The 70,375-nt window shown below is 50.1% G+C and overlaps 1 protein-coding gene across 1 annotated transcript; it reads right to left on the bottom strand.

Annotated features, from left to right (window-relative positions):
• Positions 1-30,232: 30,232 nt before the first annotated feature.
• Positions 30,233-54,382, bottom strand: Wnt4 (Wnt family member 4). Its single transcript, XM_090333873.1, has 5 exons — positions 54,306-54,382; positions 40,980-41,215; positions 32,476-32,607; positions 32,239-32,381; positions 30,233-31,659 (listed from the first exon to the last, which is right to left on the bottom strand). Exons 1-5 carry the CDS (start codon positions 54,380-54,382, stop codon positions 31,192-31,194), a joined length of 1,056 nt encoding a protein of 351 aa, XP_090189999.1. The 3' UTR covers positions 30,233-31,191.
• Positions 54,383-70,375: the final 15,993 nt, after the last annotated feature.

Below are 70,375 nucleotides of genomic sequence, written 5' to 3'. Positions count from 1 at the left end.
ATACTTGGTTATTTTAGTAACTTTTTTCTTTTGTGTTAGTCCTGGAGCTTGAACTCTCAGGATTTGGGCACTGTTACTGAGCTTTCTTGCTCAAGGATAGTGCTATACCAATCTGAGCTATATAGTTCTATGTGTAGCTTTTTTTGGTGCTTAATTGGAAATAAAAGTCTCACAGATGTACTTTGAACTGAGATGCTCAGATCTCAGTTTCCTGAGTAGCTAGGATTACAGGCATGAACCACTGGATACCCAGATAATAATGTTTATTTTCTTAAAGCATTTATGGTACTGAAGATAGAGCAAAGGGGCCGGAATTTGGCCTACTGGTAGAGTGCTTGCCTAGCGTGGATGAAGATCTGGATTTGATTCCTTAGATCCACATATATAGGGGGAAAAAAAGCCAGAAGTGGTGCTGCGGCTCAAGTGGTAAAGCTCTAGCTTTGAGAAAGCCCAAGGACAGGGTCAGGCCCTGATTTCAAGCCCCAGAACTGGCAATAAATAAATAAAGGATATAGCAGAGAGTGAAGTAGATGACTCCTGACTTCTAGAAGGAATTTTCTTTCCCAGTTCTAGGGCTTGAATTCAGGCCTGGTCATTATCTCTGAGCTTTTTTTCTTTGCTCAAGGCTAGTACTCTAGCACCACTTCTGGCCTTTTCTGTTTCTGTGGTACTAAGTAATTGAATCTAGGGCTTCGTGTATGCTAGGTAAGCACTCTACCATTAAGCTATATTCCTAGCCCCTAGAAGGAGTTTTCTTTTCCTTATGCTACTCCTTGAATAACCTTGTGGTGTCATCCTACTTTGAACGGCTCAAAGAGAGCCAAAGACTTGTTTTGTATGCTTACAGTGAGTGACATATTCAGTTGTCAGTTATTGAGCACCTTCTGTACTGGGCACTGGAGACACTGGAGAGAATTAAGTTTCAAGCAGTGTGATTATAAGCAGGCAGAGGTAAGGACTTTAATCTAAATATCTCTTAGGGGACTCTGTCCACTGTATTTTATGGCATGTGCCATAAAATGGTCATTGGAGCCCCTATTAGGCCCTGGGCCACTGTAGTCCATGAAACCCTTGTACTAGTTTGGGAAAGCATTCAGAGACATTTACATACTATAACCATATTCCTTTTGTTTTGTTTTGCCAGTCCTCGAGCTTGAACTCAGGGCCTGAGCACTGTCCTTGGGCTTTCTCAAGCCTAGAGTTCTACCACTTGAGCCACAGCACCACTTCCGGCTATTTCTGTGTATGCTAGGCAAGCACTTTACCACTGGGCCAAACTCCTCCCCCCACCCCCCTGTTGTTGAATTTGTTTTTTGTCTTTGTTTTTGGTGAGTCTTGGGGCTTGAACTCTGGGCCTGAGTGCTGTCCCTGAGCTCTTCAGCTAAAGGCTACCGCCCTACCCCTTGAGCCACAGCCCCATTTCCTGTATATTCTAATGATTAATTGGAGATAAGACTCCCAAGTTCTTTAGTGCCCCAGCTGGCTTTGAACTGGATTTGAGCCGAGATCCTCAGATCTCAGCCTCCTGAGGAGGTAGGGTTACAGGTGTGAACTACCTTGACCAGCTTTCCACTGTTGTTTTTGTTTTTTTGGGGTTTTTTTTGCCAGTCTTGGGCTTGAGCTCAGGGCCTGAGCACTGTCCTTGGACTTTCTCAAGGCTAGAGCTCTACCACTTGAGCCTCAGCACCACTTCTGGCTTTTTTCTATGTATGTGGTACTGAGGAATCGAACCCTGGTCTTCGTGCATGCTAGGCAAGCACTCAACCACTAGGTCAAACTCCCGGCCTTCCACTGTTGTTTTTTTTTTTTTTTTTTTTTTTTTTTTTTTTTTTCCAGTCCTGGGCTTGAGCTCAGGGTCTGAGCAATGTCCTTGGACTTTCTCAAGGCTAGAGCTCCACCACTTGAGCCTCAGCACCACTTCTGGCTTTTTTCTATGTATGTGGTACCAAGGAATCGAACCTGGGCCTTCGTGCATGCTAGGCAAACACTTTAACCACTAGGCCAAACTCCTGGCCCTCCACTATTGTTTTTAAAAATAACATTTGCTGTCTTTTGCTATGATTATCACAGTAAATGTATAACTCTACTTTGACTGAGAATTAGTACTATTGCCTTAGATGTGGCATTCTTGTTTAATGAGCATTTGCACAGTTTGTGTTCAGTGTTGTGTGGAGGTGGCTTACCCCACATCATACTTAGGTATTGGGGTTTAAAATAAGCTCAGAAGAACAGCTGGGCAGGGGCCCATTCATACTATAGTTCTCGGCCTGTAATCATGGAATCAGAATAGCTTATGTTGTAGTCCCTTTGTTTTGTACTTGGTAAGGCAAAGTGAGGAAATCCAACAGTTTGGCTGTTGCTGCACAAATGTGTGTTGGCAGCTCTGTGTCCGAGTACCGGACTTCCAGTTTCTGGTGTGGTGCTGTCTTACTTGGCCTATGTTTGTGCTTTGGCTCTCTGTTCTGGTCTCCAAAACTGAGCACTGCCTTTGTGCTGTATGCTTCTTTTCCAGAATTGTTTTTTCTTTTTTTCTTCATACTTGTCTTGCTGCTTTCAGGTATTTGGACATTACAACTAGCTTTTGGTACTTGCATTTTGATACTTGCTGCATCCATTCAGTGGCTCATTAAAGCCCTGTGTTACAGAGAAATGTGAAATGTATCTAATAAAGGATGCGTGGGAGGTTTAAAATTACTTCGTGGGTTATTAGGGCCGTGATGTAAGGGAAGCCCTGAAATTAGTTCTTCTTGTGCCAGTCCTGGGGTTTGAACTCAGGGCCTGGGTGCTGTCCCTGAGCCCTTTTTGCTCTAGTCTAGCACTCTGTCACTTGAGTCACAGCTCCACTTTGGTTTTCTGGTGTTTAATTGGAGATAGTCTCAGACTTTCCTGCTTGAACTGGCTTCAAACAATGAGCCTCAGATCTCAGCCTCCTGTGTAGATATGAGCTACCAGCACCTGGCAAATGGTGGAGTTTTAAGAAAAAGGTAAGTGACATTTTCTTACTGAACTAGACTACAGCACTATAATTAGTTGCATTCTATAGAATATTTTTCTTGGTGTGAGCTGTAGACAGCTGTCAGTCACTCAGGTAGGATATTGCACTATGGGATTCTCATGAGCCTTATTCTCCAGGGTTGACATCAAGAGACTTCAATATATATGGCCACTGCTTTACAGTGATGAAGTTTGCAGTGCTAGCAGTGCATCCTTTGGCAGGCTGCAGCCCGACCTCTTCTACCACCTCTCTTTCTGCCTCCTATTCAAGGTATTATTGGAGTTTCATCTCAGGGCCCCACGCTCACAGGCTGGTACTCTACCACTTGAGCCACATCCTAAAACTGCATCATCTTATCTCAGCCTCTCTCAAGTGTTGAGATTACAGGTGTACACCACCACCACCACCACCACCACCACCACACCACCACCACCACACCACCACCACCACACCACCACCACCACACCACCACCCAACTCTTTTTTTTTTTTTCCCGGTCCTGGGGCTTGAACTCAGGACCTGAGCACTGTCATTGGGCTTTTTCAGGGCTGATGCCCTATGACTTAAGCCACAGCCCCACTTCCAGCCTTTTCTGTATATGTGGTACCAAGGAATTGAACCCAGGGCTTTGTGCATGCTAAGCAAGCACTCCACCACTAGACCATGCACCTACCCTCACTGACTTTGATTTTAAAAGCTTCTCAGAACTTTGGATAGCCATGTTTAGAGACCATAAAACACATTTGTGATAGAACCCTTACACTTTTAAAAAGTTTGAGTGTCACCTAGGGTATGTAAATTTTTTGGGGGGGAGGGTTGATGTTGTCCTTGAGCTCAGGGCTACTGCTTGAACCTCAGAGCCACTTCTGGATTTCTGGTTGTTAACTGGAGATGTCTTACGCAAACTTTAGTGCCCAGGCTGGCTTTGGGGCTGGCTTTGAACCACGACCCTCAGATTTAGCCTCCTGAATAGCTAGGATTGCAGGTGTGAGCCACTATATCTGGCTGGAAATACAATTTTTTTTTTTTTGGCCCCTTTCTCTTTCTGGCCCCGCTCGCTCCGGCCCTGCTCGCTCCGGCCCGGCTAGGCCCCCTTTCTAGCTCAGGCCCCGCTCGCTCCGGCCCCGCTCGCTCTGGCCCCACTCGCTCTGGCCCCGCTTGCTTCCGCCCGGCTCGCTCCAGCTTGCTCTTGGCCCCGCTCGCTCCGGCCCGGCCCTGCTCCTGGCCCCGCTCGCTCCGGCCCGGGTCGCTCCCGCACGCTCCTGGCCCCGCTGGCTCCGGCCCTGGCTTGCTCTGGCCCCGCTCGCTCCAGCCCGGCCAGCTCTCGCTTGCTCCTGGCTCTGCTCGCTCCGGCCCCTTCTCGCTCTGGCCCCGCTCGCTCCGGCCTCGGGCTCTGGCTCGGCTCGCTCCCGCACGCTCCGGTCCTGCTCGCTCCGGCCCCGCTCGCTCCGGCCACCACTCGGTTGGGCTTTTTTGTTCACTTCAGCTCAGCTCGCTTCTTTCGCTCTCTGTCGCCGTCGCAGTCTTGTCTCTGCCACTTTTCCGGTTTGGTTGTGTCTCGTCTCTGCCACTTCCGGCTTGGTTGTGTATGTGGGATACCGAGGAATCGAACCCGGGTCTTTGTGCATGCTAGTCAAGCACTTTAACCGCTAGGCCAAACTCCCGGGCCCTGGAAATACAATTTATAAATAGAAAGATAAAACTTGGGATTAGTTTCAGTCAATGTATACAAGATCTGGTATCACTTAACTTTTTGTTGTTGGTGTGGGGCGTGAACTTGGCCTGGGCACATTCTCTGAGCTCTTTTGCTCAGAGCTGGTGAGCTACCACTTTGGGTCACAGTACCACTTCCAAGTTGATTCTTGTGGTCAGTTGGAGATAAGAGTCTCATGGACTTTCCTGCTTGGTCTGGCTTCACACTATGATCCTTAGATCTCAGCCTCCTGAGTATTTTAAGATTAAGATGTGAACCACTGGTGCCCGGCTTCTCAATTGCGAAACATTACTTTTTAGGAATTAGATTTCCAAAAATATTCTGTTTTTTTCCCCCCCATATACTTTTTATTGTAATTAATAGAAGGGTTACATTATATTCTCTAGATAAAGGGTACATTAATTTACATACATTGATACCCTTTCTCATGTCTTGGTAAATATTTATTTATTTATCCTTTTTGCCAGTCCCAGGCTTGAGCTCATGGCTTTCTCAAGACTAGTGCTCTACCACTTGAGCCACAGCACCACTTCTGGCTTTTTTTCTATGTATGTGGTACCGAGGAATCAAACCTGGGTCTTCATGCATGCTAGGCAAGCACTCTACCACTAGGCCAAACTCCCGGCCCCGTCAGTATTCAGTTCTTGACTCCTTAAGTGGAAAGCTTGTTTACAAAGGGCACTGTCATATAATCTTACTAGCTAGTACACTGGCACTGAGATAGTTGGATAGACTCCTAAATATTAGAATTTAGGGCATTTGAGAGAGTACAGGATTGTGAACTGCTGGGATCAGGTAAGGTTTTTTTTTTATTGTAATTAGTAAAAGGGTTACATGATATTTGCCAGATAGAAGGTGCATTAATTCACATACATTGATACCCTTTCACATGTCTTGGTACCCGGTTCCCTCCCCCCCCCACACCCCCAGGTAAGGTTTTATATCAAAGTTAGAATGTAGAAGAAAGCTTTAGTTCTCAAATAACTTCAAGACAAGTGAACTATTTAAGTTTTTTTAGAGTTAGTATCTTCTACTCAGGTATGTTTAAATTCATCCAGAAAAGTAAGAATCAGGTTCCAAAACTTGTTGTTGCTAAAATTAAAAGTGAAATTGAAACAATTTCAACAGAGTAAATTAGTCTTCTGGGAAATAAAGTCTCTTACTAACCTAAACACAGAGCTACTTTGTTTCATTGCTTCAGATTGCTTGGCTATACATGGAGTGAGAGGGAGCCCTTATATGTCAGCTTTGGGCAAGGTGTTAGGGCAATTGTTTAGTTTTTTTATGTTGTTGGTTGTGGGGCTTTTGCCACTTTGAGCCACAGTGCCACTTCCATTGCTTGCTTGCTTGTTTATTTATTTGCTTGCTTGTTTGTTTATTTATTGCCAGTCCTGGGATTAAGGGCAGGGCCTGAGCGCTGTCCTTGGACCTTCTCAAGGCTAGATAGAGCACTACCACTTGAGCCTCAGCACCACTTCCAGCTTTTTACTAAAAGTTATGTGGTACTGAGAAATCGATCCCTGTTCTTTATGCATGCTAGGTAAGCACTCTACCACTAGGTTAAACTCCTATCCCTGTTTAATTTTTTTTATGGCTCATTTTTTTGCACTGGTTATGTAATTTCAGATTGATTTCTAAGTCTGAGCGATTAAACAGGTAGCAGCTTTTGTTGATTTGCCTGCTAATGATGAATTAGTGTTTGCTTGGGTAGTTTTAGTTTCTGTATCTTGATTTGATAGCTGTAAATGGGTATGTTCACAGGGCCAGTCTTCTCAGAGGCAAGAACTGGAGAGTGTGTGCCTGAGGAGGTTTACAAATGCACAGTGTTGCTGGGTGTATATGGCCCACACCTGTAATTCCAGGAAGCTAAGATCTGAAGATGAAGTTTTGAAGCTAGCTCTAGCAGAAAATACAGTGAGTCTCATAAATTAAGCAAAAAACTGGAAATGGAGTCATGGCTCAAGTGGTCAAGTGTTAGTCTGCCTAGTGAGAGTATAAGGTTCAGTTCAAGCTCCAGCTTGGGCACAAAACAAAACATATATACTTAGTTGCATTGAATTGTGAGCCTTGAACCACATTCTCTTACTGCTTGATCATAGACTTTGGAACATAGTCTTACAAAGGTGGAAAAGCTGGTGTCAGTATTAGCTATCTCACTGTCTGCCTGCCGCCTGCCTGCCTGCCTGCCTGATTTTTCTTTTGTGTTGATCCTGGGGCTTGAAATCAGGGCTTGGGCACTGTTTCTGAGCTCTCTTTTGCTCAAGGCTAGCACCCTACCACTTGAGCCACAATTCTGCTTCTGGCTTTTTGTGGTTCATTGGAGAAAGTAGTCTAACGGACTTTTCCTGTCTATGTTGGCTTTAAACTATGGTCCCCAGATTGCCCCCTGAGTGGCTAGGATTATAGGAATAAGCCATCAGTGTCTTGATATTGCTTATTTTAAAAGAGCTAATTTTAACTTGACTCCTTTGTGTTAATTTTTTTTTCTCTAGCCACATAGTGTACAAGCTTATTATTATTAATTTTTTTACCAGTCCTGGGACTTGGACTCAGGGGCTGAGCACTGTTCTTAAAGGTATTCCTAAAGGTTAGCACTCTACCATTTGAGCTATAGCACCACTTCTGGCTTTTTCCATGTATGTGCTACTGAGGAATCAAATCTGGGTCTTTGTGCATGCTAGGCAAGCACTCTGCCTCTAGGCCCCAAGCTTCTTGAGTAATTGAGTTTAGCTCCACCTAATGGTGATTAAAAAATTGTACTAGGTATTAGATTCTGGCCTCAGTTTTGCTTAACAAGTAATCCATTACTTGATGCTTCATTCCTAGCATTGTTTTAAGCTTTTGTCCGGACCAATCTTAGACTGTGATCCTTTCTTTTTTTTTTTGCCAGTCCTGGGCTTGAGCTCAGGGCCTGAGCACTGTCCTTGGACTTTTTTCTCAAGGCTAGAACTCTACCACTTGAGCCACAGCACCACTTCCGGCTTTTTGCTATGTATGTGGTACCGAGGAATCGAACCCGGGTCTTCGTGTATGCTAGGCAAGCACTTTAACCACTAGGCCAAACTCCCGGCCGACTGTGATCCTTTCTTATCCATCTTCTGAGTAGCTGGAACCATAGTCATGTGGCACTATATACGGTTTGTTATTGAGATAGGATCTGGCTAACTTTCTGACCAGGCTAGTCTGCTCAGACTGCCCTCAAGCTGAGATCCTTCTGTCTCCGCTTCTAGAATACCTAGGATTATAGGCACGTTCCACCAACCTGGCCTAGTGATGAATTTTTAGTTAAAACTAGTGATTCGATCCAAGGTGCACTCTACTTAAAAGGTGGATACCTTTTAGGGTTTGAATCAATGGCAGAAAGTAATAGAGATTGAACTCATATCTTGGTGGACCAGGGAGACCACTGGTTATTCAAGAGATGTTGAGAGTGAGTATGGGGATTCACAGACAATGGAAATTTAAAGTCCAAGGTAGCATCTACCCCAGGGAAGTAATGGTCCTGATCCTTGTCTCTACCTTACTAGGTTTGTAATCTTGAAAATGTCTGTGAATCTCCCAGAGCTGCTAGATCAGTAAATTAACATCATATATGGGAGATTTTTTTTTTTGTCAACAAAGTGCTGTGTAGCATTAGTGGTTTACCAGATTGCTTTGAAAGACTAGGTTACATATGAAGAAGTTCTGACATCATTGTGATATGCTCATAGGTAAGAGATTTGTAAGAGACTTTGTGTTTTCTCCAGTCCATTTCAGGAGCATAGAATCAGTGTTTTTGAGAACTAGAATGTTACAACTCAACATAGTTTATAGCTTCCTTTAAGAAGAACCACCCTATTGGGGCTAGAAACATAGCCTAGTGGTAGAGTGTTAGCCTAGTGTGCATCAAGCCCTAGGTTTGATTCCTCGGTACCATACACACAGAAAGCTGGAAGCGATGCTGTGACTCGACTGGCAGAGCACTACTCTCGAGCAAAATGTGTTCAAGGACAGTGCCCAGGCCTTGAATTCAAGCCCCAGGACTTGGGGAGTTATGGGGAGGGAGGAAGAACCAGCCTGGCACCAATGGCTCACACCTATAATCCTAGCTGAGATCTGAGATTGAATTTCAAAGCCAGCCTGAGCACTAAAGTTCATGAGATTCTTATCTCCAATTAACCACTAGAAAACAGAAGTGGTGCTGTGGCTCAAGGGATAGGGTGGTAGCCTTGAGCTGAAGAGCACAGGGACAATGCCCAGGCCCAGACTTCAAGCCCCACAATGGACCAAAAAAGAAGAACCAGTTTCATAGTACTTTTCTGTACATAGTATATTGTAAAAAGCTCCAGATGCTCCCCTTTTGGATTTACTTTTGTCTTTTGAGGAAACAAGATACTTCTGGAAATCAGGTCAATTGTGTGGCTTTCTCTGTGTCCCATAGTTAACTTGAGGTTCTGCTAGAGAGGATAAGAAATGCTCAGGAGGCATTATTAAAAACCTCAGATCTATTGTTCCTATTTAAAAAGTAACAAAATGTTTAGTACTAGAGGCAGCTCTTTGTTGAACAGCAACCTGGATCAATATAGTTTTAGTAAGGAGGAAATTCCAGGACACACAGACAGACACAGACACAGACACAGACACACACTCATACATACACATACACATACACATACACATACACATACACAGAGCTAAATATGCTTCTATTTAGGGATAGAAAGATGAGAAATCAAAGTAAGGCTTCTTAAAAATGTGATATAGGGGGCTGAGAGTTTGGCCTAGTGGTAGAGTGCTTGCCTAGCATGCACAAAGAGCTGGGTTCCATTCCTGGGCACCACATGCATAGAAAAAAGCTGGAAGTGGTGCTGTGGCTCAAGTGGTAGAGCTCTAGCCTTGAGAAAAGTCCAAGGACAGTGCTCAGGCCCTGAGTTCAAGCCCCACAACTGTCTGGGCACGGTGGCTCTTGCCTGTAATCCTAGCTGCTCAGGAGGCTGAGATCTGAGGATCAAGGTTCAAAGCCAGCCCGGGCATAAAAGGACCTGAGACTCTTATCTCCAGTTAACATCTAGAAAACTAGAAGTGGGGCTTGGCTCAAGGGTAGGGTGGTAGTCTTGAGTTGAAGAGCTCAGGGACAGTGCCCAGTCCAAGTTCAAGCCCCAAGACCTCCCCCCACAAAAAAGTGATATAGATGTCTGAGTAGGGTTTCTTAAGGTCTGGGGTAGTATCTCAGTGGTAGAGTGCTTAGCATTAGCAAGCACTGGGCCCTTGGTTCTTCCTCCAGTAGTGCAGCACACTGACACCCATGTATGCTCAAACGCATGGCAGTACCTTCATGGATGGGACAGTAGGGCATTCAGACATTGGTGGTGGGGTTGTCTCAGGTACATGAATAAGTATGTATTTCTGTATGGGAGGAATAACACAGGAGAGCTTGGGCTTGTTTGAGATGTAGCCAGGAGCTTTATACCACCGTCCCACGAGGACAGGTAAAATGAGCTTGTTTATTATTGTGTGAAAACAAAATGTGGCTAGAATTATAAAGCCTAAAGTTATAGCTTGAGCATCTCCCAGTGGCTAAGAAAGTAAAAGCACGAAAAGGTTTCATGTGCAAGGACAGCTTTTAGAGAAGGAGCTTTAAGATCAATTGTATCATTAGAGAATAGCATATCCTTATATTGAAAAGTCTGGGGATATAGTTCAGTAGTAAAGCACTTTCCTGACATGTTTATAGTCCTAGTACCACAAAGAATATCTTAAGGAGGTGCTTTTGTTGTCGTTTGGTCTCTCTCTTCCCTCCCCATCCCCTATCCCGGGGCTAGAACTCAGGGCCTAGACAAGGTCCCCGAGCTTCTGCTCCAAGCTAGCACTTTACCAGTTGAGCTCCACTTCCGTCTCTTTTTGTTTATGCAGTACTAAGGAATTGAACCCAGGGCTTCATGAATGCTAAGTAAGCATCTACCACTCAGCTACATTCTCAGCCCATCATTTGATCTTTTAAAAAACTAGACCAGGCATTGTGACTCACACCTGTAACTGTGGAGCTGTGGACAAAGCCTGGGCAAAAAGTGAGATTCCTCCCCCCCATCTCAACAGGAAGTGGTAGTTTATGTGTTTCATCTCAGCTGTACCAGAAGTATGAAGAGGAGAATCATGATTTTGGAAAACCTGGACAAAGTGGGCCCTATCTGAAAAGTAAAGTAGAAAGGATCAGAGAAATGGCTAGAGTGATAACTAGCACCTTTCTGGCCAACCTTAAGTCCTGAATTAAGCCCTGATAACCAAAAATAAAGTGAACAGCAACAAAAAAGTTTATTTTGGGCTCTTGAATCTTTGTGTGAACCAGTCCTTATAACAATCCCTGTTTTTCCAGATGAGTTAAGTAATGTTCAAGGCTTTAGAACTAAATGAGGGAACTAGGGTTGGAATTTGGAGAGTGTGCCCAGCTACCCTTGTGTTCATTGGAGCACCCTAGTGAATTGGCAGCTGGTTGGGGGATGGGAAGCCAGCTCTAAAACCTGATTCTCCCATTGGCTTGCCCCACATTTACAGTGGATGGATATGATGGCAGGTATTCCCACTTTCATGATCAAAACTGGCTTATGTCAAACCATGATCAGAGTATCCTGCTGGTTTCTAGGACTTAGGCTGTGTCCCTCAGCCCATTGTCAGGAGTAGGGTAAGGCCTGAACCTTATAGCTTATCACTAAGCAATTCTAACAGGATAGGAAGTGTGTCCAGACTGGCCTGTTGCCAGCTCTTTGTCCCTTTGTGAAGCATCTGGTGCTCTGGTCTGATAAGAGAGGGAATTGGATCATCCATCTCTTTCCCATTCCTTGAGGATTAGGATTTAGATATAGAGGTGTTGGGGAGTTAGAGCATTCTTGGGCAGCTTGTCAAGAGTGGGCAGCACTTGTGACTTCCTCACTGACATCCTGTGAGAATGACTTCACAGCATGCTTACTTTGCACTTGTCTCCTCTGCTGCTTGCTTTGGATTCCATCTCATCCTAAGACTACTCACTCTTCTCTTAGTCCCTGATGGACCACGAGCCCTGTAAATATGGTGGGATTTGCAAAGCCTTGTTTTTGCTTTTTTGCTTGCATTAAGAAGTTTGGGCTTCTCTATTTTTTCCCCTGGTTGTAATAATACCTCTCTAAAGAGCTGTAGATAAGGTCTAGTGGAGGCATCTTCAGCCTTAGTTTCCCCAATGATTGCCTCATTTTAAACAAAGCATGACATAGAATCCCATAATAGAAACAAGCTACCATGAAACAGCTATCACAGTTGATGCAGGCCCCAAAGCTTTTCCTTACCACTTCATTCTTTCTTTTTTCTTTTTCTTTTTTTTTAAATTGACAGTCCTAGGGTTTGAACTTAGGGCCTAAGCACAGTCCTTGGACTTTCTCAAGGCTAGAACTCTACTACTTGAGCCATAGTACCACTTCCAGCTTTTTCTGTGTAAGTGGTACTGAGGAATCGAACTTGGGCCTTCGTGAATGCTAGGCAAGCACTCTGCCATTAGGCCAAACTCCTGGCCTTAGTTTCTTTTTTTTTTTTTTTTTTTGCAGTCTTGATTTTTTTTTTTCCTTTTGTTGTTGGTGCTGGGGAATTGATGTGGGGCCTCATGCATGCTAAAGCATTTACTGTGCCACTAAGTCACATCGTCTGCCCAGTCTTTAGATTATGTATGTATGTATGTATGTATGTATGTATGTATGTATGTATGTATGTGTGTATGTATAGGTCATGAGGCTTGAACTCAGGGCCTGGGTGCTCTTCCTGAGATTTTTTTTTTTTTTTTTTTTTGCCAGTCCTGGGCTTGAGCTCAGGGTCTGAGCACTGTCCTTGGACTTTCTCAAGGCTAGAGCTCTACCACTTGAGCCTCAGCACCACTTCCGGCTTTTTTCTATATATGTGGTACCGAGGAATCGAACCCGGGTCTTCATGCATGCTAGGCAAGCACTTTAACCACTAGGCCAAATGCCCGGCCCTTCCTGAGATTTTTTGTTTAAGGCTAGCACTCTAGCCACAGCTCCACTTCCAGTTTGTGGGTAGTTAATTGGACTTCCTTGCCTGGGCTGGTTTTGAACTGTGAGCTTCAAATCTCAGCCTCCTAAGTAGCTAGGGGGCAGACATGAGCCCCTAGTACCTGACCAGCATTTAGATTTTTATTGATAATGATTTAGATTTGAGTTTGGTTCAATTTGCAGTGTTTTATGTATTGTAATGTCCAGTAAAGGCTGGCTTGGTGTTTGCTTGGAGGCTTTGTAATAATAGCAGGTACCATATTTCTCTAGTTTACAGATTTCTTCCTTTTGGAAATTTCAGTAGGAAGTAAGAAACCTAAATACAGTTCATATATAGTTCAATGGTGAAATCAAGTCCTTTTATATATTTCTTTTAAGTATCTTGGTCTTCCCCATTATAATTTTTATCAAGTAGGTAGTACATTTGCTGTGGTGATTCAAGTTTCAAGAGTCATTCTTGTGTCAATTCAGTGTGGAATGTCTTTTGCGGGGGGGGGGGGGGGGCATGGGGCAGTCCTGAGGCTTGAACTCAGAGCCTAGGTATTGTCCTTCTGCCAGTGCTCTACTACTTGAGTCACAGCTCTATCTCTAGCTGGTTTGGGTGGTTAATTGGAGATAAGAGTCTCACAGACTCCTGTCTAGGCTAGCAATTCTCAGATCTCAGCTAAGTGAGTAGTTAGTTTTATGGGTGTGAGCCAACAGCATCTGGCTGGAACTTCTTAATTTTGAAGGAAACAGTACCAAATCGTAGAAAAAAAGTATATGTACTTTGAAGTAGAAGGACCTATATTTGGACCTGGCATGAGGGAGTTCTCTTTAGAAGAGTACTACCTCTGTAGGTATTAGTGGGTTTAGGCCTGGATCCCCTGGCTTGTTAAGGACACTTCTCCATGGCTTGGCTGTGGGGCAAGAGGTAGCATGGAGTCTTGTGCTAGTATGCATGGCCAAATTTAGCTAGCATGGACGGGCCTACTGTTCAGCAGTTGCTATGGGGACGCCATTCAGCAGGGTCAGTCTTGCACCACCATAACCTCCACTGTGAAGCCAGCTCCAGAACTCTCCTATGGTTCTACCTGACCATTCTACTGCACTCAGTTTTCCCTCACTATTCTGTCTTGTCCCAGTTTTTTCCTGGTAGAGTTTTAGTGAGAGTTCAGTAGGTACACATATATGTCGCTCTTATTACTGGATTGTTATCTTCAGCTGTTGGGTATTTCCTTGTGGGGAGCTAACTTCAATTGCAGATACGTTTGGACTCCGCATTTGGTAGAGCCTGAATTTCACAGATCACCTGGAGCAGTAGTCTGTCAGGTGGTCCCAGCAGCTTAGTGCTGCCCCTCAAGTCCCTCTGCTAAGACCTGAGCTGATGCTGAACTGTGTGCTCTATCTGTGACAGTTGAGTGGAGTTTTCATTTGTACAGTGTTGTTTTCCCTTTCTATCTGTCCCCACAATTTCCCAGATAGCAGCCAGGGCAGGGTGTTCATCACACTTAAATGACAACATGGATTCTGGGAAGGGAACCAGTTTGCTTAGGTCTGTACAGCTGTCTAGTAACTATACTCCAGGCCTCTTTATATTAGGCCTTTGTTCTGAATGGCAGTCTGGCCCTCCTATTTTGCTTCGGTAAAGGGCCTTGGGTATTCTTACTGGGTAACCAAGGACTCCCCAGTGATCTCCAGGTCACTACCATGTAGCCAAGCACATGGAGAAGGAAGTCTGCTTGCTGGAAGTCATGGAAAACTCATTTAGTAGAACTATAGAAGGAAATTCAGTTTTTCTATGTGAGTAATAGAATATGATCAACACATTATAGGGAAATAGGAACTCTGCAGGCATTGAATAGTTCTCTCCCCTTCTTGTGGTCTCCCCAGATTGTGGGCTACCTAGTGTCTATCTAAACAGTGAGGGAAAACTGAGTGCAGTGGAATGGTCAGGTAGAACTTTTTTTTTTTTTTTCCAGTCCTGGCTTGGGCTCAGGGCCTGAGCTTTATCCTTGGGTTTTTCTCAAGGCTAGAGCTCTACCACTTGAGCCACAGCATCACTTCTGGCATTTTCTATGGATGTGGTACCAAGGAATTGAACCCAGGTCTTCATGCATGCTAGACAAGCACTCTACCACTAGGCCAAACTCCTGGCTTGGTCAGGTAAAACTTTGTAGGAAAGTGCTGGAGCTGGCTTCACAGTGGAGGCTGTGGTACCAGGTTGGCCCTGCCAAATAGCTTTCCCATAACAGTGGTGGGACAGCTTATTCATAACTATTTTATTGAAAGTTAGACTTAAGAGATCTGTCTTCTCCTCTTGGAGCGTGTGAATGTCAGAGGGTTTGCATTTCTTGAGAGTAGGTGGTCTAGGTACCAGTGGCTCACACCTGTAGTTGAGATCTGAGAATTAGAGTTAAAGCCAGCCTGGGCAGACAAGTCTTCATGAGATTCTCTGGCATTCTCCAGTAAAGCACTCAAAGACTGGAAGTGGTACTCTGGCTCAGGTGATAGAGCTCTACCTTGAACACAAAGAAGCTTAGGGATAACACTAAGACCCTGATTTCAAGCCCTATGACCTGACAAAAAGAAAAAAAAAAGTGTATGAGTTTGGGGGGAGTAGGGAAGGTAGTAGTTACTTAGGTGGTATTAGCACCACTTTGAGTCCCTTGCCAGTTACCAATGCTGGGAATCACAGGATTAGGTGACTCATTTAACTAAAAAGAGTTTGAAGGGCCGTAGAGGTCATTTAAAGCCACCCTCTTGCTTAGGATAGATAGGATAAGTATACTAGCTTTAATTGAGATGATTGAGGCAATTTGTTTATATATTTATCTATTTATTTATTTATTTTGGTTGTGGGGCTTGAACTCAGGACCTGAGGACTGTCCCTGAGTTCTTTAGCTCAAGGCTATTGCTCTACCTCTGGGCCTGGGCATTGTCCCTGAGCTCTTCATCTTAAGGCTACCCCTAGAGCCCCAGTGCCACTTCCAATTTTCTGGTATGGTTAATTGGAGATAGGAGTCTCTTGGACTTTAGTGCCCGGGTTGGCTTTGAACCTTGATCTTCAGATCTCAGCTAGGATTTTAGGCATGAACCACTGTGCTCGGCTGAGGCAATTCCTTTATGTGATATATACAAATTGGGCTGAAGTAGTAGAGCACCTGCCTAACAAATTGTGAGGCCTTGAGTTCTAGCCTCAGGATCATCAGTAAACAAACCACATATACATAAAATCCAGTGGTTTTTAGTTTATTCACAGAGCTGTAAAATCATCACCATGATAAACTTCAAAGTATTGTTTTTTACATTGTACTTTTCAGCTGCCACCCTTAAACTCCCTGCTCTATCCCTCTGGAAACCCTGAGCTCCCTTCTATCACTGCAGATTTGCCCATTCAAGACATAGCATGTAGGGCCAGGAGTTTGGCCTAGTGGTTAAAGTGCTTGCCTAGCATGCACGAAGACCCAGGTTTGATTCCTCGGTACCACATACATAGAAAAAAGCCAGAAATGGTGCTGAGGCTCAAGTGGTAGGGCTCTAGCCTTGAGAAAAGTCCAAGGACAGTGCTCAGGCCCTGAGCTCAAGCCCAGGACTGGCAAAAAAAAAAAAAAAGACATAGCATGTAAAGATATCCTGTGTGGTCCTCTGTGTTTGGCTTATTCCCCTTGTGTTTGGAAGACTTACTCACTGTATAGTAGTATTTGACACCATTTCCTTCCTTTTCATGGCTAAATACTACTCTATTGTATGAAAATACCAATTTTCAGATGCAGAAACTGAATGGGGTAATGTATCTTAGGGGCTGGAGGAAGTTCTACTGTCAGTTGCTTGACTAGCCATAGGGAACTTAGAGTATGTAGGGATGTGTAGAAAATTTTGAAATTACCTTAAGTTTTAAATTTTTGTTTCTTTGTCTTCCCTTAGTGGCATGTGAGAGGACTTTAGTATCACATTTATCTTTCCCTTCCTTCCTTCCTTCCTTCCTTCCTTCCTTCCTTCCTTCCTTCCTTCCTTCCTTCCTTCCTTCCTTCCTTCTTTCCTTCCTTTTCTTTCTCTTTGTCTTGGGGCTTGGACTCTGGGCCTTGGTGCTTTCCCTGAGCTCTTCAGCTCAAGGCTACCACCCTACCCCTTGAGCCACAACACTACTTCGGGTTTTCTAGTGGCTAATTGGAGGTAAGAGTTTCATGGACTTTGGTGCCTGGGCTGATTTTGGACTGCAATTTTCAGATCTCAGCCTCTCAATAGCTAGGATTACAGGCATGAGCCATCGTGCCCAACTAGTATCACATTTTCTTTTTCTTTTTTTTTTAATATGGCTTATGTTTACATCATATTTTAAATGACAAGTTTAACAAACAATTTTTTTCTTTTTTTTTTTTTTGTGGGTCATGAGGGTTGAACTGGATCTTGGCGCTGTCCCTTCAGCTCTTCTGTTCAAGGTTCCCGCCCTACCCCTGGTCCGGGCAGTATCCCTGAGCTCTTCAGCTCAAGGCTGGCGCGCGCGCGCATGCGTGTGTGTGTGTGTGTGTGTGTGTGTGTGTGTGTGTGTGTGCGTGTGTGCGCGCGCTCTCTCTCTATCTCTCTCTCTCCCTCTCCCTCTCCCTCTCCCTCTCCTTCCCTTCTTCCTCCCTCCCTCCTCCCCCTCCCTCTCTTTTGCCAGTCCTGGGCTTGAGCTCAAGGCCTGAGCACTGTCTTTGAACTTTCTCACGGCTAGAGCTCTACCACTTGAGCCTCAGCACTACTTCCGGCTTTTTTTTTCTATATATGTGGTACCGAGGAATCGAACCTGGGTCTTCGTGCATGTCATGCAAGCATTTTACTACTAGGCCAAACTCCTGGCCTCAAGGCTCCCTCTCTACCTTGGAACCAACCCCACTTCCCATTTTCTAAAGGTTAATTGGAGATAAGCATCTCAGGTCCTTTTGTGCCTGGCTGGCTTTGAACCTTGATCCTCAGATCTCAGCCTCCTGAGTAGATAGGATTACAGGTGTGAGCCACTGCCCAGCTAGCATCACATTTTCTACTAACACTTTCCAAGTGGCTTTTGAACGTCTTTGTTTTCCATTAAAAAAATAAAATCTGCGGGCTCCATGGCTTAAGCCTGTAATCCTAGTTATCCAGGAGGCTGAGATCTGAGGATCGCAGTTCAAAACCAGCCCAGGCACTAAAAAGTTCATGAGACTCTTATCTCCAGTTAATCACCAGAAAATGAAGTGGTGCTGTGACTCAAGGGATAGGGCAGGGTGGTAGCCTTGAGCTGAAGAGCTAAGGGACATAGCCCAGACCCAGAGTTCAAGTGAAATGACCTACAGACAACTAAATAAAATCTGCCTGGTGCTGGTGGCTTATACTTGTAATCTTAGCTACTCAGGAAATTGAGGTTTGAGGATCATGGTTTGAAGCTAGCTTCTTCCTCCCTCCCCCCTTCCCCCCCCAAAAAAAAGCTAGCTGTTGCTAGCTGCAGGCAAGAAAGCTCAGAGACCATACCCAGACCTTGAGTTCAAATTCCAGGATGCACACACGTATGACTCACACATACTTTCAGTATTGTGAAGACTGACAGTGGTTGAATGCCCAGCAATAAGTCCCCCTGACTGTCTAAATGGTACCATGGACCAATGAAAATGACGGGCTTGTAATGATCCAAATCAGCCACTAGGTGGCAGGCCAATGGCAAAAAAAAAGTCTGACTTGTGTACCTGGGACTTAATGAAATTTCCTGAGTTTTTCTCATTGCTCCTGAGAGGGCTCCAGAATTGCTGGGGCGAGAGCCACTGTCCACAGAGTGTCATCATCCCACATCTTCACCTTGTATTTTCACTTCTGAGAATGTCTACTAGCATCCAAACTAATGTTCTTGCTTCCTATTTCTCAAGCAATTGCTGCCAATTCCCTAGATCTTGCTTGATTTTCATGAAATTGTCTCCCTTTCTGGTAACCTTTAGGCAAGATCAGTTTTAGTTGCTGTTTAATTTAAAAAACAAATAAAAAACAAATCAAATCACCATCAAATCTTGGCATGGACTGTCCTTGGGGAATTTGTAGACCAAAACATCCTTTGTTGTGGACAGACATGGACTGTCCCCACACACAGCACTGAACTTAGGCCATCAGGGAACAGCAAAATGTCTGCACATGGGATGAGGTTCAGAGGGAATCAGTTTATTCCAAGGGCCAGACAAGTTTTGATCAGTTGGACCATGTGTATCAGGATCCTCTCTACCAGCCGCCTCCTCCTCCTCCTCCTCCTCCTCCTCCTCCTCCTCCTCCTCCTCCTCCTCCTCCTCCTCCTCCGAGTTTTGAGCCAAGATTGCCACAATGGGGAAGTAAGAGAATGTTTAGTTTTTCCTTGGATCATTCAGAAGATAGCTTAGAGTTTTAATTCTCTCAGTGCCCTTTTATCTTCAGCATCCTTTTGTGCTTCCTAATTTTTTAAGGCCTGTGGTGTATGGAAAAAGCAATATAGGAGTCAGGGGTGGACCTACAGGATCCAGGGCTGGAAGTAGCCCTGAAAGATTGCACGGTCCTGTGAAGAATGGCTGAATGGGGGAAGATAGGCATTCTGAAGCCCTGCCAACTGCTGGGCTGCCAGGCCTTGAGCATGTCTGAAACTAAGAAAAGTGCACGAACCCCACTTTCCCCCCTGTAGGTCTGAACCTACTACAGAGAACTGCAGGGGAATCAGCTCTTCCTGGGCTCCTGTTGTCTGATGATCTTATGGCTATAATTTCCCTAGGAGGGTTTGAGTCTGTCCTTGGCATTTCCTTTCTGGTACTGGGAATTGTATCCCAGGGTATGTGAATGTTGAGTCTCTCTTTGCATCCACCAAGATGTTGATCCTGTAGTGAGCTCTGCTCTTTGAAGAGAAAAAAGGCAGGAAGAAGGAAGCATGAGGAATGAGAGATATCCACAGGGAAAAAGCTTGTGGGAGTCATCTCTTTATAAAGCTGTGGTAAAACACTTTCATGTTTATCTTCATAAAGGCCTATGAGGCCAGTACCCAGGCCAGGTCCTTATTTTAAAGATGAGAAAGTAGGTTTAGAGTTGAGCCTCTATGAGATTTCGTAAGCTGAACCAGAGCCTTTGGGTTTGAGTCTAGCGCTCCCTTTACTTCTGGATGGATGATGTCCCTTTCTAACCAGAAGGTCTAGAACTGGCCAGGATTGACCTTCCACTAATTCTCAAAGTGGGCTTATCTCCTCTCATGTCCCTGTGTACCCTAAGTGAAGTCACACACTGGTGATGGGCTCTTGCCATCACTTGGTCAGACTGAGGTAAAGTGACTCACGGGAGGCCAGGCTGGCAACTGTGGCTTTGGCTTCTATATTCAGGAATCTGGATTTGCCTTTCTCATGTGAATTTTTCCTGTCAGATGTTAAAGGGAAACATCCCTTTCCTGCTTGGAGTGGAGAAATTCACCATAAGGAAGAAGGAACATTGGGGGGGAAAGAAAAAGCTTTCACTATACCTTGGAAGTCACAGGCTTCTGAGTAAAAACAGTTTTGGGGTATGTCACCCATCTCAATATGTGTGCCTAGAAAGAGTCCTTTACCCTCTCTGAGCTTTAGTTTCTTCACCCCTAGATTAAGCAACTCCTGCATGCCTAGTGGGGCAGGGGAGAGCTAGAGATGTATGCCTAGGGGATGGAATGATGCGAATGATCACTCTGGTGCTGCTCACATGGTTGCTGTCCATGATGTCTCTTGTGTGCTGCCAAGGGATGGGCACTTGGTTACCTTCTCTGATGAGCTGAAAGCGGGAGTCTCAGCCCAGGGCGAGTTCTTGGGAATGTCACCCCTGGGGCTGTAGAATCTGATGAATTTGTACTTTCCCAGGAGAAGGGGGAGGATGTCTTCAAACTTGTTGCTGGCTGCTAAGCCCTGGGACAAAAGGGAGACAAGCCCCAGGGCTGAGACAATCATGTCTTTATTATCTCAGATGTCTCAGGCCTGTCCCCCGCCTGGAGATATATGGCTGGGAAGGCTAGCTTCATGGCCTCGGCGTGATTCCAGATCCTAGGAATGTCTGGCTGTTTTATAGCAAACAGGATCATGCACAACAGCCCAGCATCCAGGCATCTCCACCCCAGCAAGCTCATTCTCCTCGCCAACTTGTAAAAACATGGGACCTACAGCAGTGTGACACAAGCCTCATGGCTCATGAGGTCCCAGCAGCCTGGCACAGGGCAGCAGTCCTAGGCATTGGTGAACCCAACCAAGGTCCTGGAAACAGGGCAAACCTGGTGGTACCCAGGAGCCACCTCTGAGGGCAGGCCCCATTGGCTTAGATCTCTAGCTATAGGCTGTCCTGATTCCACTGTTTCTTTCTGATTCCTTTGGGAGCAGCTGCAGGGAGCCCTGAGAAGGCTTGTTTACAGATGCACTTGGCATGGATTGGGAAGACCGGCGGCGATTAGTCCTTGAGTTCCAGCATCCAGCTGCTCCCAGGTGCTGGGGAACCTTCCATTCTGGGCCACAAAGAAATGAGTCTGCACTGTTGTCTTTGGCTGAAGCTTCAGGAACTTGGAGATGGGGAGACCAAGAGACAGTGGGTCAGATGACTGTCCAGGGCATCATTTATAACAAAGCCATGTGGGCTGGCTCTCCAAGGAGGCCCTATGCAGTAACCAAGGGTCACAGACCAGGCCAAGGCTCTCTTCTGGGGCCCTGAAAGGGGAATAATCTCCCTGAAATTCAGGGAGAGTAGTGAAATGGCTTCACTCGCCTGGCACCACTCAGCAGGCTAAGATCTGAGGATCACGGTTCAAAGCCAGCTCAGGCACTAAAGATCCTGAGACTCATCTCGAATTAGCCACTGGAGAACTGGAAGCAACGCTGTGGCTTAAATGATAGAAAAGTAGCCTTGAGCTGAAGAGCTCAGGGGCAGAGCCCATGCCTAGAGTTCAAGCCCCATAACTACCCCCCCCCCCAAAAAAAAAGAAAGGAAGAAAAGAAATGGCTTCACCCATTCCCTCAGACTCCTTTATTCTGCAGATGGAGGGGTTCAGAATTAGTCACTGAGATGGAGCATTTTGGAGCTTGAAGGGATGTGCACTCTTGCAATCCATCTTGGAGTCTGTATTGTATTTGACTAGTGGTCTCACATGGTTTTACTGTGTTCCCTCTCCCCACCCAAGCTTGCAGGCTTCAATTCTGCTGAACTTCTTTTTTTTTTTTTTTTTTAAACTCAAGGCCTAGGCCACTGTCCTTGGGCTTTCTCAAGGCAAGCACTCTACTATTTGAGCCACAGCACCACTTTTGGCTTTTTCTGTGTGTGTGGTACCAAGGAGTTGAAACTAGGGCATTGTGTATGCTAGGCAGGCACTCTACCACTAGGCCATACTCCTGGCCCCTCATCTGAACTTTATTCACCCCTTCTTTGCCCCCTGCTCCCCTTCCATCTCCCAACCCCCAAAGGAAATAGGAACTCCAGATTCCAGCCTGAAGGTGTATAGTTTGGGGATATGATACATGTAAGCAACAGTGTGTGTGTGTGTGTGTGTGTGTGTGTGTGTGTGTGTGTGTGTGTGTGTGTGTGTGTGTGTGAATGTGAGAGAGAGAGACAGACAGACACAGACAGACAGACAGACAGACAATGTTGCATGTGCCTCAGGAGAAGCATAGACCTATGATAGGACCCAGTCCTTTCTTCTGCAAAGGATGTGGTCTGTCCCGCTGAAGTTTGGGTTGTCTGGCTCAGACATCTGTTGGTACAGGATTCACAAGAATGTTTATTCATGTTTGCAGCAGTGGTTGCAGCCCAGGCTGTGGGATAGATAGGCTTTGCATTTCTTTAGCTTCACATGGCTCTCTGGTTTATAACTGAATGATTCAAGGAAGTGGTAGAGTTAAGGTTATTTGGCTCCAGAAAATCCATCCACTAGACAGGTTTTAGGAGAGTAGTAGATTAGTTGTTGAACCATTGTGTGTACAGTTCAGAATGCCTCTTTTAAAATCATGTTGTTTCTTCCCTCCCCTCCCAGGGATGTGTGTAGAGGGTCTTGAACTCAAGGCCTGGGTGCTGATCCTGAGCTGTTTTGCTCAAGGCTAGCACTTTACCACTTTGAGACACAGCACCACTTCTGGTTTTCTGGTGGCTAATTGGAGATATGACTCTCACAGACTTTCCTGCCCAGGCCGGCTTTTTTAATTTTTATTTTTTTGCCAGTCCTGGGGCTTAAACTCAGGGATTGGGCATTGTCTCTAAGCTTCTTTTGCTCTTGACTAACACCTTACCACTTGAGCCATAGCACCACTTCTGGCCTTTTCTGTTTATGTGGTACTAAGGAATTGACTCTAGAGTTTTATGGGTGCTAGGCAAGCATTCTACTACTAAGCCATATTCCTAGCCCTCAGGCTGGCTTTGAACTGTGATCTTCAGTTCTCAGCTTCCTGAGTAAGATTACAGGCATGAGCCACCTGCACCTGGCTTTTGGTTTGTTTTTATTCACAAGATGTACTTTGAAATGCCAGGATGAATAAGAAAGAATCTTTGTGTCACAGGTGAGGGTGGGGAACCCCTTGCTTGCCTAAGGAGCACTAGTGAGCTTTCCAGGTGACTCACTGCAGGGAGTTGCCTGCCGTTCCCATCCTCTTAGCAAAGCTGAGGTCTGTTATGATTCAGATAACTCTGAGTAGCCTGAGACCCCAGCCATCTCCTACTGACTTGAGTGCATCCTGGTTTTTGAGAGGAGACCTCTGGCATCCTTGTGTCATTATCAGACATTTGGCTGGGCCTCTGACCCAGGTCAGAAGTGAAGGGAACTTTATGGACACTTCCCTACACTGTCATTCGTATCTCGGGGGAGTCTCAAGACACTGTAGATGGAGCTCCAGCAGGGTAACCTATCTGAGGCCACCTGGCAGGGAAGGGTGCCACTCAAATCTGTGCAGCTTTAGCTCTCCCACCGAGGTCCCCTTCTGATTTGAAGGATTGTACTCCCCTTCTCTCAGCCTCCCTCTTTCTGCATTGGAGCAGCCTGAATTTGTAGCAGCCCCACATCTTGATCTCTGGATCCGTCCTAGCTCTTTGATGAATCAGGAGGACAGCCACATGTCCTGTCCTGGCCTCAATAAGCATCACCCATTCCTGAAGCCCCCAGGTGGTTCCAGCTTCTGTCCAAGACAGAAAGAGGCTTCCTGAGGAGGGTGAGGAAATGAGCATCTATCTTGAAGGCCCCTGTTTTGTGCTGGTTAAAGGCTGGTTGAGGGATTGCTTGTTGCCATGTGCTTTATGATCTGTTTGTTTTCCTTCAGTTTCCTAGAAAAAGATCTCTTGAAAAATTCTTCCATTTGGCTAACCTGAAGGGGAAAGGACTAATCGCCTCCTCTGTTCCTTGGGTCAGGCTGGATGCTCTAAAGCCAGAGTGGTTTCAACTGTGGGCAGGAACCTGACAATCCCTCTGTCAGGCTTTAGAGCTGGGCCTAGTGTTCACCATACCAGTCTTGGGGTGGGAGAGGGGATATGGGGATAGATGCTATTTTCTACTATGCCTTTGTCAGCACTACCAGTGCAACTCCAGCTTCCCTCACACCCTCTACCTAAAGAGAAAGCTGTGTGCAGAGCAACTATGCGTCCTAGGCAGGGCGAGTGAGCAGCTCAGCCCTGCCCAGCCAGGGATAGATTCTGCTACTTTGCTGGGAGGGGACAACTCAAGGCTGGCAGGCTCCTCTCATCAGGAACCATCAAAGGTAGATGAGGGAAGTAGAGACTTGTGGGCTCTAGTGACACTGCATCCTGACCAGAATCCTCCATCCTTTAGGAAGTCTTTCCAGCCTCATCCCAAAGTGCAGATAAATCATACACCTGGCACTCAGCCATCTTACCCACCAGGAAATAAACACTACGTCCAGCCATTAGCTCATGCCTACCACCCGAAATAATGCTGCTAAGTGCCTTAGAGTGGGCCTGACCTACACTTGATGAAGTGCTCTACAGATAGGGCAGCATTGAGCATGGACCATCAGAGACATGTCCTGGCTGTACCTATCCCATTCAGGGTACAGTTGCTACACAGTCTATTTGTACCCTTTGTTACTAGCAAGGACTGAGGGCTAAGAGTGTGCAAAGAAGGGGGTCCCTGTGTAGATGACCCCCGCCGCCAGCCTCCAGGGTAGAATTTGGCTTTCAAAGAAGCATTCCTAGGCCTAGCTAGGGCTGATGAAATGGATCTGGAACCCAGAAGCAGCGGGTGATGAGAAGGCCTTGTCTGTAGCCTGGGCTCTCCTAGAGCTGGCCCATCTGAACTTACCAAGCCCTGAGAGTTGCCACTTCCTGGTCAGGGGCTAGTTTGTGACAAAGCCTATCCTTGGTCCCTTCTGCCCTCCTTGGCACCACCTCCCCCATATGTCAACGTGTAGACCTCAGTTTGTCTCTTCTCTTGTATAACCCTTGGCCTTTTTTGTTATGGGGACTCTACTTGAGCCCTACCAGGTCTGATGGGTAGGCCTTAGATTTAGTTCCTATCCCCTCAGTAGACAGTGAACTCCTTGAGAGTGGAACCCAGGTCTGAATTGGCTCTCAGCCTCTCCTGGCCATCGTTGTTTTGCTGGTCAAGGTGGCCCAGGCCTAAGCTGGGCCTTCTCCCTCACAGGTGGCATGGGTGGAGTGGGTGCAGAGTATGGAACAGAATGCATAGCTCCTTATGTCCAGATTCTTCCTGGCTGGCCCAAGGCTTGGGAACAGTGGCTGCCTTTCTCGAGCAGACAGGGCTCCTGGCCAGAGCATGCTCTGTTGGGCACTGCCAGCCCTTCAGCAAAGCCCTGGTCCTGCTCTTAACCTAGAGAAGGCCCTGGGTTACTGCTGTTGTTCTTGGCGGACCACCGGGCCCCTCTGCAAACAGGGAGGCGAGTGTGCACCCGGCCTGGTCCTGTTTGTGTTGGCCTCACCAGGCGGGGGATTAGCTCAGCTGGGCTGCTAATTGCCTCCGAAGTGCTGGCCGGTGATGCTGACAACGGCTGGGATTCTAGTCCCCTCCTCCCTGAGCAGGCATCTTGCCAGCCTTAGGGGCCTGGCCCAGAAGGCCCCCTCTTTCCCCTGTCAGCGCCTGCTTGGCTTAGACTCTTGAGATGTGGGTAGGGGGTCACCAGGATTGACAGCTTAGGAAGGAATGAAGGGAGATGCCTATGAAGTCATTGCCTGGACCAGGCCACTCTCCCCACCCCCATATTTTTAGACACCTCCCACTCCCCTTTTGACTATGAGGCCTGAAGTCTGCCACTTTCTCCTCTTACTCAGAAACAGCTGGGTACCTCACCTCAGCTATTGCCCACTGGTCCTTCCGGTGTCTTTCTCTCAACTGTCTGCATGTCCTCCCCCACTGTCTTTTCCCCACTGACTTTGTAGCCCTTCCTAGCTCCAGTCAGTTGCCTATTTTGCTCACTTCCTTCTCCTGGTGTTCCTGTGTTCTTGCCCTTGCGCAGCCCAGAGCTGACCTTAGGCCTGTCTTGGGTGCCCTGAATTTCCCACGGACTGCATGTCCTCAGGAAGAGGCTGAGAGGAAGGTCTACTTTATCTCTGCATGTTCACACCTCTCCCAGAGACCTTCAGGACTGAGCTCCCAGGGCAGGTGCCAGGGTGGAGTCTAGACACAGCCTTTCAGCCACCAACCCGGCCTGGGTGCTGAAAACCATCCCTGCTCCACTTCTGTTTCATTCCTTGGCCCTGTTCTTTGCCCACTGCCCAACTTGAGGGCAACTGGAAGGTCAACCCTTCCAGCTGGTGCCGGGGCCAGTGCTGCCCTAGCCTTGCTGTTCTGGCTATTCTAGCCTCAGTGAGTCAGTTACCTGGGACTCTTCTAGATTGACCTGCTTCTTCTGAGTTGGGGCCAAAGCCAGGTGTCTGCTTCAGCTCCTCGCCTGTCCCACACTGTCTTTGCCAGGCTCCCACCATTTCATCCCTTCTAGTCCTTTCATCTGATAGCAACCAAAACTGCTGCAATAAAGGTTGCCATTTGTTTAGCTTTACTGTTATGTAAATACCCCCAAGAAATTTTTTTTTTTAGTATTTAGTCCCGTTTGGAGCATGTGGTTGGGAAAGCCCCTACAGATGGATAGACAAGTTCCAGAGAAGTCACAAATGAATTAGAGGAGGATCAACAAGTGAGGGTTGACAGTATTGGGTAGGATTAAAACCCAAGTCTGATTTCAACATTTGAGACCTTTTCTTTTTTTCTTTTTTTTTTTTTTAGGGGGAGGGTCATTTGTGGGACTTGAACTCTGGGCCTGGGCATTGTCCCTGAGCTCTTCAGTTCAAGGCTACTGCCTTACCCCTTTAGCCACAATGCCACTTTAGATGTTAGCATCTAGCTAACATCTGAGACCTCTTTGAGATCTGGAAAATGCTAGCACTAGCTGTGTGCTGATGGCCTTTGCCTACATTCCTAGCTGCTCAGGAGGCTGAGATCTGAGAATCATGGTTCAAAACCAGCCTGGGCAGAAAAGTCTGTGAGACTCAACTACAATTAACCACCGGAAAACCAGAAGTGGTGCTGTGGGTTAAAGTGGTAAAGGACTAGCCTTAAGCAAAAAAAGCCCAGAGACAGCACTCAGGCCCTGAGTTCAAGCCCCACAACTGTCAGAAAGAAAGAAAGAAAGAGAGAGAGAGAGAGAGAGAGAGAGAGAGAGAGAGAGAGAGAGAGAGAGAGAGAGAGAGAAAGAGAAAGATCTAGCACAGACACCTTCACTTCTTGGTGCCACCTTCCTCACCTTGCCACCTTTGGCCCTGTCTGGAACATGGAGTATTCTTTTCTACCAGCCCTTATGAAGGCTACCTCCCACCATGTCCACAGAAAAGCACATGTGCCCTGCTGTCCTGAGAGCATTTTCTTCCAGCTTTCCTGTCACTCACTGAGTATCTGGAAAGACAAGCACAGTCTTAACTGCTCCTGGACTTCTATGTACTATCTGTGATGTGGGTGGGTCACACAAGGGAGCTCATCAAATAGGAGGGCTCCTGGGGATAGAAGCCACTCTGGATCTCTTCAGCTTCAACAGAGAGCCTAGGCTGGGGCTTTTGCTGGGTAAAAAGTTTTCTACCCAGGCAGGAAGCATAGCCTAGTGTTCACCTAGCATGCACGAATCCCTGGGTTTGACTCCTTGGTACTGCATACACAGAAAAAGTCAGAAGTGGTGCTGTGGCTCAAGTGGCACAGCACTAGCCTTGAGCAAAAAGTATCCAAGGACAGTGTGTAGACCCTGAGTCTGAGCCCCCAGGACTGGCAGAAAGAAAGAAAGAAAGAAAGAAAGAAAGAAAGAAAGAAAGAAAGAAAGAAAGAAAGAAAGGAGAAAAGAAAGGAAAGAAAGAAAGTTCTCTCTCCCAAGTCCTTATTCTGGCTAGTTCTTATTTATACCACCAGCTATAGACCTTGATTCCTTTGACCCAGGACACAACTTAGTTCTTTTCCATTGTCTCCAACTTCCTTTGTTGACACCCACTTTACCAGACCTTCCTTTCCACATCAGCACGCCTGGAAAGGCCAAGGTTGAAATAGCTGGTCATGTTAGCTCAGAAAAACAGAACAGCTGTGTGTTAATGGGGGAATTTCAAAGAGCAGCTATGTGGTACCATGGGCCTCAACCCAGTTCAAAAGAAACAAGGCAAAACAGGTCCCCTTGTCTAGAATGTGCTTGGTAATAATTCTGCATATTTTGTTTTTATGCTGTTCCAGAGCTGTCTCTGACCTCTTTTTGTTCAAGGCTGGTGCTTGCCATTTGAGCCACAGGCCCACTTACTGCTTTTTGGTGGTTAATTGGAGAGTCTTATGGACTTTGCTGGCTGGGTTGACATCAAAGTGCAGTCTTCAGATCTCTGCCTCTTGAGTACCTAGGATTATAGGTATGAGCCAGTGTACAGAGGTAATAGTGTTTTATAGGAATATATTTAGTAAGTACTCGTTGCCTTTTTAAAATCCTTTTCCTGTTCTAGCAAAAATAATAAAGTCACTGCCACAATTGCCAGATAAAGAAATAATCATTTTATCGTGCATCAGACTATGTCATAGGTTGTCACAATGGCAAGGAGCCTTGTATAAAAATGAGAGGACGAGGTGGGACTGCAGAGCAGGGGTAGCAGCATCCAGAGCTGGGGTTTATCCAGCTCTAGGCCTCAGAGGGATCACTTTTGCCTTGGAGCAAAAATAGAGAGTAGCTTGGCCAGGACATAGATCTTATGGCCCGTTTCCAAGGCTCCTGTATGCCCAAGAGTATGGGCTCTGTCAAACCTGTTTCAGTTCTTCCTTTGAGTCAGCTTGGAGCCTGGCATGTGCAGGGAAGCTCCCATTTCCTGTGGCTGTCGATTCTTTGTCCTGGGCAGTAGAGGCAGGATGGTTCGGCAACAGTTCCTAGAATGTGGTTGCATTCACCTAGGTCACAGCATTCAGAAACCCTGGAGGACCAGCTTCCAGGAACTCCCTGGCAGGCAGGAGGCAGGCAGGCAGGAAGGGAAGCCTGTGATTGGGCACACACCACTAACTTCTTCCTTTCTGGGACAGTGCCCATCGGACCAGCAAGCAGCCTGAACTCCCTGGAGGGTGGCTCCATACCGGCCCCAAAGGGGGCATCCATCACTCCCTGTGTCCAGGTTTGGCTCTGCCAGTGAGGGGCTGTATTTTTCCTTGATGCCAAACAGGCAGCTGAACCAAGTCCATTAGAGGGGCAGCGGACTCAACGGGGCACCTGTGGGAACCCTTGGTCAGCTCAACTTTCATCCATATCAAAGCCAGAATTCCCAGGATTCTCCCCATATTCAGATGCAGCTCCAGCATCTTACTTGGTTTTGGCCTTCTTGGATAAACAATGAGCAGAGAGTTTGGTGTAGGCTTGCCTGTGAGGGAGCTAAACCCCAGGTCACACAAACCACCAGGCTTAGAGAAGTTTGTTCAGGCCTGAACCTGCATTCTGAATCTGGGCCTTGATGTTTAGATACTGAGTTCAAGAGCCGACCTTTAAGAGCATGCGTGTGTGTGTGCGTGCGTGCGTGTGTGTGTGCGTGCGTGTGTGTGTGTGTGTGTGTGCGTGTGTGTGTGTGGCATGGGGGGAGGGGGTGGCTTCAGAGTTCCAAAGGGGATTCTGAAACTCAAGAAGACCTCTGCCCTCTGCCCAGGGTCCCAGTGGGTGGGCAGTTTGGAGACTAGGCTGGCAGTGATTTCCTTGGTTGGGAGCTCAACTGAGTAGCAGTTGAGTCTGTGTGTGTCCTGTTCCCAGAAGGCTGGACTGGCATACCTTCTGAGTTGACAGGTGTGCCCTGGCCGCTGGGGCTATCCCTTGGTGAATTTCTTGCAGTACTCATAGTATCTGGGGCTCTAGAAACATGGAGGTCCTGGGGTGACAGTGGCCCAGCTGCTGAGATTTGACTAGGCCACCTTCCAACTGTTCATCTTTTCTTTCACAGCCTGTCCTCCTCTGCAGCCATGTAGGCTCTGGCCCAGCTGGTGGCCTCTGGCTCCTGCGGCTTCCCTGGTCTTTTCTTCTAGCCAAGAAGATTCAAACACTAGAAGACCCAAGGATGAGCCTGACTGGCCTCTGCCCATCTCAGGATGGGAAGCCAGTGAGTATGGCTCTTGCTGTGAACAGGGTATGTCCCTCCCTGTGTTCTCCTAGGATTGCTGTGACTTTCAGGGAGATGCCCTGGTACAGGGGCACAGTATTCACTCAATAAATTTGTTAAGAGAGTGAGATAGGGGAGGGAGGATTGTGCACAGCTCTTTCCCGTCTGTCTGTGAGATTTCCATTCTGCTTCACAGAGGACAGCACTGTGAGGGACGACTCACACAGGGATGTGACTTGTGAACCAGGATGGCAGCCTAATCTCATGCCTAGGAGGGTCTGGAGAGTGGAGGAGCTTTCCCTTCCGAGGTGGCAGCTGGGGTAGGCTGGGCTGTGGGGAGGGACTGCAGTCCTTCCTTTGGCCTCAGCTGTACTTCCTGCCTGGAAGGTGCCACAGAGGCTGGATACCAGCTGCCTGGTGAAAGCTGAAATGAGCCTTTGCCCATTCCTTCCCTTTTCAGGAAGTCTGAGGGACCTAGTTTCCAGGCTCAAGTTCCCAGGGTGAATGTGTGGGGTGAAGTGTTGAACTTCTTCTTCCCCTGGTGATCTTCCATCAAGATGGCACCTGTTCTCCCTAGAGGGTGGGTTCCGTAGCCGTGTGGCTGGAATGCTCCTTGTGACCCACCTTCAGTCTGCAAGTTGAACAATGGACACAGGGAACAGCTGAGAGATCGGCTTCCGCCCCAGGGGCCGCCGGAGGTATGCGCAGAGTCCCTTTGGTCAGTGGCAGCCACAAAGGCTGAGGCTTTGGGGAAGGCCCCCCGTTGGTGCCCTTGGGGTCTCCTGCCTGATTTCGGCAATAAATAAAATGAGGACCCAAAAATCAAACCAAAACAAACAAACAAAAATGCAACCAGTATCTCTTGGGGTAGGTGGTAGGAGACTGTTTAAATTATCGGCCTTTCCCCAGGGCCAGTTGGGTGGTTGCTGGGCACAGGTTGGGTGCAGTCATCGGCACGTGTGTAGCTCTACGAGGCGCTGGCACTGCCGGCACTTGACGAAGCAGCACCAGTGGAATTTGCAGCTGCAGCGCTCGGCCAGCTCCACCTGTGCTGTGTGGAAGCCACGGCCACAGCACAGCAGCTCACAGCCATCAATGGCCTTGGACGTCTTGTTGCATGTGCGGCCTCTCGTGCCCAGCACGCCACTGCGCATGTCCTGCTCACAGAAGTCTGGGCTGGGCTCTAGATACACCAGGTCCTCATCTGTATGCGGCTTGAACTGAGCATTACGAGGTACCAGAGCCCTGGAGGAGCCCACGCGGCGTGGCTCCACTTCAGTGGCACCATCAAACTTCTCCTTCAGTGCATGGCCCACCTGGCGGAAAGGTGGCACGGCTCGCCAACATGTCTTTACCTCGCAGGAGCCTGACACGCCGTGACACTTGCACTCTACCCGCATGTGTGTCAGGATGGCCTGAGAGAAGGAAGCGGGAGAGGGGCCATCAGAAAGTGGCAGTGGAGGCTGGAGAGGGGCCACATGGATTAGGAGGATACCACGACCCCAGGAATCCTGGGGGCTGGTGCTGTAAAACCAGAAGGGTGGGTAGTGAACACCCATGGGATGCCATGCTGAGCAGGGAGGCAGTGTTGGGGACAGCTGAGTGTGATGTTCCTGCACTTGAGGCACCTGAGTTGAAGGAGAAACACTGAAGGGCATTGTCCCGGGAAACAGTGAGTAACCTGGGATGTGGGTGGGAGGGCACCCCTGTGTGCCATCACCATAGGACCCTGGGGGTTAGATGTTGGAAGGAGGATGGTGCTGTGGGTACTCTGGGGTGATAGAAGAGTTCAAGTTCTAGTCGTGTGTGTGTGTGTGTGTGTGCGCGCGTGTGTGTACGGGTGCCCATTCCTACTTAATAACACCACCACCTACCTTGTGTCATATCTGCTCCCACCTAGCCCCCAGAGGGAGGCACCCAGTGCCTGTGAGAAGCAGAATAGCACTTCCTAAGTGACTGTAAGGATGGGTGCTGTAGGGGTAGGGCTCCCCTACCTTCCTGCCGGCCTCGTTGTTGTGGAGGTTCATGAGAGCCCGGCTGGATGAGGCCCCCTTGCTTCTTTCTCGCACGTCTACAAAGGACTGGGAGAAGGCGACGCCGTAGGCTATGTTGTCTGAGCACCCTGACCACTGGAAGCCTAGGGTGTGAAGGGCAGAAGGCCACAGGGAGTGGTGAGTACAGACTGGGGTCCAAGGCCCCAGCAGCGCCCTCTGACCGCCTCCTGTGCTTACCCTGTGGGCTCACCCCGTGCACCGTCCGGTCACAACCGCACTTCTCCAGTTCCCCACTGCTGCATGCCCGGGTCACTGCAAAGGCCACACCTGCTGAAGAGATGGCGTACACGAAGGCTGCCTCCCGAGTCCCTGTGGAAGGCAGAGAAGGTCAGGATTGGGTCCTGGGGTTCTTCCACTCATTCCTTTCTGGAGGGAAGGGTCAGTGGGGCCTGCTGTATGCTGGAGACTAAGGAGGGAACACGGCAGGCAAAAACCACAAGCAGATACCGAGTGGATGCTTATTCTGATGCCCCCAAGAGCTGGACTTAATTACTGTGCTCCAGGCACTGCCCACACTGTCACACCTGCGTACCCTCCCCACAGTGGCCCCATTTTACAGAGAGGTTTTTGGCGCTTGTCATACTGCACGTGGCTGGACCAAGCAGATGGCCTGCACCCACTCAGCTCCTGAAGAAGAGTGATAATCAGGCCATCTTATGAGAGACCAAGCCAGCTCAGGAGGCGAGCTAACTCCCGATGCTGCCGGCTGAGAGGCATTCCATCTTTGTGACCCACCCTGGCTCTTCTCCAGGCCCATTGCTCAAAATGGCTGAATATTAAATCTGGTGAATTAAACAGCAGCTCCTAGTACTTTACTGTGGAGTAGGGGTGTCTATTGCACTCAAATCTCTCCCCCCACCCCAGTTTGACCCACCCCAGGGTATTGACAGCTACATTCAGGTCTGGAGGGAGGAAGGGTTTGGTCTCTGCCACAGGGCCAGGAGGCCACTGAAGCAGGAGTCGCTCCAGCACAGGTCCACCCGCCTCTCCGCTGTGGCGGTTCCGTCCTCGCCATGGCTGCTCAGTGATGCTATTTTGGTGCAGGCCCTCCTCCTCTGCCTGAATGGATGTTTTTATCCTCCTAGGAATGGTGCCGGGTGGGGGGGGGGCAGAGGGAGAGTGTAGCTGTTGTGGAGTCTCTTTCTGGGGGTGAGGTGGGGTTGTGTGTACAAGCAGACAGCAGGCCTTGCTCCTCTCCTGGGCCCTGTGGGGGCCTCTGTGTCCTGACTGTCCTTCTGTGTCTTGCTACAGGGTCTGTGTCCGCAAGAGTGGTGGGGGCAGGCTTCGGCCCCATGTTTGGCAGTTACCTCTGTGACACCCAGGCCTGTGCTCCCAGCTGCCCTGGGGAGCAGTCACCGTGGTCAGCTGGGAACAATTGCCTTCTCTGTGCCTGTCTGTGGAGAGAGGCAGCCAAGGCTGAGCACTGGGGTGGGTGGCAGCTGGCCCCTAACTCTCAGGACTCCTTGTTGTTGTTATCCTTAAGCTGGGGATACCACCATCACCCATTCCACTGCCTATTCTCTGTTTGGCCATTTTGGGCTAGTATTGGGGGGCTTGGCTGGAGCAATGGGGCCTCAACAGTCTGGGATGGAATCGTCTCCAAGTTAATGGAGGTTAATAGCAGGCTCATGTTGGTTGGTTTTATACTGTGGCCGCCCAGAGAGAGACTACTTCAGTCTCTGGTATTTCTGGCATTTCCAGGCCTGAACCAGCACAAATCTTTGCCCCAAAGACCAAGGGGGAGGGGCAGTCAAAGCAGGAGACAGGGCTGAGGGGCCTGGTGGGCTTTTGTTCTTCCTGCTGTGGGGTCCCTTCTCCTCAGCTGCTCCTGACTCTTAGACAGTACTTGGCTTAGCCCCACTCTGGGCTGACCTAAGTGTAGTAGCTTTGGGGGGTGTGTGTTATCTTCCCTTTGAATTTGTTTAGGGAGACCCCCCCACACCTTATTCCCTAAACCAGCATCTATCTACTAGGACTCCAGGTTCCCTTTGCCTCAGGGGAACATGGACATCTGGGACTGACCTCTCAAAAGACTTGAGGGAAGATAATCTTTTGATCTTCCACACAGCTGTGTGCTGGCACTGCCCATGCCCCACTAGTCGGCTGTCTATTCTTCACAGTAGCTTAAAGTGTGAATACTTTCAACCCTTGGTGTACACATGTGGAAACCGAGGCACATCCAAGAAGTGGCAGGGTCAGAATTTGAACTCAGGCATCCTAACTCTATAGACCTTTTTCCTTGACCATGGCCTTGAACACCAGGGACATGCATGGAGTCCATCACCTCCTACCTTCAGGAGGGTTTTCTTGGGGTAAACTTCATATGCTGCAGGAGAGGCTCACTTTGCTCCATGGATTCTTTTTTTTGCCATTCGTGGGGCTTGAACTCAGAGCTTGGGCATTGTCTTTGGACACTTTTTGCTCAAGGCTAGCATTTTGCCACTTGAGCCACAACACTACTTCTGGCTTTTTCTATGTATGTGGTACCTAGGAAGAACCCAGGTCTTCGTGCATGCTACACAAGTACTTCACCTCTAGGCTACACTCCCGGCTCAGCTCCATGGATTCTTTACTAGGGGCGGGAGCAGGTGATTTCTGTACTCAGTCCAGGAAGCCTGGAGGATGTGGCATGCTGCCTTGCCCCAATAGTGGTGGCTCCTCTGGCCTCCCACTGGCCCTAGGTTTCAGCCCTTGGACTCTGGTGCTGGGGTTCCATCTTCCCAGGTGCCTAGGCTGCAGGCTTGTTGTCTAGTGGAGGACCTAACAAGGCCTGTTTTCCTGAGATTTTTCACAGGGAAGTACATGGCCAGCCTGCCATTGCCAGCAAGGCAGTAGCATACACCTGTAGAAAAGCCTGCATTGTCCTGGCTGGGGAAGGCAGAGCTCTCAAGTGTCTGCCACTGCCCTGCAGCCCTTTTCTCTTCCCACCAGGCCTCTGCCCTCTCCACATTCAGCTCCTTCTTGCTAGCCTTTTCTGTTCTCTGGTGCATCCTCTGGGTCTAGCCTCATTGGCATCTTTCTCAAGGGGCTAAGGCAGGTGAGGGCTTCAGAACAATTCTGCAGACATGATAGCTGTTATTCCTGAGGTCCCAATGTGTGCCAGGGCCTCCCCACGTGCTGTCCAGGGCTCAAGACAACTTTGGCAGTCAGCTCTATTCTAGAGAAGCAAAGGTCAGCTCGGAGCACTTGCCCAGGTTCCTTAGCATAGCAAATGGCCAACTGTTAGCTGGAACTGGGAACTGCCTGTCCTGACAAGGAAAGAAGGAGTGCTCGGAGAGTTGGCTGAGGCTGAGATGGTCTACAAAGAAAGCTTCAGGCCTGGCCATTCCCAGGCAGCAGGTGGGTCGGGGTCTGGTGGAGGTCAGGGAATGAACCTGGCTCTGGTATTTCTCAGTCTGACTCAGTGAGTCTTAAGTGGTGGTGTCTCCTGGTAACCTCTTTGGCTTGAAGGGACAGGGAGAACCTGGGAGTAGTAAAGCATTGGGTCAAATCCCTGTTAAGATTCGCATGCAGGCTGGAATGTGGCTTAGTGGTAGAGTGCTTGCCTAGCATGCATGAAGCCCTAGATTTAATTCTCCTGTACCACATAAACAGAAAAGGCCAGAAATGGCACTGTGGTTCAAGTGGTAGAGTCCTAGCCTTGAGCAAAAGCTCAGGGACAGTACCTAGGCCTGAGCTCAAGCACCAGGAGTGCCAAAAAAAAAAAAAGATTGTCATACAGCATGGCTTTCCTCTTGTCTCCCCAACTCTAACATGGGGACGACTGTACTGTCTCTACAGGTAACCCCCACCACCCATTCCTATTACTACCCTCCCAGGACTCTAGGCCTGTCTACTGCTTGCCTCACAGTGTCCAAGTTGGGCTTCAGGCAGTTTCATCTTCCAGTTGTTTTCTCTGTGTAGCCTCTGTGGCCTCCAGGAACTTCTAGCCTGGAGATGTCCCTGGGGTATACTTCCCTAGAGCTCCAGCCACTTATTTGATGACATTGGAAGCTAAACAGAGGCCTGATACAGAGACTCAAGATTATATTCTTAGCTACTTAGGAGGCAGAGATCAGGGGAAGCCTATCAGGTGTAAAAGAAATGTGAAACTCCATCTCAACTAAGGTTGGGTCCAGTGGCGTATGCCTATTTTCCCCCTGTTGTAGGGGAAGTACAGTGGCCAGACATAGTGATGTATCAGAGGCAATGCAGGGAACACTAGTAGGAAGATTCCAGTCTGGCCCAACCAGCCTGGATATCAATGGAGAGCTGACTTTGATAATCACCAGTACAAAAGGGGGCTGGTAGCTGGGTGCCAGTGACTCACGCCTGTAATCCTATCTGTTCAGGAGGCGAAGATTTTAGGATTGAGGTTCAAAGCCAGCCTGGCACAAGAGTCTGTGAGACCCTTATCTCCAATTAACTACCAGAAAACAGGAAGTGGCGAATGGCTCAAGTGGTAGAGAGCTAGCCTTGAGCAGAAGAGCTCAGGGACAATGCCCAGGTCTAAAGTTCAAGCCCCACGACCAACAAAAACAAAAACAAAAAAAAGAGCTGGAGACATGGCTCAAATGGTAGAGTGCCTGTCTGGCAAGTGTGAGGTCTTAAGCTCAAACCTCAGCATTGAAACAACAGAAAACAAAGGGCTGTGGCCCTGTGGCCTCACCCGGAGGAAAGAATGCTTCCTGTCTGGGTCACCCATGATGCCAGGACTGAGGGATGTTTAAGTCCAGCCTAGTGTGATGGGTAGTTTTAGAGCAGACAGCTTGGGCACCACACTGCCTTCCAAGTTTGCCATTCAATCTGCAGGGACACCAGGCCTCTAAGTCTTCTCTGGGGACAAGGGGCTTGATGGAGCTCACAGAGAGGCCTGATATACTGCCTCAAGATGGAAGACAGCAAGAGAGTTTTTGTCACCTTTCCCCCACCCCTCCCATCTGGCTCAGCCAGTCAGCATACCTTTGCTTCTTTAAACCCCAGCCATCCTGTCCACACATGCACACTTGTGCAGGCAGGTGCTGGGCTAGGCATGAGGCTTAGGCAACAGCTAAAACTTGGAGGCCAGTCCTCTTCTGGTCCTTCATGTCTCCTTAGCCAAGACCTACCACTTTCCCCTCATGAATCCCCAAGATGGTCTGTTTTCCAGCCTAGAGCACAAACTCAGTTTCCTAGAGCAAGGCATCTGTTTGGGTCTGATTACCTCTGGAAATGCTAGCAGTAGTAGAGACTTCGTCCCAAGTCCCATGGGAGTCAGTTAACCCTTTACAGGTACCAGTTCCCTGAATCCTCACAGGACTGGTACCCAGTGGATGGACCTTGCAAAAGATCTCATAGTCAAACACTGGCAGAGCCAAGGCCTTGGTCCTGTCTTCTCTTTCCTTAGCTAGGCTGGGAACAGGATCCCCAGCTCAGAGCTGTGATCTGTGAAGGTGATCTGACAGGCCCTCAACCAACTGGGCTCCTGTTCTTCTTTTGCTAAGTAACCCCTGGCTTGGAACCAAGGAATCGGTTAGCTTTCTTTCATGCTGAGCCACCCCCCCCCACCAACAGAGCTAGGCAATGAGTGTGTGTCTGCATGCATGTGCACCTGCCAGGTCCTCTCCTGAGAGCTGGGGACAAGAGGCCTGCCCAGAGCAACAGCTACCTGTGAGAATGGGTCAGCATAGATACTTCCTACCCATTGTGCCATTGTGCCTTGGGGACAACCCTATGAGGTGTCATGTGACGGGTAGGGATACAGAGACTCAGAGGAGACTCGATAACCACCCTGGTGCTTTCTCAGGTTTGGGGCTGGATTGAGTCCTTTTCCTCTTGCTCAGTGGAAAGCATTGAAAACTTTTCCTTCCTTCCTTCCCTTCCTTCCTTCCTTCCTTCCTTCCTTCCTTCCTTCCTTCCTTTCTTCCTCCCTCCCTCCCTCCCTCCCTCCCTCCCTCCTTCCCTCCCTCACTTCCTTTCTTTTTTGTTGGTCATGAGACTTGAACTCTGGGCCTGGGTGTTGTCCCTGAGCTCTTCAGCTTAAAGCTACTACCCTACCTCTTGAGCCACAGCTCTACTTTGGGTTTTCTGGTGGTTAATTGGAGATAAGAGTCTCACAGACTTTAGTGCCTAGGCTGGCTTTTAACCAAGATCCTCTGATCTCAGCCTCCTGAGTAGCTAGAATTATAGGCGAGAGACATCATGCCCAGCTGAAAACTTTTCTAAGAAGAAGGAAGAGGGTGAGTGGGAAGAGATGATCAGTCCAGTCTCAGCTCCCATGACCTTCACTCAGCCAACTCAGACTCTCTACAGTGTTTCTCCCAGAATTTGCTAATGGGGTGGACCTTGCCCAAGGCCCTGCCATAGGTGAGGAATGCACCTGTCCACAGGTCCTGAGGGCCAGTGTTCATCACGCTTCCCCTTTCCTATCATTCCCTGAGTATTCTCCTCTCTCTGCTTTGTCCCTGTCACCCTTGCCTGGGAAGAGCTCAAGGATCTTTCTGGGGCCTTGGAGAAAGGGCTCAAGAGGTTGAGCTCTAGTCAGTGAGCAAAAGCATCATGTACTGAAATCAAGTCCTAGTCTTGGACCTTCCATCAAAAAGCCTTCTAGGAATTCGGAAGGAGTAGGGTTTGGGAGGACCTCACACACTGCAGTCCAGGAGTACTGAAGCATGTCATTCAGTACTGAAGTACTGAAGGCCCCCGAATTCCACAGAGGAGGTACTCCTATCCTTTTTTTTTTTTTTTTTTTTGCCAGTCCTGGGCTTGAACTCAGGGTCTGAGCACTGTCCTTGGACTTTCTCAAGACTAGAGCTCTACCACTTGAGCCTCAGCACCACTTCTGGCTTTTTTCTATGTATGTGGTACCAAGGAATTGAACCCGGGTCTTCATGCATGCTAGGCAAGCACTTTAACCACTAGGCCAAACTCCTGGCCCAAGGTACTCCTATCTATGTAAGTAGAATAGTAAGTGAAAAGGATTGGAGATTTGAGTATATAATTCCTTGTTGCCACTTTTCTCTAGGTTTGAAATAAAAACAAAAAGCAAAAAAATGTGTGTGCGTGTGTGTGATAGAAAGAGAGAGAGAGAGAGAGAGAGAGAGAGAGAGAGAGAGAGAGAGAGAGAGAGAGAAAGAGAGAGAGAGAGGACCCATTCTTCACAATAAGAATTCAGAGTTGTGCCAGGAGCTGGGGACTCACACCTGTAATCCTATTTAAGAGTCTGAGATATGAGGGTTGCAGTTCAAGGCTAGCCTGGGCAGTTAAGTGTGTGAGCAGTTAGTTCTTTTATCTGCAATTAATGACCAAAAAGCTGGAATTGGTTGGTACTGGTTTTCTAGAAACCCTGCTGCATATGTACTGTTGTGCAAGGGGCTTCTAAGCTCATGGTCTATACCTGAAGTTGGCTCTTGGAGCCTTGCCCACCAGCCATCCCTGGGTACCATCATCCTGGGAAATTCTTCCCGGATGGTCTCTGTTGTTTTTCAAGAGCAGCAAAGTTCAGCAAAGCAAGGCATGTCCTGCCTTTTTGGCCTTTGCCAGCTCCCAGGAGAATGGCTTCCAGGTTTCTATCACAGCTGGTTTCCAACAACATGCGAATGGTTTGCCAGGCTCCTTGATCATCCAGGCCTTCAGGTGCCAAGACAAAGATTGGCCTAGGCCACCCCTTCTCATTGCCTATGCAAGTCAAAGGGCCTTTTGGACAGCTGCTGGCTCTGAAGGGTCAGCTTCATGCTCAGGAAATAGAAAGGCAACAGGCTTATGGCATTGCCTCAGGGGCAGAGCTTGACCTGGTAGCTCTGGAGGAAGTACCCGGGAACGTCTACGCCTTGGCCCACCTTTCCCTGTTGCTAGTTGCTGCTATGGGCCTGCCTCTGTGTGAAAGCCTTCCCTGAACATCCTGCTGCTGGCCAGGGGAGGCGTTTCCTCCATACACAGACCATATGTGAGCCTCTGGGCTCATGGCTCAACTCTGCCACTTGCCAGTTCTGAGACCCTGTGCTAAAGTGTGATGTATGTAACCTCTGTGTGCTCCACTTATTCCTTTGCAGTATGGAAGCCTGACTCAAAGGACTGATGACAACTTTTAAAACAGCACCTGGCCCATATGTGGCACATACTTTTATAGGCACAGAAGCCATTCCTCTTATGGTTGAGTGTCCCTCACTGGATTGTGAGCTAGAGAGGATGGGAGCTGGAGCTGTCCCATCAGTGTGTGTGTGTGTGTGTGTGTGTGTGTGTGTGTGTGTGTGTGTGTGTATGTGTGTGTGTGTGTTCATGAGCATGTGCCAGTCTTGGGGCTTGAACTCAGGGCCAGGTACTGTCCCTGAGCTTTTTTGCTCAAAGCTAGTGGTCTGTAACTTGACCTATAGCTCTATTTCCGGGTTTGGAGAATGAGTCTCACAGACTCTCTTACCCAGGCTGGCTTCAGCCCTCCATCCTCAGATCTCAGCCTCCTGAGTAGCTGGGATTACAGGTGTGAGATAGGGTGCCTGGGACTGCTCCATCACAGCTATCTCATTCTGTACATTGCCAAACATACAGTCCATGAGATGGCCTCCCACACCCAAAGCTGATTGTTAAAGGGAAAGAGCAGGAGGTAGGCGGGAAGCCTGACGTTGTTCTTCACTCTTCGAGAAGCCTGGTCAATCCTGTCTGGTACCTGAGCCCCTGCTCCCCCAACTCCGCCACACAGGATGGTTCAGTTAGCCCTGCTGGCTCACCTTGTGTCACCACCTTGCCAAAGACGGGCAGGGAGTCAAGGGTGGAGCAGTTCCACCGCCGGTTCCGGAACTGGTACTGGCACTCCTCGATGGCCAGCTGGGCACCACGGCGCACGGAGTCCATCACCTCCAGGTTACGCTTGCACATCTGCACCTGCCTCTGGATCAGGCCCTTGAGCTTCTCGCACGTCTCTTCCTCAGAGATACTCCCCACCGAGGACAACTTGGCCAGGTACCTGGAGGATGGGAGAGGGGTGCCATGAAGAGCTGTCTCCCTCAGCCACCCTCCCCTTTGCATGTCTAAGTTCTGGGGAGCTGACCTATTCCCAGCGGCTGGTCCTGGCTTTGACTTTCTTCTTGCTAAAGGGACAGGCCTGTGCTCCCTAAACCTCCTGGCTCTCAGAGTCTGGGGACCCCAAGATATAAGGCAAGAACCCACCATTGTTTTTCTAAATTCAGTCATTAGTGGTTGAGATGAATCAGAAAGTAAATAATAAGTTTTATGAAAATAGGGGACTTTTAAAAAATGATAATGATAGGAAGTAACTTTCAAGGAACCTAACTAGGATTGGGTTTAAATACTTGTCATTATTGCATTGAATCCTCATCAAGCCAATGACACACCCTGCCGTCCCCCTTCCCCACCTCTGCCCATGCCTTTTGTCTTTTGGTTCTGGTCTTGGAGTTTGAAATCAGAGGCCAGGCACTGTCCCTGAGTTTTGTTTGTTTGTTTTCTTGTTTTTCTTTTTGACTTGTGGCTAGTGCTTTAGCTCCTGAGCCCACATCTCAGCTTCCAGCTGTTTAGTGATGAGTTGCACATGAGTTTGATAGGCTGGGCACAGGTTGCTCATGCCTGTAATCCTAGCTATTCCGGAGGCTGAGATTTGAGATCTCCTAAGTGGCTAGGCTTACAGGCAAGAGCCAACAGCGCTTGGCTTGAAATCCCATTTTAAAGAGAAAGAAACTGGGTCCTGGACAAGCAGGTTGCCTTGTGTAAAAGGTCATAGCTAATAACAGGTGGCAAGGACAGGCTTTGTCTGAGGTCCTGGCCTTGGGTAGCAGCAAAATTCTTCTTTGTGGATCAAGGACTAGGGCTGACACTGTGGGCTGAAACCCTAGGAACTGAGTTTCCTCCACAGAAGAATCTTGGTCTAGGTGCATTCGGTGGCCCACCTCCTGGCTCTGGAAATATGCCAAAAGCAGCCACATGGATTGGATTAACAGATGATTCTGGACTCTGACTATTCCTCGGAAACATCTGCAGGGTTGGTGGGAAGAGTAGGTGTTGGGCCCTGCTTCAGATGAGGTTTGGTGTGCATCTGAGTTTGGGACACAATTCTGGGTCCCACTGAGAAGCCAACGGCCTGGAGAAGATTGTCGTGACTAAGCACCAGTGATGCTGAGCTCAGGGATTCAGCCTAGGACACCATTGTTGTCCTATAGGTGGCATCAGCCCCCCAGATGGGTCACTTCTGCCCCTTCCTGCCTATGGGACCAAGTGGCTTTCATGCAGCCAGTGAGGGGTGGGACAGAGGTCCCCATGATTTGGTGTAGCTGTGTACTGATCTCTTGGCTGGGCACAGCCAATGGGGGCTTCCCCCACTGGGCCACTGGCAGGTGGGTATTCTCAGATGAGGCAGCTCAACTCCCCATGTTCTTTGTCTCCCCCCACCCCCCACTTTAATCTCTACGTGGTCACACCCAAAGGATGTGCAAGGATTGGTAGAGTTTTGGCTGGTCCACTTAGGGTTCAGGCGAGCCTCTCGGAAGGCAGGTGACATGGGAGGATGGTGGCGAGGTAGGAGAAGGGGGCATGTAGAAAAGTTATCTCCTGCTCTTCAGCCCTGCCTAGGAACCCCTACTTCAGCCAGCTGTAGGGAAGGGACCTCCCTATGGAGCCAGTCCCACCTGTTGTGCTTGGCCTGCAGGGGGCGCCAAGAGCTCAGTTACTGGCGGTGGGCCAGGTCCGTGTTCAAGAAGCCCTGGGCAGTCTTTTGGTGAGGGAACAGGGGTTAGTGTACTAGATCCTTCCCCTCCACCCCCAACTTAGGTGTGGACTCTCTGAACGGGATGGGGGCTTCTTTATTCTGATGCAGAAGCACAGCATAGCTTGGTCCCTAAGTAGACCTCTGTTCCCTCTACATCTAGCCGATGGCAGGGTCTGGTGTGTTTGGGCCCAGGCTCCTGATGCAGGCAGATATTCATGGCAGGGGGGTCCATCTGCAGAAGGAGCAGGGTGGGAGGCCTGATCTAGCTAGCAGCCTACCGTGACCTGGTGTAAGCCCCAGAGTCTGTTTTGTCATGGGCACCATGAATGGGAATGGGTGTGGAGTTGGCAGTCTTCTTTCCACTGACAGAACAAGGGTGTGGGTCCCATGCCAGCTGATAGTTAGAGCCTTTACCACTGAAGGAGGGAGATGGCCCTAAGGAGCCCTGTCCTTGGAAACACACGTGGAGGCAGGAGTGGGGCGAGGGTGTGCTGTTAGGCTGGTGTGCCTGGGAGACACTGGGGCCAGGAAGATGGGGCCTCTGGTGGTGCCAATGCCTCCATCCAGCCTTTCTTTCTTCTGGTACAACAGCTGCCCTTCCATGCATGGGAGGCCTGGCCTCCCATCACCCCCTCCCTTTTAGACCTGAGAGGCTTTTCTGGGGGTTGAGGGACTGGGACCTAGAGCTGAAGAAGTGCCAGGCTGGGGTGCTTTGCCTACACGGTGTCTGCTGGCTTTCTTGGTGTCTGGTGGTTAGTGCCTGGCTTACAGATGAGCAAGTCGAGGTCTACAGAGAAGAAAAGAGCCGTCTAATGTCCCACAGCTGGTGAGCAGCAAGCAGCTAGGACTCTCAACTCTGGGGAGCTAAAGGTCTGACACCTTGCCTTGTATTGAATCTGTCCTTGCCCAGGGCACAGTCCATACATGCTTTTTGCAAGGTATGTCCTCAGGGCAGGAAGGAGTAGGGGCAAGGAGTTGGATGGAGCTGCTGAGGGCGTGGAGGCAGTTGGGGCTGAGCCCAAGTGCTCCTGAAGGCTTCTGGAATCTACTCCCAGTGCCTGCCAGTGGCTCAACCTTTCCCCCAGAGACACGTGTGCCACTCGTTGACCTGGGAGCTGGGCCAGGCTCAAATATCGGCTACACAAGCCATTCCTGAGGGTCAGAGCCAGGGCCTCATGGGCGATGACTGCCTTTGGGCTGGGCCTGTGGTGGTGGCACCTGATCATGCTTGCTTCTCAGGTCCTAGTTGCTACGTCACATTTTTTTAGGGCTTCTTGCTGCCACTGCAGAGCATAGGCTTAGCAATTTGCCACCTGCCGCCTCGGCCACCTAGGACTCCGGGCGTGACCGTGCCATTAATCAGATTTCCCTACCAGCTCAGGCTGCCCCTACTGCTGCTCATGTTGCTGCTGCCAGCTTATGCCTGCCTGGCTTCTCTACCAGGGGCTGCAGGTCCTCCAAGCTCCTCCCAGAAGGCCCTCCCCAGCCACCCGTGCCTGCAGCCTGAGAAGCTGGAGGGCCCTGGCCCTGCCAGGGAGATCAGATCCTCTTGGCCACCTGCTGTTTTCATTAGAAACTAAAATTAGCTGGGCTTGTCCCAAGCTTTTCCAGGTTTGCTTGCTTTTTTTTTTTCTCTTAAATTTAAATAAAATATACAAATTCCTAGAGGAGAACCTGCACCTCTGCTGCTCTGCCCAGGCTCTGTGTGGCAAGAGGAGAAGAGCAGGGGAAGAGTTGGGTCAGTGCCCTGGCCAGTGGTTCTGTGGATATCCAGGTGGGGGCTGGGACGCCAGCCCAGGCCTCTCTTGCCCCCTCCTTCTGGCCTCCCTGCCTGCCTAGGCCACATTTAGAGCCTCCTCAGGAAAGGTTGTGCCTGCAGTTCAGGGAGGAAGGAGGCCAAGCAGGCAGGAGGGGGAGGCAGAAGGAACTGGAGTTTCTGCAACTGATTACTGCTTGGGAGACATGGGCAGGTGGAAGAAGAGTGATCACAGCCCCACATCTAGGATGGTATTTTGGGGGAGTAGGGAGGGGTTCTCATCTCCCCAGAGTCCTTAACACCCCAAAGTCATGTCAGCTCTCTGAGTGCTTCTTTAACCACTGTTGGAGTGGGCTATGTTCCCTTTAAGGTGTCTCCTATCCCTCATGGCAGGGGCATGCAAGGCACGTGGAATATTAGCTTGGCTAGGATCTCATTTCTGTGCCATCGGACACAAAGTAGTGAAAATCTTGGGGCCTTGACATGTTTATCTGTAGACTGGAGAGAGAGAATCACTGGTCCTCTGTTTGTAGTCTTATTCTTCCTAGGTTATTGCTGTCCAGCTGTTTCCCTGTGGTGGGCATCACATCTGCCACCCCTCCCTCCATCCCACACGCAGCTCCCTCTGCTGGGCTCTGGCCAGCCCATCAGCCTGTCTCTGTACCCCGGTCTCTTGCAGGGCTCTCTCAGCCCTCTTGGACCTGGGTTCTGCACTTTTCCCCAGCTGGGCACTCCAAGGGGGTCATTTCAGCTTCTGTCTCAGACTGCATATATTTTTTGTTATTAAAGAATTTATTAATATTGATTTTTTTATCATATTTCAAATGAAGTGTTCAACAAACAGGTATTCAAGAAGGGAATCTCTATATACAATCACTGGCACTTAGATTTTAGAACATAAAGACTGCATATTTTAAAAGAGAATCTCCAAGCAAGTCTGAAGAGTTAAACAAGTTTTTGGAGCTTTGGACCCATTTTTGTCTGACCCTTTGAGAACTGGGGAGATGAGTGAGGGGTGATAAGAAGGGGACACTGTTCCCATCTGGGGACTGAGAGATCACCAGAAGCCTCAGACAGCAGCAGCCTCAGGCCTCAATCTATCCATAGTACTACAGTGCAGGGGTGGCTATGTGTATATGCTTGTACATGCATGTGTATGTGTGTGTGTGTGTGTGCGTGTGTGTATAAATATAGATATATGTATATATTATTGTCTTTTCCCTTTATAGAGGAGGCTCAAGAGATATATACTGTAGGTGGCACAACCAGTCAGAGGTGGCTCCAGTTTTGGCATTCTGGCTCCTGGGTTTGGATACCTGACTGCTCAAGTTCCATAGGTGTCTCAAGACATTTAGGCCAGTACAATTTTGTGTCCCCAGATGATGATCTGAGCAAGTACTTGGTCAAAAAAATTCTTTTTCTGGACAGGACTTTTCTGAATTATGGGATACTTTTAAGAGTGAGGGGCACAGGGAAGGGAGATGTCTTGGTGATCATGTGGCTGTAGGGACCGTTATCTGGGTCTGTGGTCTCTGTGGCCCTGGAGCCATGGAAGGAGATGCCACCACCATCTTCAATCCCCTAGGGGTGAGGGGCAGCTGTTGGTGGCCACACGGTAGCTTGTGGATTTGTGGGGCTTTGAAGTACCTCTCCCCTGCTTCCTCTCAGCCTTAGCATGAGACTCACTGGGGGCCTCCAATACCTAGGCAAAGTCCCCAGGCTCTCTGCACTTCCCTCAGCTGCAGAGGAACATGAGGCCTTCTCAAGGCCCTGCATGTGTCTGCCCTTAGCGCTATCTTCTCCTCTCCTTTCTCCTGGGAGTCCTGGTCTCCTTTACTCAGGCTCCTCAGCACCCCATTTCCACCTCCTCCTCCTCTCCCCATCGGAGCGCTTCTCCCCTTTCCCTTTCCCTGCCTCCCAGGGTTGCTGGTGACCGGCTCAGGGCCAAGAAGCTGCTCAGACCTGGCAATGCAGGGTCTGAGCCCTGGCACACGAGGTGGGAATTTTCCTTCTCTGCAGGGTGAGCGGGGTCAAAGGGCTAAGGTGCTTCCTGAACTCACCCTGCCCTCTATTTTGGCAGCAAATAGCTTCTCCTTTGCCCAGACCCACCCAGAGATCCTTTCATGCCCTGTGGCCTCTAGTTCCTAATGAGATGTCCTCCCCAGCTGGTGGAGGGGCTGGGTGGGATATAAAGAGGGACACACTGCCAGGATCCTGGTGGCTCACACCTGTAATCCTTGCTACTCAGGAAGCTGAGATCTGAGGACTGAAGTTCAAAGGCAGTCCAGACATGACAGTCCATGGGACTCTTATCTCCAATTAACCTCCAAAAAAGGGGAAGGTGGAACTGTAGCTCAAGCCTTAAGTGAAAAAGCTAGTTCAAGCCTGGTACACTGGCACATCTATCACCAGCCAACCCTGCCTGGCGTTTGGGTGGCTCCACCTGACAGGGCAGGTAGGCTGCTCTTGGTTTCTCTCTGGCCCCTTCTCCTACACAGAATGTGAGGGCAGCAGTGTGGGGCTGCAGGTCTACTTTCATCTGCTACAGGAAAGTTCTAGAAAGACACAAGAGACCCAGGATGGAGTTCTGGTTCCACCACAGAACCCAGCAGAATGCCCAGTAGATGCCCAGCATGAAGGGGACAGATCAGATGCTCTACCACCTGGAGGCTCAGCGTCCTCAGGCACCCTCCCTGCTCTCCCACTGGCCCACATTGATATCTGTGACTTGTCTGGAGTCCTAGGATGGGGGAGACTCCAAATGGGAGGGGAAAACTCTGCTCTCTCCAAATTGGGGGAATGAATTCCCAGGACCTCATCTTGGGGATCACAAGGCCGGTGCTAGGAACACAGAGTGAGAAATGGTACCTATGCCACCTGCAATCCTAGCTACTCAGGAGGTTTAGATCTAAGAATCAGGGTTTCAAGATGTCCAGGCAGGAAAGTCTATGAGATTTTTATCTTCAAGAAACTACTCAGCAAGAGCCAGAAGTGGTGCTGTGACTCATGTGGTAGAGTACTAACTGTAAGTAAAATGAAGCTCAAGGACAGCACCTAGGCCTTGAGTTCAAGCCCTAGGACAGGCAAAAAAGAAAAAGAAAGAAAAAAAAAAGAAAGAAAAAGAAAAGAGATGGCATCTGAAGGACGGTTTCGAGTCCCAGCAAGAAAGAGGCCCCTCTAGGCCATTGGTAATCCCCAGCTGCAAAGGGGCCCCAGGAAGGATACACGTGAGTGAGCCATGGGGAGGAGCAGACAGGGCGCCTCCCTCCCTCCTCCTTCCCTCCAGCCTCCCTTCCACTCTCAAGACCAGGTCCCCTGCGCTGGAGGGGCTCTGAGTTGAAGGGAACTTTGAAAAGAGTTTGGTGTTGTGTTTGCCAGGAGGTGGGGGAGGTAGGGAGGGGTTGCAGGGGAAGAGGGTGTTGGGGAGGTCACAGCAGGGGAGCAAGCAAGGCTTCTTGGGGATGACTGAATCACAGAAGATGGAGCTCAGGACTCAGAGATAAAACCTGGCAACTCCTGTGGAAATCTGGGAAGCAACTTCGGGTTGCAGCTCCGCCTTCCAGCTGCATTTGCTGAGCAGAGCAGCAAGCGGAGGGGTGACCCATAGGGGCCAATGGCCAGGCGCTGTCACCCCCACCCTGGCCAATCTGTGCCCTGTTGGCTCAGATCCATCTCTTCCTCCTAGAGAGGAGGAACTGGGGGGGGGGGGGAGTGGGGGGAGGAGGAGGAGGAGGAGGAGGAGGAGGAGGAGGAGGAGGAGGAGGAGGAGGAGGAGGCTGGGTGCAAATACTCAAATGTACCCACAGGGCCCGAGTTGGGCAGGTTAGGACAGGTTTGGGGAACCCTGTCTTGTCAGATGCCTGCTGAGTTGCTCAATTGCTAAGCCAGGGCTGAGGAAAGAAATGAAACCATAGTAGGCAGCTCGGTAGCTCCCACCTGAGCAAACCTTCCCTCCAGAGGGGGCAGAGACTGCTCCTGGGTTTCCTAGCCCTCACTGTGGAAGGCTGACCCCAGGTCTGCCCTGGCTAGGGTATGGAGAGGGGGCTGGAGATCTACTGCCCATGGTGTGTTTCCTGTGTGCACCACAGTGCATTTGGGTATCACTTGGGCCTAGAGCAGGTAGTCCCTCCCTCCTACTTGAGGCCTCTGCAGATGGGCTACCATTTGTCAGGGCTGGACCCTCTACAGAGACAGAGTCTTCTTTAACACATCCACCCAGCATGAATAAGCACCTGGAACATGGCAGGTGTGAGCCAGGCAGGGCAGGGACCCTGGGAGATTAGCGTGTGACAGAAGCCACACTGCCAAGCCATTTTACTAGGAATCTCTACAGGCGGAGGATGCAAACTATAAGTCATGGACATGAGAGAGCAAGTCAAGTTTAAGCCCTTGGGACCTCTGAAGTGGGGCCGAAGTAGCCGTAGCGGGGTGGTTGCGATAGGCTGTGTGGGTTTGGGACATTTGGAAATGCCTGTAATTTTGTTGTTGTTGTTGTTATGGAACTTGAACTCTGGTCCTGGATGCTGTCCCTGAGCTCTTCAGCTTAAGGCTAGCTCTCTACCGCTTGAGCCACAGCACCACTTCCAGTTTTTCTGGTGGTTAATTGAAGATGAGGCTCTCATAGACTTTTTGTGCCCAGGCTGGCTTTCGACCACGATCTTCAGATCTCAGCCTCCCAGTAGCTAGGATTACAGGCATGAGCCAATGGCACCCAGCTCAGACATTTTTTTTTTTTTAATATCAGTATTGGGCTTGAATTCAGGGCCTGGGCACTGCCCCTTAGCTTTTTCACTCAAGACTGGAATTTTACCATTTGAGCCACAACTCTACTTTTTTTTGAACTGCAGTCCTCAGATCCCAGCCTCTTGAGTAGTAGGATTACAGGTGTGAGCCACTAGGCACTGGCTTTCTGTAGACTCTACTCACTTCCTGGTCCTGGGGCTTGAACTCAGGGACTTGGCTTGTCCCTGGGCTTTTTAAATTTTATTTATTTATTTTTGTCTCAAGGCTAGCACTCTACCACTTGATTCACGGCTCCACTTTCCTGCCTAGGCTGACTTTGAACCTTCATCCTCAGATCTCAGCTTCCTGAGTAGCTGGGATTAGATGGGAGCCACCAGCGCCTGGCTTTCTTTAGATATTTTTGATTGCTTCTGGAGGGAGATGTGTGTGTGTGTGTGTGTGTGTGTGTGTGTGTGTGTGTGTGTGTGTGTATTACTGGCAGCATCCAGTGGGCAGGGGCCCAGGATGCTGTCAATCACTCTCCAATGTATATGACAGACCCACGATGAAGAAGGTTCTGGAGCCACAGTCAGGAGAAATCTTGGTGTCAACAACCGGACATGTTAGTATTTGTCACTGTGTAAGCCATGCAGGCTTACAGCTAGGTCTTGATGATTCAGGATTCAGGGGGGAGGGAGGGCTTCTTCTCAGCTGGGGATTGATGAGGTGTTTCTGGGGGGAAGGATCGGGCCACAGCTTTCTTTGGGGACTGGTGCAACACATTTGGCCTGACTGTGCCCACATTCGGGCCCATGAATTGTGCCCTGGAAGGTGAGCCTCATTTTCTCCCCCTATGACGAGAAAAGTTGCATATTCCCTGGGCAAGTAGGCATATAGGAACTTGGCTGGACCATGTTACCTGTAGGGATTGGAGCCAATAAGGTGCCTGATGCCTCTTTTGCCTCTTCTGGTGGCACTTAAGTGTGTGCCTGGTAACAATCTCTGGCGAGCAGGATTTGCCTGTGAGCCACCCTGGGTCTCTCTGGCTCAATGAAGCTCCTGCTGGGGTTCTAACTGAAGAGCAGGATTCAGATAGGGCCATTTGGGACAAATGGCTTTGGAGTGCCCTAGGGAAGCAGGGGTACTGTCAATGTCTTTCCACTATCCCTATCAACAAGGAGGGGGCTACAGCCTTCAGAAACCAGCAGCTGCCAAAGGCTGCCATTTCCACTGGTGTGCCTGGCACTGTGCCCAGCATACTGCTTGCATGGGCTCCCTCTTTCCTCCTGATTGCCACCACTCATTTGCACTAATGAGTACTGTTTTTTTCAGGTTCAGCACCTGAGGCTCCAAGAGCTCAAGGACACTTAGCTGGGCAGTGGCAGTAGCTGAGATGGGAGCTACGCTGTCTGTCCCACAGACCTAGCTTGGAGCCACATTTCTAGCCTGCCTAAGAAATGTGACAATCTTTCTCCTCTCCTACTTGGTCCCTACTCAGCATACCACTGGCCCTTCATGCTGAAATCTCAGCATTCCCTCACTCTTCCCAGAACTTCCATTTGGGATTCAGAACAAGCTGCTAAGGACTGTGGCCTAGAGGACTGAAGTGCTCCCCTCTCCAAGGCCACCCGTATGGAGCACAGGGCTGGAACTCAAGTCTCCTAACTCCTGGTTGTAGTCCCAGTGTGGGAGGAATGATTCATAAACAGTTCCGTGCTGGGCTCCATGGCAGGGCCAAGGCCAGGCCTTCCACCATGGGCTGTGAACCCCCTAGCCCTCCCCTCTGGGCCAATGGAGCTGCTACAAGCTGTCAGTTCCCACCAGGTGCCAGACAGGAGCCTAATCAACAGCATCCAGCCTTTCTGGGCTTGCCCAGCCTCAGGCTACTGAGCCCTTACAGCTCCAGGCGCTGTCCTGCCCAACAGCTGCGGGCTGCAGGACACCTGCCCCCCCCCCCCCCCCACCTGCCCTCAAGCCCAGTATCCTTCTGAGACAAAAGGCAGCACTGGCTTCTGCAACTGGCCTGCTGATCTACCCTGGATGGAAGCCTGTCTCCAGGTACAGGGACACCCAGGCCTTGTCCCTTGCCAGCCATCCTCTTGGGGCCAGGCCTCCAGCTTGGCTTACCCTCCACAAGACACAGTGCCATCATCGTGTCAAAATGGACAGCTGCCTGTCTGCCTGAAGCTGATCCCTCTAGAGGCAGCTTTAGGTCAGACGTCTCTGCCATTTACCAGCATGGTGGCTTTGGGTATGTATTCCTGTGACTCTGAATCATCTCATTTATAACGGGGAATTTCAGTATAGTCAGGATTTTAATACTATAGTAGGATTTATTTTTTCTGGTCTTGGAGTTTGAACTCAGGGCCTGGCTGCTCTCCCTGAGCTTTATTTCTCAAGGCTACTACTCTACCACTTCCAGATTTTGTTGTGTGTGGTTAATTGGATATAAGAATCTCATGGACTTTTGTGCCCAGGCTGGCTTCAAACTGTGATCCTTAGATCTCAGACTCCTGAGTTACTAGGACTGTGTGAGCCACCTGTGCCGGGCAATAGGAATTACCATGATAATTATTATCGTCACAACTCTCCAGCCTTTAGGCCATTTCTGGGATGGGATCATTCCAATGTGACCTGACCTGGGAAAGTCCCAACTGGACGCAGAGCACAGCTTTCTGTCACCTGCCAGCTAAGAGGCATGTACACTATCACTCATTCATTCCTGCTTTTGCCTCTATCTGGTCCTTATGCTTAGATCTTCGGCTCTGGATGGAGGCTGGTCTTGGACCAGCAGGAAATGGAGGCGTTAAGGATGAGGTAGTAGCTATGACTGGGGGTGGAGGGGCGGTGGACCATTCCCTCCAGAGCCTCTCTGGCTGGGTAGGGTCCTGGGGAGCCCCTGTTCCTCTGGCCTTGGGCTGGGCAGAGCCCCTTGCTCAAAGCTGGGTTGAAGAAAGCTAGGACAGCCTGAACCATTGCAGTTTTGAGAACAGGTTTGCCAACCTCTCCTCTCCCTCCAGGCTGCCACAGCTCTCAACTCCCAACACCCCTCTACACTCAAGGTATAGTCTCCAACCTCCTGAGCTGAGCTGGACTTCCCTGTGCTTGGCAATCCTCCCTCCCCTGAGCCCCCAGAGCTGGGGATGCCCACCTGGAGGCTCTGGGCATGGACGTGGCTGAAGGTGGGTGAATCAGTCACACTGATTCAACTTTAGAACAGCTTCGGGGAAGGGCAGATAGTCCTATCTGGGGTCAGCTCTCAATTCTGAGTTCACAAATTGCTTCTCCCTGGGCCTCAGTTTCCCCATATGCACAGGGAGCCAAAGAACTAGAGCTTCTCCTGAAAGACCTCCTTCTATAGATGTTCGTGAGTTCCTAGAAGGCCTGGGTCACATGTGCCAACCGCCCTGGGTGCCCAGGAAGTCAGACCTAGTTCTTGTTCTTTCCCAGTCTGCCTTGGAGACTGCCAGCAATGAGCCCATGTACTTCCCAGCCAGTGTCTGGGACCCTGGCTCTCCCAGTCAAGTACAAATCCAGCTCCAATCCTCAGGCAACCCAGGCCCCACTGGGGATGGAGGGGAGAGGAGGAGGTGTGGGTGCCCTGGTTTATGTCCACTCTGCCACTGCTCCTGAAGTGTTAATCAAATTAAGGCTCCAAGAAAAACAAAAGCTTCCCAGCCACTTTGGGCTCGCTCTCGAACAGCTGGGAGAATTCCACATCACCTCCAGTCCCCCAAGCCCTGGGTGGCTCTGACCCCCCAACCAACACACTGCCTTCCTTCCAGCTTGCAGGGCCCTGGCTGGCCACAATAACCTCACAGCAGCAGTCATTGGACACGGGGCAATTTCATGGGAGATATTTGTTCTTTGGTCTTGATGCCGAGAGATTTTTTTTCCCCCTTTCCCGCTGTCTCCATGGAAACCCCGCTACACTGTTGGCTATCCTCCCCCCTCCTCCCTTCCCACCTCGGTGCTTTTCAGATCAATATTGGAAGCTTGGCTCCCCACTGGCTGCCCACAGAGGATGGGGGCAGAGCTCTGGGCAGGAGAAGTTGGGGCCAGGGTTAAGCTCGGGGCAGGGGGAAGTGTCACAGCCGAGCACTGAAGGAGTCCAGCGTCCTCTTGCTCCCGTCCAGCTCACTGTAGCTCATCCCTTCCACCCTCCTTTATCCCCACCCCTCAGCAAGCCTTCCACCCCTTTCCGGGGAGCCCAGAGAGCGCAGCTCCAGCCTTGGAGCAAGACGGGTCTCCAGCGCTTACCCCTCCCTCCATGTGGGCAAGACTCGCCTGGAGGTGGCCGTTGTCCTTCTCAGGGGCTAGAAGGAGTTTCTTCCGCTCGAGGGAGAACTAAGGACCGGTGAGAGCACAGCCCCGGGCTCTCAGAGGCTCGGTGTCCCGGTCCCTTCCCTCCTCCTCCGCCTGGCTCGGGTCCCCCAGGCTGAAACAGGTCCCTGCACGTCTCCAGCCCGGCCCGCGGCGCGGCGCGGCGGGGCGCGGGGAGCTCGAGCCCCTCGCTCCTCGGGATTAACCTGCTATTATGTCCTAGAGTCCTGCGGGGCTGCGCCCGGCGCCACACTCGCACCTTTTGGCGCCCTCGGGTGCCCGGGGTAGCGTATGGGTGCCGCTAAGCTGGACCCCAGCAGAAGGGGAACTGGGGACTCCAGAGGAGGCTCCGGCCGGAGGCAGAGCGAGCGAGCCAGCGAGCCTCCCGTCCGGCAGTCGAGACACCTGCCGGGCGCCCCCCGCGCCCGCTGCCCCGCGTCGCCTGGCACCGGCCGCTGCCCCCAGGGCCTGCCCCGCCCCGCCCCGCCCGGCCCCGGCCCGGCCCGGCCCTGCCCTGCCGGTCCCGGCCCAACTTACAGCCAGTTGCTCGCGGCGGCGGAGAAGACGGCGAAGACGAGCAGGCGCAGCGATCGCAGGCACGAGCGGGGACTCATGGTGCGGCGGCGGGCGCCCGGCCCCCGGGCAGCGGCTGCGGCCCCGGAGGGCCTCCCGTCGGGGCGGCAGGTGGACGCCCCGCGAACGAGTTGGGGCGCAGCGCCGGGCGCGGGCCGGGGCGCGCGCGGCGGGGCTCTGCCTCCGTGTCTGCCGGTCGCCCTGCGCGCTGCTGCGCCCGCTGCCCGGCGCGGACCAGACTGTCAGCGCCGCCCCGGAGCCGGGATGCGGCGGCGGTGGAGGCGGGCGGGCGGGCGGCGGGGGGGCGGGCCGAGGGCGGGCCGAGGATGGGGTTACCTGGGCGGGCCCAGCGGCCCGGGACACCCCCCACACCCCGGGGGCGGGCCGGAGCGGTGGCGGCGGCGGCAGGCGGGGGCCGTCCTGGCCCGCGGGTCTGCGCTTCTTCTCTCCCGGGCCTCACGGGCTGGGCAGACCCTAGCCCGCCCAGGGCACGCCTGGCCGCGCGCCGCTAAGTCCGGCTGGGCCACAGGCGCGGCAACCCAGCTGTCCGGTCCCCCCCCCCCCCCCGCTTGGGCCTTAGGGACCGGCGGGCACAGCTCCCCCAGCCCGCCGCGCCGGGCACTGCAGCGCCGCCCTCGCCGCCCCCCCCCCCCCCCAGCGCCGGCGTCCGATCTTGGCCCGACCCGAGCGCGGCTGCCGCTCGCGCGCACCCAGGCGCTAGCGCTCTGGGGCTCTCCGGGCTCCGGGGCTCTCCGGGCTGCGCACCCGGCCCCGCCCGGCCTCTGGCCGGCCAGCCCTCCGGCCTTGCCCTCCCTGGCACTCACCTCCTTGCAGCCTTCCGGGAGCTGGACGCGGCCTCCCAGCTCCCGGCGGTTGGGGCAGCGGCCTGAGCCTTGGGGAATCCGAAACCTCGCATCTGGTTAGCCACAAATGCTGGGCGCCCCCGAGGCAGTGAGGTCCAGATTAGGCCCCCCAACCTTACTAAGGCTGGTTTCTGGAGAAGCAGAGGTCCCGCACTGGGAGTGGAATGGATTGCAAGCAGCCCGGGAAGGTCTCTGAATAGGACGACCTCACCAACTCTTGCCTTGCGTTTTGATTTTCTGTGCGCTGATTTGATTTCTTCTCCAGGTTCCCAAGTGGGTGGGGCAGGGGTGGCCGCCACCTATGTGGACTGAATGCATGATATGGAATCTCTGTAGAGCCCCGAGCTCTTCCACACAAGATAGCCCACAGTAGTTGTCTGGCCAGCCCCCCCTCCCCCCCACTTCCCCTAGCCTCATCCTGCCCAGGTCTGTTCCCCCCCCTCCTCAGAGCTAAGGCAATTAGTAGTATAGAGCCTCCCCCCTCCACCAGGGCCAGGGACCTGCTCCCCCGGGCTAGGCTAGGGGTCTGTGGCAAACAGCAGGCATCTGTCTTGCACCCTGATCTGGTGCTCCCCACTGTTTGGCTGCCTCAGAAATGGCAGTGTTTGACTCTGTTGTCCTGGGGCTCAGCTCAGAGGAGGGGCCTCGGGAAGCATTTGGCAGTTGAGATCAGGCAGAGAGAGGGTAGCTGGGAATGGGGGAACCCAGCAACAGTACAGATGGAAGTTCACGGACCATATGTCTAAATATTTGCAGGTTATAAATCAAGCTAACAAAATGCGAAATAAAATATGTTCTAGTCTTCGACTTTGACAAACATACTTTCATAACAACATGGAAAGCTTGCTTTGAGTGTGGGCTTTTCAGACTCTGCGGGCCGTGCATGGAGGATCTTGGCACAGAGAAAAGGTGGGTGAGAGGGCTAGTGCTCAGCCTGGGCCTCTCCCTCTCCCATCCCTGTCTCCCGGGGCTCTGGTTCTCACACAGGAACATCTCGGCCTGCATGTCCAACCTCTCATGTCCTGCAGAGTCCTCTACCTTCCTGAGACCTGCCCCAAGGCAGCTCCTCGGCCTTGGGGCTGGGCTCACCAATGTGTAGCCTGTTCTTAAGGGCTGGATTTATGGGGGAGACTCATCTATCCTGGATACCCAGAGTGTGACCCCTGGGAGGCGACATGGGCTTCTGGGCCTGCAGTCTCTCTTTGTAATGAGATGTTAGCTGGAGGACAGGTCCGAGGTGTGGACTCTCTAGACACTGCCACTACTTATCACCTAGGTCTAAGAGGGTTCCTGAATTATTGAGCTATTTGCTGGAACCTCAGTATAGATGGCAGAGAAATAATAATAACAATGATAAGAATGATAACAGTTTAAATAGCAGCAGGCAATTATCTCAGAATGACCACATAATTTTCTTCCAAATAATGACTTGTGTGTGTGTGTGTGTGTGTGTGTGTGTGTGTGTGTGTGTGTGCGCATGTGCACACATGCACACATGTGTGCTAAGAATGGAATGCAGGGCCTTGTGCATGCAAGGCGAGTGCTCTGCCATAAGCTGTACCTCTAACCTAAATTGGTACAGTTTAAAGAGCATTGGGGGACCCTAACTAGAAGGTTTGCTGTGTGTGTATGTGGGAGGGGGGGCAAACGTAAACCAGGACTGTGCCAGACAACCTAGAGTGTCCTGTTCTGCCGGAGTGCTCAGCCCTGCGTGCCAGAATCGTTCTCAGTACCTGGTGCTTTTTCTCATTGGTGCCTTGCAACAGGTCTAGGAGGCTAATGCTGTCATTTCTCTACTTTCTATAGTGTGGTGGCCCATGGACACAGGAGTTCCTTACGGATCCTCTGTCCTTCTGCGCATGACTCCTGGCCTTTGAGGGGTGACAGGGGCTTCCATGGCCATGTCCCTCAGTGGAGATCACGTTTCCTTCTCCGGGGGTGCCCGGTGATGACGCACAGGAAGCAGTGGGTCCTGTGAGCTGGAACGAGGCTGGCTGTGCTGTGAGGGAGGGCACTGGAGCCGGGGCTGGCCCGATCTGTGATAAGGAGAGGAGGGCCCTGGGTCTGAGTCAGTGGAAAGTCTTATTGGGAGTCTCTGAGGAAATGCACAATTGGAACGTTCAAGACCAATTCGACCATGAAGATCTCAAAACAAATTAGCATAAGAATTCAGTTGTTATTAGCTCCTTAATATCAGTGCCAGCCAAGGTCCCAAGGGTTTTGTGTCTATTAACTTTCTGTGTGCTAGGCTTGGATAAATACAGGGCCTAGCACGGGCACTATCACTGAGCCACACTCCCAGCCTTCTGTTAACTATTTTTCCCTGGCCACAGCCCTGGGGAGCTGACCACACTATTCAGACTTGATTGTGCAGACTGGCACAATGGTTCCTGACAAAACTGTCCACCCTAGCCACGAGGAGAACGGAGGTCTGGTCAGTCCTAGTTGAATATTTCATGTCTGGACAAATGTCTTTCCTGTTCTGGGCCTGGTATTGACTCCCTAAAGACTCTTGAGAGATTCTAGAGGAACTGTCAAGTTCTCTAAGAAACCTGTAGTTGTTTCCAGCCCTGTCCTATGCTTCACCTTGCCAGCCTCCATTCTTCATCTGGGCATCCTAAAGGATGGCAGGGGAGGCACGGGAAGGCAAGGAGGTTGGTAGCTTCAGGGAACTGGGAATGAGTAAAATGGACTTTCAAATCTCTAGCTGATTCTTTTGTCAAACCAGAAGCTGCTCGTGACTGATGTGCCAAAATGATTTTCTTGATTCTCCTGGTGTTTTTAAGTATACTGATGCACTGCCAGCATTATAAGACCAGGAGATCTCACATAAGGAGCCTTAGTTTCTCTCTGTCTCTCTGTCTCTCTGTCTCTGTCTCTCTCTGTGTCTCTGTCTCTGTCTCTGTCTCTGTCTCTGTCTCTGTCTCTCTCTCTCTCTCTGTGGGTCATGGCTTGAACTTGGCCCGGGCACTGTCCCTGAGCTCTTCAACTTAAGGCTAATGCCCTACACTTGAGCTAAGCCCCACTTCCACTTTCTAGAAGTTAATTGGAGATGAGTCTCAGGTCCTTTTGTGCCTAGATGACTTTAAACCTGGATCCTCAGATCACAGCCTCCTGAGTGGCTAGGGTTTCAGGTGTGAGCCACTGTGTCCGGTTCCTCAGTTTCTCCTGAAAAGGAGATTTGGCAACATGGGATCTGCCTTCTCAGAGGTCAGCTCTGCCTTTTAATGGGGACATTTGAGACAGCTCATACTTGTCCCTGAAGCCAGAGAGAGAGAGAGAGAGAGAGAGAGAGAGAGAGAGAGAGAGAGAGAGAGAGAGAGACAGAGACAGACAGAGACAGACAGAGACAGAGAGAGAGAGACAGAGAGAGAGACAGAGACAGACAGAGACAGAGACACAGAGAGGGAGAGAAGTCCTCCAGAGAGACTCAGGGAGCATCCTATGGACCAGGGCAGGAAGGACACTTGAATATTGCCTTTGGCCCTATGAGAGGTCCTTAGTATCGTATACTGCCCAGGTTATACTGCTCAGGTTTCTGGAGGGAGTTGCCTAAGATGGTGTGGCCCGGACTTCTCAGCAGGTCCCAGTACAGCTGGGTACCGTTTCACCCTCTACCCAGCACAGCATCTTTGGAGAAACCGGGGTGTTGGCCTGTTGGGGATTGGTTGATGGCCTATGATGTCAAGGCCTGTGGTCTCCTCCTTATCCTTTTCTCCTGATTGCTGGGGGAGGAGTGAATAGGGAGGGCAGGGGTCCAGGAGACAGTGTGGGCACCTAGAATTCTTGCAGTAAGTTTCTACTATGTGTGTTAACTGATTATGGTTTAATTGTTTTTATTCTGAAAACATGCAAATGTCGAGCCAGGCGTTGATGGCTCATGCCTCTTATCCCAGCTACTCAAGAGGCGGAGATCTGAGGATTATGATTTGAAGCCAGCCAGCCAGGCAGGAAATCCTGTGAGGCTCTTACCTCCAATGAACCACCAAAAAGCCAGAAGTGGAGCTGTGGCTCAAGTGGTAGAGTGCCAACCTTGAGCAAAGAGGCTCAGGAACAACACTCAGGCCTTGAGTTCAGACTGTCAAAAAAAAAAAAGTCCAATTATCTATAGTAGAAGAGTATCAATTCATATATCACCCAGATGCAACATGGTCAACCTTTTGTTCCATGTGCTTCCTCTACTTTGAAGACATCTTTCCTGACTCATCTTACAGCACTTGCTGCACGCCCCGCTGTCGCCCATGTCTAGCTTCAGGGGACATCTCCAGAAAACGGGGTTGTCTAGAGTGGCTGGTTGCAGCCATGAGGACTTGATCACGTGTGTTTCTCCCCAACTCTGACCTCAGTGCCGTCATGCTGACAGCTTGAAATGAGCCACAGTGCCAGTGTGTACACCACGGAACCTGGCAGCCACTCCCAATGGGCGCCCTCTGCATCCCTCCACTGCAGACAGCTCGAATGGAGACACTTCGGTCTACACGCGCAATTCCTACACAGCCACCTGCTCTCACCTCACCAAGTGAAGCGAGCTCCACAGCAGCCACAGCAGGGTGAGAAAAACTCATCTTCTTAGCTGCTGTGTCTGACTAGGACTCGGGCAAGGCCCACCCGTGACATTGGCTTCCTTAGTATCTTTTTTTTTTCTTTTATTTTGAGACAGGATCTCACTAAGTTACTTGGCTTCCAAGTTCTGGGATTACAGGTGTGTGCCACCATGCTTCTTTTCTACATGACTCGGGTCTTTCCCCCACCTCCTAACAGAACAGTGCTTTTCTGTCCTTCGCTCTTCACTGCTTCCTTCTTTTCTCCCTCCTTCCCTCCCTTCCTTTCTTCCTTCATTCCCTTTTAGCAGTACTTGAGTTAGTACTCAGCCGTGTGCTTGCTATGCACCATTTGAACCTTGAATCTATTCTCTTAACTCTTTTTGTTTTAGGCCTTCTTTCTTTCTTTCTTTCTTTCTTTCTTTCCTTCCTTCCTTCCTTCCTTCCTTCCTTCTTTCTTTCTTTCTTTCTTTCTTTCTTTCTTTCTTTCTTTCTTTCTTTCTTTCTTTCTTTCTTTCTTTCTTTCTTTCTTTCTTTCTTTCTTTCTTTCTTTCTTTGTCCTGAGGCTTGAACTCAGGGCCTCAGCACTGTCCTTCAACTTTCTCTAGTACCACTTGAGTCACAGCACCACTTCCAGTCTTTGTTGTGTATGTGGTGCCGAGGAATTGAACCTGGGTCTTAGTGCATGCTAGGCAAACACTCCACCACTAGGCTAAACTCCTGGAACCCACCCCACCCCGCCCCACCCCGCCACCCCTTTTGGTTTCAGATCAGGTCTTGCTTTTTAACCTTGCCTGACTGGAACTTGATCCTTCTACCTATGCTAGGATGACAGGCATATCCCAACATATCCAGCTTGTTGGTTGAGATGGAGTCTCACAAACCTTTTCAAGGCTGGCATTGAACCTTGCTCTTTCCTATCTCTGTCTCCTAATTTTTAAAAAATGCCCTTGGTTGTTTCAGGCACAGGTCCATCTGAGAAGTCTCCCATTTTGCTTGTTTGTGACATCTGTTAATGGGTCTGTTTCTTGTGCATGATTCTAAGGTTCAAATAGATTCAGCTTCTCTTTTCTCCTTACAGGCTTATAGATGAGGTTGGATTGCACAATTGATTTTTCAGTGTTTAAAGACAATTTTGTGACAAGCCGAATACAAACTCGTTGAGATCTATCTGTCTGTCTGTTGTGGGGCTTGAACTCAGCCTGGATGTTGTCCCTGAGCTCTTTTGTTCAGGGATAGAGCTCTACCACTTTGAGCCACAGCTTTGCTTCCAGTTTTTGAGTACTTAAGAGTCTCATGGGGACTTTTCTACCCTGGTTGCTTTGAATTGCAATCCTCAGGTCTCAGCCTCCCGAATAGCTAGGATTACAGGCGTGAGCCACTGGTGCCCAGTTGCAAAATATTTTTAAATGTAAGAGTTTAATATATATATATATATATAATATATATATATATCTCCAGTCAAAAGATCCATTACGAAGTCTTTTGCTGCTAAGGAGGGGTGGTCAGACTCAGGCCCTTCTGGTTGTCTGGCTGGGCTTCACTAGTCAGGGCAGGTCTTTCTACATTCCTCTCTCTCTCTCTCTCTCTCTCTCTCTCTCTCTCTCTCTCTCTCTCTCTCTCTCTCTCTCTCTCTTTCTCTCTGCATGAAGAAACTGCAGCTGCTTCCCCGAGTTTACACCAGGATGTTGCCACTCGGATGGCTAGGCTGTCCTAGCTCATGTCTAACTGCAGTCTTTCCTGCTTTTGGTGAAGCCTATTTTTTCTCCCCTGCACCCTAGGGTTTCTCAGCCTCTTTCTCTCAGGTCACTCCTGGCACTAAGAGGAAAGGTACCTCACACGTAACTTGTGGTTCTCAACTCTTTACACCCCAGGAGGTGATGGCAGTTAAGTTTCCTGCAGCCCGACACACTTTCTCCGCCCACTGGGGTTTCAGTGGCAGGGCTCCTGGCTCACCTTGGCTGGCGCCTTCCCTGGCAAGTCATAGGTCTTGTCTCCTCCAGCTGCAAGCCATGTTCTGAGCTCCCAGCCATGGCTGTTGTCCTCCAGACTGAGTGACTTCTAAGACGGCTTGCTTGGCCTTTGCCTGACCACAGTTGGGGTCCATTTGGGAACCTGCAGGGCCCTTTGAGCGGCAGAGAGTACTGTGAAGCAGGCCATCTTCTTTTCGTGTGTGTGCTGGTCCTGGAGCTTGAACCCAGGGCCTGGGCGCTGTCCCTTTGTTTTTGTTGTTGTTTTCTCAAGGCTGACACTCCACCACTTTGGGATAATTTGGTTAAGTGGAGATAAGAGTCAGACCTTCCCATGCTGGCTTTAAACTGTGAGCCTCAGATCTCAGCCTGAGCAGCTGGGATTACAGGGGTGAGCCGCCAGTACAAGGTTCCAGGTGAGCCTTCTTGACGCTCAGACACAGCTTGAGTGAGGGGATGTCATCCCACCAGGAAGCGTGGAGTCTGTGTCAGGGCTGTGTCTTGTCAGCAGAAGGTTGATGCTGAGCTCCGACAACGTGAAGTGCTGTTTGCTGGCCAGCCATTGTGCAGCGGGACATAGCCTTGGAAAAAGGAGCAGCCTGTGAGAGCCCCATGCCGGAACTCGAGTGGAAGTCGCTCTGTGTGTGAGGGGACCTTGACATTTTCTTAAAGGTCACTCAGGTTGCCTTCATGGGAGGCAATTAGAGGACCCTGGAGAGCCCAGAGCTTAGCCCACAGTGGCCATTAAGAAGACCAGACACCTGCAATCTCAGAATCTCACACAAAAAGATCTGACATGGAAAGACAAACTCAGGGTGAATGACATTGCCAGCTAAGGATTACTGTAAGAGGTGCCAAATGACTCTTGGAAATTTATCTTCTTGATTTGTTTCGATTAGCACCTTTAAAAAATGGGTTGCTAGGGTGTCTTCACAGAGAACTTAATATTCTTTTTTTTTTTTTTTTTTTTTTTTTTTACCAGTCCTGGGCTTGAGCTCAGAGCCTGAGCACTGTCCTTGTACTTTCTCAAGGCCAGAGTTCTACCACTTGAGCCTCTGCACCATTTCCAGCTTTTTTCTATGTATGTGGTACCAAGGAATTGAACCCGGTCTTCGTGCATGCTAGCACTCTACCCCTAGGCCAAACTCCTGGCCAGAACTTAATATTCTTAAACATTCCCCAGTAGAAGGAGAGATGTCATGTTTGCTATGCCTATGATTGAAATTCAACTTTCGGAACAAGGAGGCAGTACAGATGGTGGACCCAGCAGTGTCTTCATATGCAATGGTCCTGGGGTCAGCCAGCCTTAGGAACGGATCCTGGCTTGTTCCTCGCAGACTGTGGTTGGCAAATCATCTATGTCTCTCCATGTCTTCCCCAGGCTTTCACGTTTCATGTGTGGTTTCTTTAACTTTTCTTTTTTTCTTTTCTGTTTTGGTCAGTCATGGGGCTTGAACTCAGGACCTGGGTGCTGTCCCTGTGCTTTTTCACTGAAGGCTAGTATTCTGCCACTTAAAGCCACAGCTCCACTTCTGGTTTCCTGGTAGTTAATTGGAGATAATAGACTTTCCTGCCCAGGCTGGCTTTGAACTGTGATCCTCAGATGTCAGCCTCCTGAGCAGCTAGGATTACAGGTGTGCAACACCAGCACCTGGTTTGCTTTTTGTTTTAGATTAGACTAGGTTTTACTATGTAGTCCAGGCTGGCCTTGAACTCTCAGCCTTATAAGTGCTGAGATTATGGGTGTGTGCCACCATACCTGACTAGCATTTCTCTTTAAAATGGTGATACATGCCAGAGTGGTGGCTCACACCTCTAATCCTAGCTACTCAGGAGGCTGACATCTGAGGATTGTGGTTCAAAGCCAGCCCAGGCACTAAAATCTGTGAGACTCATCGTTAATTAACTACCAGAAAACTGGAAGTGACACTGTGGTTCAAGGGGTAGGGTGGTAGCCTTGAACTGAAGAGTCTAGGACCAGAGTTCAAGTCCCATGACTCACAAAAAAAAAAAAAAGAAAATTAAAAAAAAAATTAAGGAAGCCGGGTGAGGTGACTCACGCCTGTAATCCTAGCTACTCTGGAGGCTGAGATCTGAGGATCAAGGTTCAAAGCCAGCAAGGACCCATGACTCTTTTTTTTTTTTTGCCGGTCCTGGGCTTGAGCTCAGGGCCTGAGCACTGTCCTTGGACTTTCTCAAGGCTAGAGTTCTACCACTTGAGCCTCAGCACCACTTCCAGCTTTTTTTTGGTGTGTATGTGGTACCAAGGAATCGAACCCGGGTCTTCACGCATGCTAGGCAAGCACTTTAACCACTAGGCCAAACTCCCGGCCCAAACCCATGACTCTTATCTCCAACTAATCCCTAGAAAACAGGAAGTGCAGCTTGGCTCTAGGGTAAGGCGGTAGCCTTGAGCTAAAGAGCTCTGGGACAATATCCAAGCCCAGGGGTAGGGTGGTAACCTTGAGGTGAAGAACTCAGGGACAGTGCCAGGCCAAGTTCAAGCCCCACACCCCCCCCCCCAAACACACAGTAAAATAAAATAAAATTAGGGGCCAGGAGTTTGGCCTCTAGTGGTACAGTGCTTGCTTAGCATGCATGAAGACCCAGGTTCGAGTCCTTGGTACCACATACATAGAAAAAGCCAGAAATGGTGCTGTGGTAACTCTAGCCTTGAGAAAGCCCAAGGACAGTGCTCAGGCCCTGATTCCAAGCCCCAGGACTGGCAAAAAAAAAAAAAAAAGAAAAAATTAAAATGGTTATACATATATTGTGTATCACATATAATCACATACATATGTATGTGTGTAGATAGATAAATATGTCTAAAAGTGAAAATCTATATTAAATAGTATATATATTTATATATACACTCATACATTATTTCCTTATTTCTTTATTTTTATTAAAGAATTTATTAACATTGATTTTTACATCATATTTCAAATGACGTATTTAACAAACAAGTATTCAAGAAGGGAATCTCTATATACAATCACTGGCACTTAGATTTTAGAACATAATTAAAATTAGGCTGAGGGTTTGTACGTCATCTATACATATTAATCTATGTAATAAAACATTATGTCTATGTAGTTGTGTTTATATTTCCAGTACCATGTCCATAGCATTGGGTATGCAAATATTGAGTCCTCGCTCTTGTACTGTTTGGATCTAATAGCCACATATTAAGGATACCATGAGCCTTTTGTTCCTTTGATCTTGACTTGTCTCACTCAACATGATTCGCTCTAGATTCATCCAACATTGTTTCTTTTTTATCCTTATCTCTTGCAAGAATCTTTCAGAGTGCTAGTCTGAAAAACCTGTATCTACAAAGTCACAGAGCTAGTCGGAACTGTAATTCTGGATTGATGGAAGTGTTCTTGGTTCTGGCAGCAGGAGCATGGATTAAATGGCCCTCAGATTTTAGAAGAGCTCCTTCTCCTGGGGACTAGGGGGGCTGGTTGTACCCCTGTGTTCAGGACTGGGCTGAGGCGTCAGAGAGCTATGGTGGCCTTGTCCCATCCTGGCTGCACCCTCTAAGTTTTGGCCTTTGAGATAGAAGACAGGCCAGCCTAGAACACCTGCTCTCTCTGCTGGTCAGGGAGGGCTTCTATGTTACGCCTGAGGCTTTGTAAGGTGAGTCTGGCAAGAATCACAAGGAAAAGATTTCTAGGCTAAGGGAATAACATGTGCCAAGGCCTGTGGTTAAGGTGATTTGAGGAATGGAGCAAGTTCAGAGTGGGGTGGGCAAACAAGAAGTGAGTGGGTCACATGATGGGGCTGGAAGAGAGGGCAGCATGAGAGGAGGCATGGTCGGAGCGGAGACGCCCCCAACATGGGAGACAAGCCCTGGAGGAGCCTGAGGCTTGGTGGGGCCGTGTGTATCTGTGCACATGTGTCCACCAGTGTGTGAATACACATGTCTGTGTGCATGCATGCGTGCACATGCCCTCATGTGGGTGATAATGTATCTCTTCACACACATACGTGTATATGCACAGAGGTGCATGTGTGCATATGTGTGGATATTGTGTGTGTGTGTGTGTGTGTGTGTGTGTGTGTGTGTGTGGTGTACATGCATGTGCAGTCTTGTAGGCTCAGACAACCTCCTCAGGCTGTAGCTGGGAACTCTGCACACAGATGCCCAGCCAGCGTCAGGCAGATGCAGACGGTCCGGCACTGGAGTGTCGGAAACTGCCAGAGTAGGAGCAGCTGCTTCTAAATCAAGGCCAAAGGCAGCCAAGGGGCTGGGCTGGGTTTGGTGGCTCTGTAGGGCTCTGTGTGGGGGCAGGGGCCGAAGGGGGCTCTTGGACAGGGATTCTGGGCCAGAAGGAGTTTGGCTGGTTTGGGGGAAGTTTATTTTGGAAGCTGGGATGATGCAAAATTAAGTGAGGAGGAAAAAATAGACGAGGCGGCCGTGAGGGTCTGTCTGTGGCTGGCGGGCTGTGGGGGTGGGGCGCAGGGTGGGCAGCTCTGTGGGGTAAACAGATGGGGGTGGCACTTTTTCTGCATGACTGCTATAAATATTGGGCCGGGGTTTCCTGGCACTGTGGGTGTGGGGGGAGGTCAGGGGACAGAACCAAGGCACTTCCGGAGCAGAGGGTAGCGGGTCAGGGCTCCCTCCCCAGGCCTGGGGTGGAGCAGGCACCAGCGGCTAAGGCTGGGGCCCTGGTGGGGCTGGGAATGCGTCTTTGCTAGGAGATGGCTGTGGGTCTCTGTCCATTCACCTGGGAGGTTGGTAGGAAAATGGCACCAGGGAAGTGTGCCCTTTTCACACAGGGAAGGGTGAACTTTGGGGATCAAGGGATTGATACATTTACATGAGGCCATGTGACCTCAGGGAGGAAACTCTGGTGCCCAGAGGCAGCATTGGGGTTGTAGGTGTATCAGTGGATTGCAAGATAGGTAAGATTTGGGGGTACCCCTGGCCAAGCCCTCCCCAGCACTCTGCAGCCTTTGTGCATTCCTCTACTCCTTCCTTCCTTCCTTCTCTCTCTCTCTCTCTTTTTTGTGGGTCATGGGGCTTGAACTCTGGGCCTGGGCGCTGTCTCTGAGCTCTTCGGCTCAAGGCTAGAGCTCCACCACTTTGAGACACAGCGCCACTTCCAGTTGTCTGGTGATTAATTGGAGATAAGAGTCTCATGGACCTTCTTGCCTGGGATGGCTTTGAATTGTGATTCTCAGATCTCAGCCTCCTGAAAGCTAGGATGGCAGTTGTGAGTGACTGGTGTCTGGCTTCTGGGGAACGTTTTTGGTTGGATGCCCTATCTTTCTATTCCAGGTCATGCCATGGTCTTGACCTTGGCCTACAAGGATGTACTGGGGAACAAAGTCTGAGATTGGGCAATTCATGCTCCCTCTGGGGGACTTGGGCTGCAAGCAGGGCAGGGCAGGGAGCTGGTGGCACAGTGTCTTTCCTATAGGGATCCCCAGGCCCAGAGGACAGGACCTGTGTGCTGTGCCCTTTTCCTGTCCAGTCCCTGTTGCGCTGACTTGCTCCTGGGCAGCTGGCCCTGGGCACAGCTTGTGTGGCTAGGTGAGGGCCGCTCATGGATGCCCAGGTGTCCCTTCAGATCCACTGGAAGACTGTGCTGACCTTCCATTTCGGGAGCAGCCGTGGCTCAGAGGAAGTAAGCTTTGGTCCATAGAACCTGACAGCAGTGAACGCCTGGCAGGACGGCAGCAGCCTGGATCCCCAGTGAGGGCAGCGTGAAGCACAGCCTTTGATGACTGCATACCCCCCAAATCTGGAGCACATGGTGTGATGACAATTAGACCCTTACTGTTGAGTCACTGAGGTTTGAGTGCTATTGTGGTATCGCCCAGCATGTCCCCTGTTGAGATTTCCTAGAGATGGGGGTGGATGGAGACAGTGAGAAAGATGCAGCCGTGGGGTTAATTAATCTACCTTCCCTCCTCTTCTCTTTTTCTTGAATCTTTTAATGTATTTATACATCCATGTATCCATCTACTCATCTACCCATCTTCTGTATATCCAGTAATCTATTCATCCATTCACCTCATCCGTTCACTCACACACTCCCATGAAGCAACCATCCATTCCATTATCCATCCATCTATCCCTCCATCCCTCCATCCCTCCATCCATCATCCCTCCATCAGACCCTGTCCATGTATTAGGATGTCTCTTCAACAATGATGTAATTTTCTGTCTGCTCAAAGCACAAGGGCCTTCTCCACCCCTCTTCCTCCAGGAAGCTTCCCCTGACAGTCCCCAGGCCCAGGGAGGATGTCCTGATCTCCATGGCTGACTTGTAAATGTACTGACTGAACTGCTGTCAGAAGCATGACCACACTTCTCCTGAGACATCTTGGCATCATGGCAACTTGGCAGCAGTGGCCCTGGGAGTCTGCCTGCGACGGTTGTGAATCCACTCATTTGGGGACCCTCACCCTCAGCAGGCCTCGTGGGTCCATTTCTGGGTGGCATCACTCTAGAAACACATCCTAACATCATAGCACCAGTCTTAGTCCCGCCATTGTCCACCCTGACCTTCAGGTCTTGTTTTGGAGGGAAGAAGAAGGACGCCTTGATGTGGGGCCCTGGAGCGCTCCAGCTTCCTCCAGCTCTCTCCAGCAGCCCTCACACGGTAGACTGAATGCCTTTTTCCTGAGGCTCTGTTTTCCCATGCGTAACACAGGGTTCCTCAACTTGTAGGGCTGTGGTGAGACCAGGCTGAATGACTGACAGAGTGTGTCAATCTGGCACACAGTAGGTCTACAGTCGGCTGTGGTGACCATCAGTGGTGTAGGCACAAGGTCCTGGGCAGGACCTCATACAGTGTCAAACACAGGGATTAGTGGGGCTGGTGGAGATGGTGTTTCTGAACTGGGTAAATCAAGTTTTTCTTGTAGAGGACTCGGGGTCAAGGATCCAGGGTCAAGGACCAGGATCCAGAGCCCAGGGCAAGGTATATTTGGTAGGGAATGGGCATTATTCTTCCAAATTTCCTAGTATGTGCCAAGTACCAGGTCTCTATGCTGGTCACTGCCAGCTGAGGTCCAGTGAGACAGTCTCTGTGGCTTGGGGAGTCCCTCTCCATGCTCCCAGAGGAGTGGCTGCTATCCCATGTGAGGGTGGGCTCAGATCTCTGGAGAGATTGGGTCGAGCCCTCTGGGAACCCTGAGAATGAGGGCTGGTGGCAGCGGGTTACAGTGGCAACTGGAAAGAGTATGGGCTTTGCTCTTGGCAGACCCCAATGCCCACCACAGAGATGGGTTAGCAGAGGTGCTGGGGGGAGAGGGAGCAGGGAAAGGGCAGGGCACAGGGCCTTCACTTGAGGTAGCTACTAGAATACCCTAAAGTCAGCTAATTCCCATGGGTTCAGCCTGATCTGAGATCAGAAATGTTGAGGAACTGGGTGCCGGCAGCGGCTCACACCTGTGATCCTAGCTACTCAGGAGGCTGAGGTCTGGGAATTGTGGTTCAAAGACAGCCTGGGTTTCAGGCACTCATGAGACACTCATGTCCAATTAACCACTGGAAAAAACAAGGTGAAAGTGGAGCCATGGTTTAAATGGTAAAGTTCCCAACCCTGATTAAAAGAACTCAGGGACAGAGTCCAGGCTGTGAGTTCAAGCCCTAGTATCCACACAACCACCATCACAACAGTGCAGGAAACTTCTAGATACACAGTGAGCCTCCCTCTTCCTCATGCCCAGTGTGAGGTACTAAGCATGTCAATCATCTCCCCAGCCAATGAGGAGGTTGGCTGGGGCTTAAGCTCAGCCCCAGTTCTCATAGTGAAGCTTCAGATATGGCTGGTCCCTGGGTAGCAGAGAGAGTGCTGAGCCAGGGGATGCTCCTGGACCCGCAGCCCCACCACGACCTTTGGGGAGCTGGCCTGAGTTCTGGGCTAGGCCGGTTGCCTCCAAAGCCTGTTTCTGGGCCTTCCTGCTGTGGTTTGACTCCAGAGAGATGCTCTAGCCTTGAACTCTTCTCGGGGCCAGCCACATATGGAGCGCCAAGTTTGCTCAGCCGTTTTGGTCTCCTGGCGGCCAGGAGCTCAGCCTCAAGCAAAGTCCAAGCTGACCGCAGGTTTCCAGGGTGACCCCGGGATGGACGGGCTGTTTACATGTGGCGGCTCTCCATCACCACTTCCTCACGAGGTTGCTGGAAGCTGGGCCTTCTCCCCCCACTCTCCCACATCCCCACTTTTTCCTGGCTCCTCAGAGCTAGGAGGGCCCCACGGATGCTGTCAGGTGTGTGTTTTGCTTGGGTCTCAGCTCACATGCCACCTCCTCCCAGAGGCCTTCCCTGATCACACGTCCCCTGCTCTCCTTCACACTACTTATCACCATGGGAATGACCTTTTCCTGTTTCCTGTCTCCCTTACAAGAAGGCCCTCACGGTGTACCCTCAGTGTTTAGAACAGTGAGGTACACCGTAGGTGCTCAACAAACGATGCCAAGTGCACACAGATAGGATGTGCTCCTGCCCACAGTGGTCCCTAAACTTTTAGGGGCATTGGAGTGGCACTGGTAGCAGCATAGTTAACGATGGATGTGGGGTCTGGGGTGATCTGGAACCTGCAGTCAGGCCAGTCACAGATCCCCTGGCATCACAGGGGCTCCAAATATGGCTCCTGAACACCGTGTCTGGGGGCCTTAGAGGAGGGCGCAGGCCACAGAGA

Source organism: Megascapheus bottae, chromosome 6 (assembly GCF_031878675.1).
Source record: "Megascapheus bottae isolate mThoBot1 chromosome 6, mThoBot2.hap1, whole genome shotgun sequence".
NCBI lineage: Eukaryota > Metazoa > Chordata > Mammalia > Rodentia > Geomyidae > Megascapheus > Megascapheus bottae.
Note: the sequence above shows the minus strand (reverse complement) of the source record. Positions and strands in the feature narration are given on the sequence as shown.

Coding starts and splice junctions, on each gene's coding strand:
- Wnt4 (XM_090333873.1), bottom strand. CDS start 54,382: ATGAGTCCCCGCTCGTGCCTGCGATCGCTGCGCCTGCTCGTCTTCGCC. Junction 32,382..32,475: donor GCACGGGGTGAGCCCACAGG/GTAAGCACAGGA, acceptor TTCACACCCTAG/GCTTCCAGTGGTCAGGGTGC. Junction 31,660..32,238: donor ACAACGAGGCCGGCAGGAAG/GTAGGGGAGCCC, acceptor TCCTTCTCTCAG/GCCATCCTGACACACATGCG.